This window comes from Acomys minous (assembly GCF_964271855.1).
Source record: "Acomys minous genome assembly, chromosome: 20".
Taxonomy (NCBI): domain Eukaryota; kingdom Metazoa; phylum Chordata; class Mammalia; order Rodentia; family Muridae; genus Acomys; species Acomys minous.
Window position 1 is genome coordinate 26,337,268 of NC_140502.1, and position 68,612 is coordinate 26,405,879.

General features: G+C 53.5%; 4 protein-coding genes across 14 annotated transcripts in view; 1 reads left to right on the top strand and 3 right to left on the bottom strand.

The window, feature by feature from the left end:
* Positions 1-12,544, bottom strand: part of MAG (myelin associated glycoprotein) — a 17,070-nt gene extending 4,526 nt beyond the window's left edge. For both annotated transcript variants that reach the window (XM_084771088.1, XM_084771089.1), the window contains exons 1-7: positions 12,403-12,544; positions 10,159-10,215; positions 9,181-9,253; positions 8,690-9,058; positions 6,534-6,830; positions 5,901-6,158; positions 4,217-4,477 (exon numbers count right to left, since the gene is read on the bottom strand). In XM_084771088.1, the coding sequence (XP_084627214.1) occupies positions 4,217-4,477; positions 5,901-6,158; positions 6,534-6,830; positions 8,690-9,058; positions 9,181-9,226 (1,231 nt within the window). In that variant the 5' untranslated portion in view covers positions 9,227-9,253; positions 10,159-10,215; positions 12,403-12,544. The remainder of the gene's footprint in view (positions 1-4,216; positions 4,478-5,900; positions 6,159-6,533; positions 6,831-8,689; positions 9,059-9,180; positions 9,254-10,158; positions 10,216-12,402) is intronic.
* A 14,734-nt stretch (positions 12,545-27,278) lies between these two features.
* On the bottom strand, positions 27,279-37,992 carry USF2 (upstream transcription factor 2, c-fos interacting). 4 transcript variants are annotated; one of them, XM_084771105.1, is made up of 10 exons: positions 37,273-37,984; positions 36,937-36,983; positions 36,682-36,800; positions 36,380-36,499; positions 35,558-35,708; positions 35,360-35,447; positions 34,912-34,970; positions 28,438-28,532; positions 28,209-28,337; positions 27,279-27,964 (listed from the first exon to the last, which is right to left on the bottom strand). In XM_084771105.1, the coding sequence occupies exons 1-10, from the start codon at positions 37,332-37,334 to the stop codon at positions 27,875-27,877; spliced, it is 960 nt and encodes a 319-aa protein (XP_084627231.1). In that variant the 5' UTR covers positions 37,335-37,984; the 3' UTR covers positions 27,279-27,874. The 4 variants fall into 4 exon arrangements, with proteins under 4 accessions (XP_084627231.1, XP_084627229.1, XP_084627230.1 ...); XM_084771103.1 differs by having other exon boundaries at positions 36,299-36,499; XM_084771104.1 differs by lacking the exon at positions 35,360-35,447 and having other exon boundaries at positions 36,299-36,499; positions 37,273-37,992.
* Positions 37,993-38,433: 441 nt separating this feature from the next.
* On the bottom strand, positions 38,434-54,055 carry LSR (lipolysis stimulated lipoprotein receptor). Of its 6 annotated transcripts, none has more exons than XM_084771091.1 (10): positions 53,651-54,055; positions 52,462-52,806; positions 46,246-46,365; positions 43,154-43,210; positions 42,441-42,587; positions 39,847-40,008; positions 39,688-39,747; positions 39,467-39,595; positions 38,662-39,296; positions 38,434-38,571 (listed from the first exon to the last, which is right to left on the bottom strand). In XM_084771091.1, the coding sequence occupies exons 1-10, from the start codon at positions 53,742-53,744 to the stop codon at positions 38,536-38,538; spliced, it is 1,785 nt and encodes a 594-aa protein (XP_084627217.1). In that variant the 5' UTR covers positions 53,745-54,055; the 3' UTR covers positions 38,434-38,535. The 6 variants fall into 6 exon arrangements, with proteins under 6 accessions (XP_084627217.1, XP_084627216.1, XP_084627219.1 ...); XM_084771090.1 differs by having other exon boundaries at positions 39,467-39,598; positions 53,651-54,053; XM_084771093.1 differs by lacking the exon at positions 43,154-43,210.
* A 3,472-nt stretch (positions 54,056-57,527) lies between these two features.
* FAM187B (family with sequence similarity 187 member B) overlaps positions 57,528-68,612 on the top strand; it is a 16,898-nt gene continuing 5,813 nt past the window's right edge. The window contains exon 1 of one of the 2 annotated variants that reach the window (XM_084771466.1): positions 57,528-58,283. In XM_084771466.1, the coding sequence (XP_084627592.1) occupies positions 57,571-58,283 (713 nt within the window). In that variant the 5' untranslated portion in view covers positions 57,528-57,570. Of the gene's footprint in view, positions 58,284-62,193; positions 62,936-68,612 lie in introns of those variants that run through there. The other variant, XM_084771467.1, reaches the window with a different exon arrangement.

The following is a 68,612-nucleotide window of genomic DNA, read 5'->3' on the forward strand; positions in this document are numbered from 1 at the left end:
CACAGCGCACTGACTATACTCATTTTTGAGCCCCGAGGTATGGGCCAATACAGTGATGGGCAGAAAATCACCGGAGCCGATACATTTGCACCAGGGGTGGGTATTCCAGCTGGAGTCTCAACGCACATGTCCGAGCCTGCAAAACGATAGGCCCCACGTACACTCTGCTCACCACAGTCGTGCGGGGTCATCTCAGCCCCAAGGAAGTGAGTAGCACCAAGTCTGAACAGTAAAAGAGGATTCCAGAAAGTTCCTGATACACTGTCATTCAGGGCACCACAGTCAGCACTCTGGTGGCAGGTGTCCACTCAGGAACTTAGCAAGAGTCTGTTTCAAAAATGAAGCTGGGGTCCCTGCCTAGAATCCCCCAGTGAGGGGCTGGGGTGTGGCTCAGTGGTAGAGCCCCTGCCTAGAATCCCCCAGTGAGAGGCTAGGGGTGTGGCTCAGTGGTGGAGCCCCTGCCTAGAATCCCCCAGTGAGGGGCTGGGGTGTGGCTCAGTGGTAGAGCCCCTGCCTAGAATCCCCCAGTGAGGGGCTGGGGTGTGGCTCAGTGGTAGAGCCCCTGCCTAGAATCCCCCAGTGAGGGGCTGGGGTGTGGCTCAGCGGTAGAGCCCCTGCCTAGAATCCCCCAGTGAGGGGCTGGGGGTGTGGCTCAGTGGTAGAGCCCCTGCCTAGAATCCCCCAGTGAGGGGCTGGGGTGTGGCTCAGTGGTAGAGCCCCTGCCTAGAATCCCCCAGTGAGGGGCTGGGGTGTGGCTCAGCGGTAGAGCCCCTGCCTAGAATCCCCCAGTGAGGGGCTGGGGGTGTGGCTCAGTGGTAGAGCCCCTGCCTAGAATCCCCCAGTGAGAGGCTGGGGTGTGGCTCAGTGGTAGAGCCCCTGCCTAGAATCCCCCAGTGAGGGGCTGGGGTGTGGCTCAGTGGTAGAGCCCCTGCCTAGAATCTCCCAGTGAGGGGCTGGGGTGTGGCTCAGTGGTAGAGCCCCTGCCTAGAATCCCCCAGTGAGGGGCTGGGGGTGTGGCTCAGTGGTAGAGCCCCTGCCTAGAATCTCCCAGTGAGGGGGACCCCTGGGTAAAACTGGTACCTCACCTGTGTATTGAATCATGTCAAAAGGCTGTATGTATTCAAAGAACTGGGCTTTTAGGGATGCCTGGCTGTGACATCCCAACTCTGCCATCTACTGGCTGCGTGTGGGCAGTGCGCCTTCAAATAGGTACCCAGAGATGGAAGGAGTCGCAAGGAGCCTGATGGTGCACGCCTGTGAGGGATTGTTCTTAATTGAGGTAAGTGAAGACAGGAAAACCCACCCTGAACATGAACCACACTTGTTCATGAGGTACCCACCCTCCAATGAATGAGAGAGAGAGAGAGAGAGAGAGAGAGAGAGAGAGAGAGAGGAAGCACACAAGAGCTTGGCATTAACTCATCAATCTGTGCTCTTGACTATGCTTGTGATGTGACCAGCCCCTTCAAGTTCCTGTCAACATGATGTCCCTGCAATGGCTGGATATGGCCTAGAAACACGAGCTAAATGAACATGGCTCCCCCCAAAATCGCTTTTGTAAGAGTATGAACAACATCTACACGGAAGACAGTTAGATATCCACGCTGGCCTCAGGCTCCCTAGGTAACCACGGTAACTTTCGGCCTGCACTGCCTGGCTGCTGGGATTGGGGGGTGGGGGGTGCTACCACGCAAGGTGTATGCAACACTGCGGATGGGACCCAGGGCTTCATACACACTAACTAGGTAAGCACTCTCCAAACTGAGCTACTTCCCCAGCCCCTGAAGAAGGGGGAGATGCTGTCAGCTCATAAGCAGCTGTGGGGACTCCAAAGACATGCAGATGAGTGCATATGAAATGCTTAGCATCCCAGACTAGCATTTACATCTGCATAGCAAAGAACAAGCTTTGGCCACAGTGACAAACACCCACTTAAGTCCCAAGGAAAGGCCAATAGAACAAAACGATGGTGTCTAAGAATGCATAGGGCTCCTTAGTTTCATCCTCACAGTCTTTTTACTTGTGAGGTGTTTTTTGCCATCTCTTTTTGCAGAAAAGGACCTGGGACTGGGCGTGTGACTCAGTGGTAGAGCCCCTGCCTAGAATCCCCCAGTGAGGGGCTGGGGGCGTGGCTCAGTGGTAGAGCCCTTGCCTAGAATCCCCCAGTGAGGGGCTGGGGCGTGACTCAGTGGTAGAGCCCCTGCCTAGAATCCCCCAGTGAGGGGCTGGGGTGTGGCTCAGTGGTAGAGCCCCTGCCTAGAATCCCCCAGTGAGGAGCTGGGGCATGGCTCAGTGGTAGAGCCCCTGCCTAGAATCCCCCAGTGAGGAGCTGGGGGCGTGGCTCAGTGGTAGAGCCCTTGCCTAGAATCCCCCAGTGAGGGGCTGGGGTGTGGCTCAGTGGTAGAGCCCCTGCCTAGAATCCCCCAGTGAGCGGCTGGGTGTGGCTCAGTGGTAGAGCCCCTGCCTAGAATCCCCCAGTGGGGGGCTGGGGCGTGGCTCAGTGGTAGAGCCCCTGCCTAGAATCCCCCAGTGAGGGGCTGGGGGCGTGGCTCAGTGGTAGAGCCCCTGCCTAGAATCCCCCAGTGAGGGGCTGGGGCGTGGCTCAGTGGTAGAGCCCCTGCCTAGAATCCCCCAGTGAGGGGCTGGGGGCGTGGCTCAGTGGTAGAGCCCTTGCCTAGAATCCCCCAGTGAGGGGCTGGGGTGTGGCTCAGTGGTAGAGCCCCTGCCTAGAATCCCCCAGTGAGGGGCTGGGGTGTGGCTCAGTGGTAGAGCCCCTGCCTAGAATCCCCCAGTGAGGAGCTGGGGCGTGGCTCAGTGGTAGAGCCCCTGCCTAGAATCCCCCAGTGAGGAGCTGGGGGCGTGGCTCAGTGGTAGAGCCCTTGCCTAGAATCCCCCAGTGAGGGGCTGGGGGTGTGGCTCAGTGGTAGAGCCCCTGCCTAGAATCCCCCAGTGAGGGGCTGGGGTGTGACTCAATGATAGAGCCCCTGCCTAGAATCCCCCAGTGAGGGGCTGGGGTATGGCTCAGTGGTAGAGCCCCTGCCTAGAATCCCCCAGTGAGGGGATGGGGTATGGCTCAGTGGTAGAGCCCCTGCCTAGAATCCCCCAGTGAGGGGCTGGGGGCGTGGCTGGGTGGTAGAGCACCCTCCGACATGCATAAAATCCTGTGTTCCATCCTCGGCACTGTAAAAGCTGCAGTTTAGAGATCGGTGCTGTGGGCCAGGCAGAGCTGAGAAGGAAGCCAGGGGAACTTGGAACAATGAGATGCCTTCTTTGTTCAGTAATTCTTGGACAGCTTGAGGAAAAGGATTAAAAACTGGGACTTGGCTGCTACCATGTGTAGGGACCACAGGGGTAAGGTTGGGTGGAGCGGAGGGAGTTGTCCACAGAGAGGTCAGGCCAAGTGTTAGTTGCCAGTATAATAGTCACTTCCACTTCCAAGGTTAGCTTATATATGTGTCCTTAGCATTCCTCGGACAGCACTGTATCTGCTAACAAGCTCGGCATCCCCTTTGGTCCCATCCCCCACCTCCTGAGAGCACATCGCAACAGCTCACTGTATGAGCTCAGCGTAGTCAACTCTAGGCAGTGCAGAGTAGAGCCAGATTGACTGGGTTTCTCTCTCTCTCTCTCTCTCTCTCTCTCTCTCTCTCTCTCTCTCTCTCTCTCTCTCTCTCCAGACAGGGTTTCTCTGTGTAGCCTTCCCTATCCTGGACTCGCTTTGTAGACCAGGCTGGCCTCAAATTCACAGAGATCTGCCTGCCCCTCTGCCTCCTAAGTGCTGGGATTACAGGCGTGCACCACCACACCCGGGCTGGGTTTCATTCTCAAAATCTGCCATTCTTTAGCTGTGTGATCCTGAGCAAGTGTCCTAATCCCTCGGGGCCTCAGTTTACTTGTCTATAAAGTGGGCATTTGATGTCACAAAGATGAAACGGGTCCCTGCGGCTCATCTTAACTCTATAGAGGAGCAGTAACTGCAGGATCCTGAACTCCCATGGTCAAAGGCTGCTCGCACTCCCAGGACTTGGTGTCCTGCTATGGGAGTTTCATTTTCCTTAGTGTGGATTCAGCTTTCCTGCTGTTCCTCCAGCTTTATCCGGTGTCAATTGGCTGTGGGGACGGACGCATGGGTGTCTCCCAGTCATCCAAGTGTCCCCACTAAGCCACATGGTGAAAGCGTCTCGGGCAGGGTGGGGGTTGGGGGGAGGACACTTACACTCCACAGACAGGTTGAAGGCGGTGGCTCTCTGGCCATACTGGTTCTCAGCCACGCACCAGTATTCCCCATCGTCCTCGGGTGTCACCGCAGGAAGTTCCAGCTGCAGCTGACTCTCGTAGATGACCGTGGCCAGGATCTGCTTTTCTTTGAAGATGGTGAGAATAGGGTCCGGGTTGCTCTGTGTGGAGCACAGGATGGAGACGGTCTCCCCCTCTACGGCCACCACTGTCCCGTTCACTGTGGGCTTCCACGGTGCATCTGGGGGTGTTGGGGAGAGGGGCAAGGCAAACTATCAGACCCCCTGGGAACTGCTCCATCTGCTGGCCAAGTCCCACCACCAACAGTGACCCCCTGACACCCCCCATCCAGTCCTGGCAGCATTACTTACAGGAACATTTACGTTCTATAGGCAGAGTGCCTGACTTTTTTTTTTTAAATACTGTTTAATTGTTCTTTTACTTTTGAGTCAGGCTCCTGTCACACAGACCTCACCGGTCTATTATTTCACTATATAATCCAGACTGGCCTGGAACTCCTGGCAATCCTCCTGTCTTGCCCTCCTGAATGTTGGAATTACGTGTGTGTGGTCTGGGAGCCTGTCTTTGGATGCTGGCACTACCTACCCCTTCCCAGCTGTGCAGACCCCCATGTCTTGTTTTGTTTTGTTTTGTTTTGAGGCAGGGTTTCTCTGTGTAGCCCTGGCTTGTCCTGGACTCACTTTGCAGACCAGGCTGGCCTCGAACTCACATCGATCCGCCCGCCTCTGCCTCCTGAGGGCTGGGATTAAAAGTGTGCACCGCCATGTCTTAATGTTGGGACTTTGATTCCAGCCCCATAGAATAGGGATGATCACCCAACGCTGGGCGAGACCCTGCAGAGTGGCAGGCACTGCTCTAGCTGAGCAAGTCCCTTATGGAAAGATTCTATGTAAGGAAATGAAATACGTCTTCAGCCAGAGGATTTGTGCTGTCAGAAAAAAAACCAAAAACCAAACCAAAACACAAACCAAGAACCAGGTGGTCATGGTTCTAAGGAGGACGGTGAGAGAAGGCTTGAGTGAGCTGAGCAGGAGGTGTAGGGGGTGCCAGGGCCAAGGGCATGTGTGTGAGGCAGTCACGGAGTGCTGAGTGAGTGAGCACTGGCTGTGACTGTCTTTATTATCCCCAGGCCTGGGCACTGTGCCTCAGTACATATTTGTGAATGAATGAATGGATACGTCCATGAGTGGCCTGGGCTTGATTCTCAGTTAAGTGTCCCTGCTCTGACAACATCTGTCTCCTATTACAACCAGGTCGGTGCAGTGGGGTCTCCTCAGCCCTCCCGTGAAACGACTGCTGTGGCCAGCCAGATGGCTCATCCGGGGAAAGAAGTTTGCTGTCAAGCTTAATGACCCGAGCTGATTCCTGGGCCCCCCCTCCCTATGGTGGAAGGCCAGAACTGAACCCCACAAAGTTGTCCTGTGACCTCCACACAGCTTCCTGGTGCGCTCACACACACACACACACACACACACACACACACACACAAATGTAAAAACTCTGATCTACAACTGTCCTTATTTTAAGTACGTTGCTGGTGATTAAGGCCAGTCCCTCTGAGCAACGTCTTTCCCAAAGTCTTGTTTCCTGCGGGGGGGGGGGGGGGGGCGGGGTGTCTATGGATGCCCCGGGTGAAGACTCACACATGACGCTCAGCTCCACCGTGCGGTTGTCCTGGCCATAGGCGTTCTCTGCCAGGCAAGCATAGACGCCGTCCTCCCCCGGGGTCACCTCCTCCAGATCCAAGTACAGGCTCTCTGCCACTGCTTCCCGCAGCACCATCCCATCCCGCATCCAGGTCAGCAGCGGAAGCGGGTTGCTGTCAGCCCCACAGAGCAGGCTGACGTGGGAGCCCTCAATGGCCTCCACAGAGGAATTCATCTCCACAATCACTGGGGGGTCTGAGGCCCGGGGAGGGAGGGAGGGGGGTAAGGCGGAGGGTGGTCAGCTAAGCAGATCAGATCCAGGCCCGCTCTACGAGCCCAGGCCCCGCCCCCAGGCCCCACCTTCCAGGCCCCTTCTCTGGGTCCTATTCCTACCGGACCCACTCACCCACCAGACCCCTAGCCTAACTCAACCCCAGCCCCCCCCCCCCATTTCTCCTTGCCTGCTCAACCAGCCTAGGCCCTTCCCCACCCCAATACACCGCCCACCAACAAGGCTCCGCCCCCAGCCCCCTCCCCACCCGAGCCCCGCCCACCAGATTCCCTACCCTGCAGCTTCCTGTCCAGTCTCTTCCAGCCCCCGCCCCTGCCCCAACCCGCACCCAGGCTCACACTTGACGTCCAGACTGGCGTAACCCTCGAATTGGAAGGTGGTGTTGGGGAAGGCGGCCTGACAGCCCAGACGGTGGCCGTTGGCCTCTCTAGTGGGCACAAAGTGTAGCAGCGACACCTGCACCCAGGTGCCTTCATCCTCACGCAGCCGACCCAGCACAGCGGGCTCCCCGAGCCCCTCGTAGCCCAGCCAGCTCAGTTCTGGCCTCAGCTCCGGGCAGTTGTCAGGCACCATGCAGCTGACCTCCACTTCCCTTCCCGCCACCACTTCTGGAGGCACCACGATGTTGGGGCTGTCTGTGTAAGAGGAGGAGGAGGAAAAAGAGAGTTCTGGAAGCAGTCTCGGGCCGTAGGCGTGACCCACCTGTCCAGCTCCACTCCTGGGACCTCCCCCACCCTTTCTTGGTGTTGGTCACGCTTCAGCGCCCCCCCCCCCAACGCCAAGCACTGCACAGAGCCTGTCAGGCTGCGAGAATAAAGTGACTACAGTACTAAAACAGGTGCTGTTATTTTTCCCACTTTGCTTAGGAAGACGTTGAGGCCACAGATACAGAAGTGTAAAACTGGCCTCCAGACCTTGTCCCTTGCTTCTGTGGCATATGTGAATTCTATTTCACTACATTCCTCCCTTGGTCCCTGTGTACGTGCCCTAACCCTGGGTGAGCCGCTGGGTTGGAGAGAAGGGGGGATTGGCAGGGTGCGGTGTGTATATGTGAGTATGTGATATTGTCCTGTTTGGTCAATATCAACTCGATATTGTGTCAACTCGAGTCATGTGAGAAGACGATCGTCAATTGAAACGGGGTCTCTATCAGATTGGCCCGCAGGTAAGTCTGTGAAGCCATTTTCTTGATTAACGATTGATATAGGAGGATTTAGCCACTGTGGGCGGTGCCATCTATGGGAAAGCGGTCCTGGAAGGTCTAAGAAAAGTTGCTGAGGGCCGGAGAGATGGCTCAGAGGTTAAGAGCACTGGCTGCTGTTCCACAGGTCCTGAGTTCAATTCCCAGCAACCACGTGGTGGCTCACAGCCATCTATAGTGAGATCTGGCGCCCTCTTGTGGCCTCAGGTGTACATGCAGGCAGAGCACTGTGTACATAATAAATAAATAAATGTGAAAAAATAAAAGTTGCTGGATGTGAGACCGAGGAGCGAGCCAGTAAGTAGCATTCCTCTGTGGCCTCTGCTTCAACTCCTGCCTCTGGGTTCACGCCTTGAGTTCCTGCCCTGGATCCCCTCAGTGATGGACTCTGACCTGAGTCTTAATTGAAATACACTCTGTCCTCCCATGTTGCTTCTGGCCCTGCATCTATCACAGTGATAAATGGCAGACTAAGACAGGCATGCTATAGGCATGTGTGTGTGTGTGTGTGTGTGTGTGTGTGTGTGTGTGTGTGTGTGTGTTTCTGCGATCCACGCATTCTCTGGTGTGCTGTATGTATGCTATGTGGCGTGGTCTCTTTTGGCCTCAGGGCTGTATGCAGCCTGACTACTGACAAAGGCCAAAGCCTGCTGGGAAACTTAGCCTAAGATCTTTAGTTAGGGATGCCACTCAGAAATTAGGCAGCGGACACCGGGCGTGGTGGCGCAGGCCTTTAATCCCAGCACTCGGGAGGCAGAGGCAGGTGGATCGCCGTGAGTTCGAGGCCAGCCTGGTCTACAAAGGGAGTCTAGGACAGCCAAGGCTACACAGAGAAACCCTGTCTCGAAAAACCAAAAAAGAAAAAAAAAAATAGACAGCCAGAGTCCCTAAAGCCAGGCAGGGGCCTGTATTTTAATTGCCAAACCTGGCCATAGCTACCTACAGATTTTCCCCCTTTTCTTTTCCTCTTTCTTTTCTCCCTCTCACCTCCACATCCCCTCTGTCTTTAACTCTAATTGCCTCTAGAACAAGATGAGCAACCTCAGAGGGCAGCCAGACTACTTAGGGTCCGCCATGTTGCTGTCTGCCATCCATGTGGCTCACATGAACACTGGGGGTTTGCATCCAACTAAGTTGACCTCTTCTGGGTCAGTCATCCTGAGACGGTGGCCCTGGCGTCTCGGACACCCACCTGCTCTTTCTGCTCCTCCCACTTGCCCTTCCCGTTCCTCTCAGCTTCCCACGATGGCTGCAGCCCCTTGGAGCCCACCCAACCCTGGGGGACCGACTCACTGATGATGTCCAGGACGCTGTGCTCGGAGAAGGTGTACTGGTTGTAGCCGCCCAGGTCCCCTCGGAAATAGTATTTGCCTCCCAGCTCTGGGCTCAGCATGCTGAGAAGCAAGGTGCAGTTACGTAGGCCCAGGTCTCCCAGCAGGCGGCTGCGGCCCTGGAAGCTCTCATGGACCACTTGCGTGCGGGACTTGAAGACCACTGGTGGGTAGTTCTTGGGGTAGGGGCTATTGAAATACCAGACGCCGTGCACCACAGCTGGTCTGAGCTCGTCAGGGAAGTCAAAGCGGCAGGGGATGGACACACATGTGCCGTCGAAGGCTGAGATGGACGAGGGCATCCAGGCACCCCAGTGGCCTCCTCGAGAAGCTGTAGGTGGGCAGGAGCACAGAACTGAGGGGCGGAGCTCACCCCACTGTCTCCAACAGTTGCCATCAGGGGCCAGTGAGCAGGGGATGTGGCAGCTGGGGAGACGTCTCCCCAGGCGTTACCTGAAATCATTATCCAAAACAGCGGCAGTGTGGTGAGGAATATCATCTTGTCCCGCACGTGAGCAAGCTAGGGCTGCAGAAGGACAAGAGCGAGGGTTTAAGAGGCCACAGGGGGCCAGAGAGATGGCTCAGCGGTTAAGAACACTGTCTGCTCTTCCAGAGGTCCTGAGTTCAATTCCTGGCAACCACACGGTGGCTCACAGTGTAATATGATCTAATGCCCTCTTCTGGCATAACAGGTGTACATGCAAATAGAGCACTCATATACAATAAATAAATAAATAATCTTAAAAAAAAAAAAAAAGAGGCGCATGACTTTAATCCCAGCACTCCGGAGGCAGAGGCAGGCAGATCGCTGTGAATTTGAGGCCAGCCTGGTCTATAAAGCGAGTCCAGGCTACACAGAGAAATCCTGTCTCAAAATACCTAAATAAATAAATAGGCATAGGAGTGGGTACTGGGCCAAGGTTAGCAGCTGCTGTCAGTCATAAATGCAGGGCCTTGGTGCCTCATTCTGCAATGACTGCCCCGTTCCCGCCCCCCATCCCCAATTCTGCTAGTCAGAGCTGAGTGCCACAAGCAAGGCATAGCCCCCAGGCTTGAAACTAGTCATCCAGGGGGAGGCTAAAGCAAGTTTGCCAAAGTCACGGAGCTCAGGCAGGGGCACAGACACCTCATCGTTGAAGCCAGTACTCCCCTGCCTGTAGAATAATAGGAGCAGCTGTTCCTCAGTGGGCACTGGGGCACAACTACTGTTTGCATCTTAAAGCCCAGAGGGCTGCACAGCTTGCCCCAAGGCCAGTCACACAGCTGGTCTGCAGGCTCAGCGGCCATGCAGCGCTGCCTCTGCCTGGCAGTGGCAGGTTAGTAATGATCTAAGCGGAAGCACCCTTGCTTCTCCGCCCCTCAGAGTTCTTCTGCGGCAAGATGTGGGTTATCCGGATGAACAGAAACATTGGTATCTCATTTGCTCCTCACCTCAGTGTCCCTGAGTGGGGAGTTATCTCCTGATTCCACTTGGAGTGCCCAGTCGACCTACGACACAAGTCACACAGGAGTTAGGTGAAAGTCTGAGCACCCACCACCCTGCCCTTCTGTGTGTGCTGTGGGCGGCGTCCCCGTCGTAAGACTATCCGTGTGGTCTCTGGTACCCATGGATACCCAGGATGCTCCCACATAGCTTCAAAGATACTGTACCTCCACAACACCCGGCCCCCCTCAAAAAAAAAAGCTGGGGTGTGGGAGAACCGTGGGGAGAGAAGAGAGTGGCAGCTTTGGGACGAGGGGAGCAGCCAGCGAGTGGTGAGTGGGGTGAAGGAGCAGATGAGGCCTGGGGGTGGCAGGCAGGGACCTCAGCCCCATCAATGACTGGGTTTCACAACATCAGCATTCCCGGCGTGCCCGTGTGAATTCCTGCCGCCCTCTCCCACCCGCAGCAGGCCCTGGGTGTCCCCACCCTCACCAGAGGCCCAGTAGCCAATACAAAAGAGCCCTGTTCCCTTGGGGGTGTGGGTTGCCCCATCCTAGGGACCTCCAGGGGGTAGGTGGAGTGTGAGTGAGAACTTGGTCACTCCTGACAGGCCACCACGAGGGGCCAGGAAGAGCCAGAGGAGATGGCCCCTTGCCCTCCTTCCACCACCCCCCCCCTCCACCCTCCCCACCGCTGCTGGTCTGTGGGTCGCTTGGGACTGGAGCCAGGATTTTGAAGTAGCTGCTTTTCCCGGCCTTGGCTACCCTCTTCCCACAGACGCAGCCGCACGGCCAGAAACATGCAAACACTAGTAGGAAATGTGACAGCCAGCAAGAACCGACTCGCACAATGGAGATTCCGAGATCCATGAGGACACATCCCTGTCCGGAAACCCCTGTGTCTACAGAGAAGCATTTGGCACTGGCCCGCCTGACTGCCCTCAGTCTTGGAAACGCACATCCCGGCAGTCATGGCTCTGACCGTCATTCACCTGCACGCACTGAGGTATGACTACAGAGAGCTCCGCCCAGACGTATTTATGGGCGCAGGGCAGCTGTGGCCCTGGCACCTGTGGTTGGAAGGAAGAGGCAGAGGCGATACCTAGAGGTGAGGGCCAACAGTGCAGGAGGAGATACAGCATGTACGCTGTGCTTTCTCCGCTGGGGCAGATTCTGGCCTTGGGGTGTGGGCGCAAGGAACGTCAGCTAGGACAGTGGCCTGAAGCTCTCTGGAGAGTCACAACGCTAACATTTGCGAAACAAACAGATCCCATATATGTAGGGTTAGATTTCCACTGGAGACGCCGGGCATGGTGTCTGTCAGGACCACCCGCCATGCCAGAGCTTGGGAAGGCAGGCAGGAGGATCAGGAGTTTAAAACCAGCCTTGGCTACATTACCAAGCTGGAGGTTAGCCTGGGCTATGAAAGGCCCTACTTCAACAAACAAAAAGAAATCCAAGGGAGGGGGATGGGGATAGGGAGAGAAAAAAAAAAAAAAAAAGCACACCTACAAAGTGTAATGAAAGTGCAATGAAAAAAAAAAGTTGAGGAGCACTAATACGGATGGCTACAAGCGGGCGGCGGGCACACGGGGACACACACACACACACACACACACACACACACACGGACACACACGGACACACACACACGGACACACACACACACACACATACACACACACACGGACACACACGGACACACACACACAGACACACACACGGACACACACACACACACACACATGGACACACACGGACACACACACACACACACACACACACACACACACACACTCCCATCCTCACTGTGTACACCCAGGTGTTCACAGCCTGCCAGCCTCACCCACATCCACACGGTGGATCCAAGTATCCGATGGCTCTGCAGCAAGCACCCCTTTCTCCCCCAGTCCAGATCACTGTCCCATCTCTCCCAATTTTGGGAACCCCAGGGGGGGGCTGACATCGCAGAAGCTGCCACTGTCGTGAGGTGTGTCCATAAGTGAGGTTCCTTTGTTCTCAAAGCTCCACTGCTGTCTCCGCTAAGATCTCAGTCCATTCCAAAGCAGCACCCTGCCCCGTTCGAAGTGAGTGACCAGCCCCCCACCCACCCCCTGTGCCCCGCAGGTCACAGTGACACTTCTCTGCTTCTTGGCATACCTGGCCTTGCACATGCCCTGGCCACCAGTGCTCCCGACCCCCTGGGGGTGTTCGCCCCTCCTTAGCCTCAGCCCTCTCTATCTCAGTACTTACTTGGACGATCTTCGCCCTCTGCTCCGTTGGCCCCGGCTTACAGTCCCTTGGCCTCCCAGGGTCTAGGCCCCCACTTGCCAGCCCCTCCTCTCCCCCTGGGTGCCAGGGGCCGCCTGCCTCCAGGGCCCAGCTCCTCCCTGCCCCTGGGGGAGGGGGCACAAAGGGGCCCTTGTCACCACAAGGCTGGGACCGGGCAGCCTGTCCACTGGGTCCTACTAGCTCCTTCCTGGAGAAGATGGGGGGGTCTGCCTTGCTCCTCCCCCCCTCTCTCCATTAATATACACCCTCATTTTATGTTTGGGGAGGTAGGTGTGGCCTCGTCTTTCTGAAAGTCCCAGGCTGAAAAGGTGGGACCTGTTGTCCTCGAAGAACTGGTGGCACCATTGTGACCTTGGTCTCAAGAGGCCAGTAGAGACTGGTTGCCAGGAGGAAGACACACACTATCTCCCCCTTTAGCTCCAGAGTCACCTCCACCATGTTGAGAGTCACCTCCTCATGTCCCCCCTCCTGGCCTGTTTCCCCCTTGCCGCTTTTTGTCCTCTGAAATGACCTTAGTGGCTGTCTCCTTGAGATCACGACCTTCCGTTGGTGAGGACAAGGGTTCTGTCTGTGTTGTTCAGAATCTGTCTCCGCCTGTTAAACAGAGGAAAGGTGCTTAGCATATAGTCTTGTTAGTTACTTATTTGTTTGTTTGTTTTTTCGAGACAGGGTCTCTCTGTGTAGCCTTGGCTGTCCTGGACTCCCTTTGTAGACCAGGCTGGCCTTGAACTCACAGCAATCCACCTGCCTCTGCCTCCCGAGTGCTGGGAACAAAGGCGTGTACCACCATGCCCGGCCCCTGCATATAGTCTTCTAGTGCCCTGTGGTACATGGGGACTCAGAGATTTTTATTTATTTATTTATTTTTGGGTTTCTCGAGACAGGGTTTCTCTGTGTAATAGTTCTGGTTTTCCTGGACTCGCTTTGTAAACCAGGCTGGCCTTGAACTCACAGAGATCCACCTGCCTCTGCCTCCCGAGTGCTGGGATTAAAGGTGTGTGCCAACCACGCCCAGTACCATAGATGTTATTCTTAGCCCTTACTCCTGGAAAGCTGTCCCACCACATCCTGCTTGACCCCAGCCTTGAGCCAGAAGCAGGACACTTAACTCTGGAGGCGATGGCTCACGCCTTTAACCCCACCACTGGGGAGGCGGAGGCAGGCGGAACTCTGTGAGTTCAAGGCCAGCCTGGTCTACAGAGCGAGTTCCAGGACAGCCGGAGCTGTTACACAAAGAAACCATGTCTCAAAAAAACAAAACAACTACCCTTACTGATTTACTTATTTTAGATGTATTTAGGTTGCGCGTATGGATATTCTGCCTGCATGTTTGTGCACCGCTTGTGCCCTGGTGCTCACAGAGGTCAGATGAGGGCATCAGATCCCCCAGAGCTGGAGTTACAAATGGTTGTGAGCCACCGTGACGGTGCTGGGACCTGAACCCAGGTCCTCTGGAAGAACAAGTGCTCTTCTCTTCCCTGCTGAGCCACCCCTGCAGCTCCTACTTTATCTGTCCATCTGTCTGTCTGTCTATCATCTATCTGTCCATCTGTCTGTTTATCATCTATCTATCTGCCTGTCTATCATCTGCCTGTCATCTATCTGTGTGTCTGTCTGTGTGTCTGTCTGTCTATCATCTGTCTTTCTATCTATCTCTCTGTCTGTCTGTGTGTCTGTCTGTCTGTCGCATATGTGCGGGTTTGCAAATATACCTCAGCTGCATGTGGCGGTCAGAGGTTGGAGCTGCAGGAGACACTTCTCTCCTTTCTCCTAGTAGGTCCCCGGGACCCAATGTAGGTCATCAGCTTGCCATCCAGAACTGTTACCCACTGAGTCATCTTGCTGACGGCCCCTCCATGCCCCCGCGACTGCCCCCATTTTTTGGAACAAGTTTCTCTGTGTAGCCTTGGCTGGTCTGCACTGGCTTTGTAAACCAGGCTGGCCCTGAACTCAGAGATCCAACTGCCCCCTGAGTGCTGGGGTTAAAGATATGCACCACCTCACCCCGCCCCCTCAAATTTGTTATTTGGGGCTGTCTCAATATATAGTGTGGGGTGACCTCCAGGCCACTCTACAGCCCAGGCTAGCCTTGAACACAACATGGCTAAGTCTCCAAGGCTGATATTATAAGTGTGTGCCACCCCTACAGCCCACCCCACTCACCCCTACTCCCTCATGCCCCCACCCCTCGCCCCTCCACTTCCAAACTGTCCTTTTGTGTTTATAGAATTCGACATCACTGAAGCTGGACACCTTGGCCTTGGGGATTCTGCCTGGTCCCTGCTTGGAGCTCTGAGAGAGTAGGCTTCCCACAGAAGCCTGCCTGTGTGATGGTTTGGTGTCTTTAAAGCAAGGCGTTTGTGCAGACAGGGCCACCCACGATGGCTCTCTGAGCTGGGTGAGGACCCTGTGGGTGTGGAGTCCACATTGGTCCTGAATCAGGCGTGAGCTCTGTGAGGTAGACAGGGTGCTGGAAGTGGCGTGACAGTGCAGGGCAGTCTCGCTGTCCCCCTACACACACACACACACACACACACACACACACACACACACACACACACACACAGGCCACAGCAGGGGGTGGGGTGGGGGAGGGAGAGTCCTTTCTTCCAGGGATGAGGGCAGGGAAATCCCTCAGACCCTGGAGCCCATCAGGAGTCAGGAAGACTGGGGCTTGCTGGGGGGGCGGGAGTGACACCCCCCACCTCAGGCTTCATGATGTCAGACTCTGCCCGTGCCTTTCCCAGCCTGAGACAATGGGCCATTGAAACCGGGGTGGGGCTTGAAAGCCTGGGTTCCGGAGAAGAGAGAGACCTGGTGCCTGGACGTTGAGGGTGGGTACCAAGACTCTGGGGTGCCCTTGGGCCACAGATGTCTAACCACACCAGCGTCCCTCCCTGAGCCGGTGTTCCTGTGCGGAGCAGGTACTATGTCAGCTCCAGGTATGAACTGGAGGCAGGAAAGGGGCACAGGGGCTGGCGAGTCCCACTGAGCCAGAGCGAGCGTCTGGAGGGGGCCCTCACAAGAGCGGGTCAGATGGTATGAGACCAGACAGGGGAGGGGGGCTACCTGTCACCCAGATCAGCGGTCGCCTTCAAGGAAGCAGGTATTCCCGCCTGCGGGGGCTGGGGATGAACTTCCTAGTTAGAATGTATTATGTCACATCCTTTCAGGCTTCGATTTCAATTTCAGGGTCAAGTTGCCAGCAGGGTTACTCCCTTCGGAGCTTTGAGAAGGTGGATCTGCTCCGGCCCCTCCCCCAAGGCCCTCTCAGCCTTGGACTTTGGAGGTTGGAATATTTGCTCACAGGCTCTATCTGGATTTGTCTTTTTGTTCAGACCTTCCACCACCTCCCGCCCCTTTCGCCAAGACATCAGCCATATTGGGTTAGGGCCCAACAGAACAAGTTCATGCCATCCTCAGGAAGGTTCTACCACCAGAGGCAGGTGTTGGGGGCACAACCACTTGGGAGGCAGAGGCAGGAGGATCAGATCAAAGTCATCCTTGGCTACATTAGGCCCTGCCTTATACCTTCACTTCCTCAACAACAAACAAACAAACAAAAAAAAAAACCAAGACCCCCCCCCCAATCTCCAACTAAGGTCCCGTTCTGAGAGGCTAAGGTTTAAGACACCAATCCATAAATGGGAGAGTGCGCATGGAAATTCTGTGTAGTTAGCGTACATGAGTTTTGCTCGTAAGTCTGATTTTATCCAAAATAGCATGCAAACTAGAGAGAGCATCTCTGGGGAAATGGTGCCGTTAGTTGACCTCTCAATGCTGCGTTGGGCCTGGGCCTGGGGATCGGCCAGCCCAGAGCCCTCCTGTTGCTCTTAGTCAGGGCTGGCTGGTTCATGTCGAGGGTCATCACAGTGTGGCGCTCTGGCAGCAGCAGCACTTGCCTAGCACACATGAAACCGAGCACCACATACAACACTGGGCCTAATGTCACGTGTATGTTGCTCCAGCACCCAGAAGGCAGACACAGGAGGGAGACTTGGAAGGCCAAGATGCTCCTCATCTATGTAGACCAAGACCAGCCTTGGCTAACAGAGACCTTGTCTCAAAGAGAGGGGGGGGAGGGAGGGAGGGAGGGGAAGAGAGAGAGAGAGAGAGAGAGAGAGAGAGAGAGAGAGAGACAGAGAGAGAGAGAGAGACAGAGAGAGACAGAGAGAGAGAGAGAAGTAGGCAAGGGATGGGGAGCTGGGGATTGGGGCCTGGAGAGACGGCTCAGAGGTTTAGAGCACTGACTGCTCCTCCTGAGGTCCTGAGTTCAATTCTCAGCAACCACATGGTGGCTCACAGCCATCTATAGTGAGATCTGGCGCCCTCTTCTGGCCTGCAGGTGTACATGCAGGCAGAGCACTGTGTACATAAGTCTTTAAAATAATCAAATTAAAAAAAAAAAAGCTGGAGAGTGGTGCCAGACATCATGGCATACGCCTTTAATCCCAGCACTCTGGAGGCAGAGGCAGGCGGATCGCTGTGAGTTCGAGGCCAGCCTGGTCTACAAAGCGAGTCCAGGACAGTCAAGTCTACACAGAGAAACCCTGTCTCGAAGAAAAAAAAGGGGGGCGGGATGAGCGTTGGGGGTGGAGTTCTTTAGAGCGTAAAATGCTCTTGCACACAATCCCAGTTCAGTTCTCAACTCAGTCAGTTCACAACGTCCTGTACCTGCAGCTCCAGAGGATCCAATGCCACCTTCTGCACACAGGTGGCATATAGTCACATAGACACACAAGCGAGTAAAAATAAAAATAAGGGGGGCTGGAGCGATGCCTCAGAGGTTAAGAGCACTGACTGCTCTTACAGAGGTCTTGAGTTCAATTCCTAGCAACCACATTGGGGCTCACAACCATCTATAATGTGATCTGGTGCCCTCTTCTGCAGGTGTACATGCAGGCAGGGCACTGTGTACATAATAATAAATAAATAAATCTTTTTTAAAAAAATATAAATAAGGACTGGGCATGGTGCCACACACCCTGGGAGGCTACACAGGGAAACCCTGTCTCAAAAAACAAAAACACAACAAACAAAAAATAAATAAAAAGAAAAATAAATCTTATAAAACAAAACAGAATAAGCAAGCCAAACATAATACTGGTGCATGCCTTTAATCTCAACAGGCAAGAGGCAGAGACAGGAGGATCAATATGAGTTGGAAACCAGCCTGGTATAGTTAGCAAGTTTCAGGCAGGCCAGGGCTACACGGTGCGTCTGCGTTTAGCCTGTCTGCTGAGTGGGAAGTTCTGAGGGCGGGCACAGTGCTGTACATTTGAGTAGGGCTTGCACAGATCCACTCTGATGTACACACGAAAGGGTTTTGGGTTTGTTTGTTTTGGGTTTTTGTTTTTTTGTTTTTTTGTTTTTGTTTTTTGGTTTTTCGAGACAGGGTCTCTCTGTGTAGCCTTGGCTGTCCTGGATTCACTTTGTAGACCAGGCTGGCCTCGAACTCACAGCGATCCGCCTGCCTCTGCCTCCCGGTGCTGGGATTAAAGGTGTGCGCCACCACGCCTGGCGAGAAAAGATCTTTCAGTGGGTTGAGCAAACTGGGAATCTAGATAATATGGCAACCTGCATTCATCCAGGGGTATCTGGCTTAGATGGAACCCTGGACCATCTTCATTCTGAGATACTCATCTTTACATTGGTGTTAGGGGCAAGGGTAGGGGAAAGGGCAAGCCAGGGGGAGGAACACGCAGGGACAGAGCAAGCCCGGGGGAGGAGCAAGCCAGGGGGTGGAGCAAGACAGAGGGCGGAGCAAGTCAGGGAGAGGAGCAAGCCGGGGGGCGGAGCAAGCCAAGGGGAGGAGCAAAGCAGAGGGCGGAGCAAGACAGGGCAGGAGCAAGCCAGGGGGCGGAGCAAGGCAGAGGGCGGAGCAAGCCAGGGGGAGGAGCAAGACAGGGGAGGAGCAAGCCAAGGGGAGGAGCAAATCGGAGGGCGGAGCAAGTCGAGAGAGGAGCAAACCAGGGGCAGAGCACGCCAGGGGGCGGGGCACGCCAGGGGCAAAGCAAGTTAAGGGCGGAGCTCTTCATAAACTCCATTGTGTTCCCGAAGTCCTGTGCTTTGCTCTGTGTGCCGCCGCAGCCGTTTATTCCGAGGCTATGACGTCATTGTTGGGGTGGGTTGAGGGAGGGTGTTGCTTTCTCCTGTACTAAGTAAACTCTTGGTCCTGGACTCAACCCTACCAGAAATTGTGATCAGCACATCTGGTTTTACAGTGTCCCATCGGGCCTGCTGTTTGTTATGTTAAACAAACTAAAACCACCAAGAGAAGCCAGGGTAGAAGAAATTGCAAGGTTGTTAAAAAAATAAAAATAAAAAATGTAGGCTGGGGAAGGGTGTTCCTGGTGTTTTCGCCTCCCTCAGATGACTAGCCTCTTACAGTTTCTGATGTAAAAGTGGTGATGGGTGAGGCTGATGCTGGCTTCTAGTTCAAGCTTCTCCTATGCAGTGACTTTTGAACTTCTAACTGGGCTGAGGCGAGAGGATTGCAGCAAGTTTACGAGTCCAGGACAACCAAGGCTAATAACTGAGTCTCATTCCCAGTCTCCACTCTTTCCGGTCCTAACCCATCACTGCTCTGCCTTCAGACTGCGATCCTAAGCTGACACAAATTTCTGCTGCTTCTCTTTCTCCTGGGACCCAGCGCAGAAAGGTAATTAATTCACTGTGCCACATGGCACCCCCACCCACCCACCCAATGGCGCAGTTCGCAGTAAACCCAGGGATAAACCAATGGACTGCCTGCCTCTGGCTGGAGTAACCTGCCTGCCTGGCAGCTTTCCTCTGACTGGGCTGGGTACCCACGCCGCCTCGGAACGCGCGCACTGCCGCAGATGCCCAGGGAGGCCAATGACGGCCCATCCGCCTAGGGCTAACTGCTGCGCCCTCACGGCTCCCTGCCACAAGCCCTGGCCACATGCACTGTCCCCCCCTCCCGCCCCCGCCCCGGGGGGGGGTGTTCTCCATTTGGTTTTTTTCCTGCTGTGCAAGGCCACACAAAGCCGGGTGGGACGGGGCTGCCGCTTCGCTGTCTGCACTGCGCTCAGCCACCCTGAGTCGTCACAGCCTCTTGGTCTAACAACTACAGGAAATCCATCCCTCAGCTCAAATGGGGGAAGGCCGGATGAGTACTGTCAACCAGAAGCCTACGTTTCTCACCTACCGCCTACCTCTGAGGGTGGGGTTCCTTCTCCTTTTCCCTGGCTTTGGGGCTCCGCTAACAACTACCTTGATTGCCACCTTTCTGCACCCAATCCCCGCTTCCCTTCGTCCGAGAGACTCCTGATCCCTCTCTGGCTCACTGGGAACGGAGGTACCCAGCTGCAGTCCCCTTCGCTGACCTACATTCCGTCCGGTGAGCTTTCAGACATAGCTTCCTTCCCGCACCTGCCCTTGCGGTCCATAGCCGCTGTCCAAACCCCGGCGCACTAGGTGGCTACAACTCCTCTCCCCCCGCCAGCTCTTTCACCATCGAGCTCTTGGTCAGGGATGACAAGCTACTGACCAGTCTGTACCTGCTTCTCCTGGGTCACTACCCTTTTTGGGGGGGGGGGGGGAGACACCCTAACGGGTTACTGACCTCACCTCCCTATGGAAAAAACGTCCAGACGCCTGTTCCTCCTAGCACGCCTTTGGGGTGTCTTTTAGAGAAATCTCAAATCCCTACGCCCACATTAAGGGCTTCGAAGCTTACACGCCTCTGCAGCCAAACATGGACAGATCCAAAGCTAAAGTTTTAATTACTGCCAACAACCAGGTAAAATGGGAGGACGTTTCCCACGTTCAAGCCTTTTTCTTTACTCTCCCAATTTTTTCACGCATTGTCAACGTTGTCTCAAGCCTTTTCTCTTTGCTCTCCCGAGAGTTTCAAATGCACATCTAAAGTAAATTTTCTCCCTAACCTGCTAACTTTGTCTTCTGCCCCTATATATGTTTCAGTATCCTGCCAGATTTCCTACATCTGGGACATCATCAAGGCAGCTACCCACTAGTGCTCCCGTCCAACCTCAGAAATCGTGCCAGCTGGACCTGCACTGCCCTTCCCAAGTGCAGAGGTTCTCAGACCCTGGACAGCAAGTACAACAGCCTGTTCTTCCAGAACCTGGTCAACATTTTAGCTGTTTAAACCCCCTATGGCCACCACCCCTCTACTGTCAGCAGGAAGTAGTTAAGACAATTACTTCACCTGTTATCCATTTGCAAAAGGTTGAAATGGTGTGCTCCAGGTTCCCCCAGCACTCCTGCGTCCCTGTCTGCTGCAGGACATGGCTGGCATAGCCTGCGTTCCACCTTAAATTTTCAGGGAAGAACCTTTCCTTCCCTTTCATTATATAAACTGGACATTTTGTTACTATTGCCTATTCTTTTTCTTTCTTCTTTTTTATTTTATTTATTTTTGGTTTTTTGAGACAGTTTCTCTGTGTAGCCTTGGCTGTCCTGGACTCACTTTGTAGACCAGCCTAGCCTCGAACTCACAGCGATCCTCCTGCCTCTGCCTCCCGAGTGCGCCACCATATTTTAAGTATAGGAAAAGGTAGGAATGTTAGGGCTCTGCTTCAGTCTGCCTACCTGTGATGTCACTGCTTCTCTCTCTCTTTCTCTCTCTCTCTCTCTCTCTCCCTCCCTCCCTCCCTCCCTCCTCCTCCTCTCCTCTCCTCTCTCTTCCTCTTCCTCTTCCTCTTCCTGTCTCTGCCTCTCTCTGGGGTACCCCTCCCCTCTTTCCTTCCCATTGCTCATTTAATAAACTTATCTTCAACATAATATCTGCTGCCTGGTACATTATTACCTTATTATCTTCTATCTTAAAAACCCTTACATTTGCTTCTCAGCACTGCATGATGGCACAAGTGTTTTTTTGTTTTGTTTTGTTTTTTTAAGATTTATTTATTACATATACAGTGATCTGCCTGCATGTACACCTGCAGACCAGAAGAGGGCGCCAGATCTCACTATAGATGGTTGTGAGCCACCCTGTGGTTGCTGGGAATTTAACTCAGGACCTCTGGAAGAGCAGGTGACGCTCTTAACCTTTGAGCCATCTCTCCAACCCCTGGAACAAGTTTATAATCTCAGAACTCAGGAGGTAGAGGCAGGAGGATCAGAAGTTCAAGGTCATCCTTGGATATTTAAAGAGTGCAAGGTTAAGCTGGGCATGGTGGCACACACCTTTAAGCCCAGCACTCAGGAGGCAGAGGCAGGAGGATTGCTGTGAGTTTGAGGCCAGCCTGGTCTACAAAGCGAGTCCAGGACAGCCAAGACTACACAGAGAAACCCTATCTCGAAAAAGAAAAAAAACCAACCAAACAAAAAACAAAACAAAACAACAACAACAAAAAAAGAGTGCAAGGTCAGGTTAGACTACACAAGACCCTGTCTACAAAGATAAATAAATAAAAAAGTAAAAAGCAGTCTCTGTGGACTCAGGATATAACTTAGTGGTATGGTATTTGGCTGTTCTATGTTAGGCTTATGTTTCATCACCCAGGACTGGGGCGGGGGGGTGCTGGTGAAAGGGCACTTGAAACTTTTTGTTGTTGTTATTGCTACTGGTTTGTACTGCTATTCCCAGCTCAGTTGCCAATATTTAAAGTGTGTTGGTTTATCTCACAGGCAGGCTTTCCAGACTCTCTTGACAAAATCAAATGCCCAGCTCTACATGGCCCATTTCTGGATGTGGTGGCCAGCTCCCAGGGCTCCATGTAGTAGTCCTTTCCAGGGGTCAACAGAGGCCAAATGACCAATGTCCTGTCTCATCATCAGGGCTGTTAAAATCCATACAAGGAGGGACGATAGTAAATTACATGTCATTCCTATTAAAAGTAGAACGAACTGGGAATGGTGGCGCATGCCTTTAATCCTAGCACTCGGGAGGCAGAGGCAGGAGGATCGCTGTGAGTTCAAGGCCAGCCTGGTCTACAAAGTGAGTCCAGGACAGCCAGGGCTACACAGAGAAACCCTGTCTGAAAAAAAAAAAGTAGAGCGACTGGGCTGGAGAGATGCAGGCATATGTGGGTGCGTGCATGTACACACACACACACGCACACACACACACACACACACACACACACACACACACACCAAAACAAAAATTAAACAAACCCAGACACTATAGTTTGAAACTAAGAACATTGTTTCCTTTATTTCAAGCTCAATTTATATATATATATATATATATATATATATATATATATATTTTTTTTTTTTTTTTTTTTTTTTTGAGACAGGGTTTCTCTGTGTAGCCTTGGCTGTCCGGGACTCGCTTTGTAGACCAGGCTGGCCTCAAACTCACAGTGCTCCGCCTGCCTCTGCCTCCCGAGTGCTGGGATTAAAGGAGTGCGCCACCGCGCCCGGCCTCAAGCTCACTCTTGAAGGACCACAGGAATAAATAAATGGGGGCTGAGGGAGGCGTCCGTCAGATGGCTCTATGTTTTGCAACAGACGCCACAGGAGCGAGTGTTACAGCATTTACAGCAATAAACACAGACAGAGATGTTTGAGTCCCGCTTCCTTCGACTCTGGGTCAGGAGCTGTGGAAAGAGAGAGAGGTGAGCAGCCTTGCTTGGGCATGGGAAAGCTGGGGACCAGGGAGGGAGTCCCAGTTGCTCTTACCGTCCTGTAGGCCCTGGATTCTGCCCTGTGCCAAGGCTGTAGTGCTGCAGGCTGGCTCATCTGTGGAAGCAGTAAAGAACTGTGGGTGAGTGTGGTGGCACCTGTCTTTTTTTGTTTTTTGTTTTTGTTTTTTGAGACAGGGTCTCTCTGTGTAGCCTTGGGGCTCAGGCCTTTAATCCCAGCACTCAGGAGGCAAAGGCAGGTGGATCACTGTGATTTTGAGGCCAGCCTGGTCTACAAAGTGAGTCCAGGACAGCCAGGGCTACACAGAGAGACCCTGCCTCAAAAAAAAAAATGTGGAGTCCCCAGCATAGCATTCTGGCTTGTGTCTGCCAACTTGTTTCTTTCCCAGGGTCTTAGGGACCTGTGTTTAGATGAAAGTTCTAGAGGGGACCTCACTGCCCTCTTTCTGCCCAGCATTCCTTGGTTGTTCTGTTTCCTAAAAGCATCCCACCTTTGTATTTTCCTTCTGGACAGTACCCTCCTGACAGGTCTCCCCAGCCTCTCTCGTATAACCAGGTCATCACACAGCACAGTCACTTAGAGCATCCACAGTTGGATTTAGGTTTCCCTCACATTTCTCAGCAATTTCAGGACTGAGCATCATCCGCACAGGTGTCCACAAAGATTGGCACAGCAGGACCTCCACAGTCCTCTCCTCCTTGTCTTTAATTTAAAGAAAAATGTTCCTAGCCGGGCAGTGGTGGCGCACGCCTTTAATCCCAGTGCTTGGGAGGCAGAGGCAGGTGGATCACTGTGAGTTCGAGGCCAGCCTGGTCTACAAAGCAAGTCCAGGGCAGCCAAGGCTACACAGAGAAACCCTGTCTTGAAAACCACCACCACCACACCACACACACACAAAAAAAATTGGCTGTACTGGACTCGCTTTGTAGACCAGACTGGCCTCGAACTCAGAGATCCGCTTCCCTCTGCCTCCTGAGTGCTGGGATTAAAGGCGTGCGCCACCATGCCTGGCGTTTTTTCTTTCTTTCTTACAGATTTAATTTTATGTGTTTTGCCTCCATATATGTATGTGTACCAACACGTATGCCTGTGTCAAGTGACACTGTAGGTCAGAAGGCATCGGATTCCCTGTAACTGGACTCAGGAATGGTTGTGAACCACCTTGTGGGTACCAGGAACTGAACCCAGGTTCCCTGCACAGGCATCAAATGCCCTTAAGCTGCTGAACCATCTCTCCAGCCCTCTCTGCATCATTTTCTTTTTTTAAAGATTCATTTATTTGGGGCTGGAGAGATGGCTTAGAGGTTAAGAGCACTGACTTCTCTTTCAGAGGTCCTGAGTTCAATTCCCAGCAACCACGTGGTGACTCTGTGACACAGCCATCTGTAATGAGATCTGGTGCCCTCTTGTGGTAGGCAGGCACATGTGTGGGCAGAATACTGTGTAAATAATAAATAAATCTTAAAAAAAAAAAGATTCATTTATTTATTTATTATGTACACAGTGCTCTGCATGTACTCCTGCAGGCCAGAAGAGGGCACCATATTACATTACAGATGGTTGTGAGTCACCATGTGGTTGCTAGGAATTGAACTCAGGACCTCTGGAAGAGAAGTCAGTGCTCTTAACCTCTGAGCCATCTCTTTAGCCCCTATATCACTCTCTTATAAGCTACTTTGTTCGGCAGACAGCCTTTCCCGGCTCCACCTCAGAGGTCCTTCCTCAGGCCAATCATTTTGCCCGTTGTCTTTTGTGCTATCCACAGTAAGTCTTTACTAAAGTCGTTTAGAGCCTGCGTATGGAAGGCCCTGACTGGGATGGGATAGCCTGAGGAACATTTTGTTTGGCTTGCACCATGTCTCTCTTGTTCACGTTCCACAGTAGGGCGACACTAAGTAGTCCAAAACACCCGTGCAGCCGGAACTCGGGCCTCAGCCCTGCCACTCAGGGGCCACCCATGTCCCTTCAGCAGCTGCCATCACTCCTGAGCTGTCCGGAGCCCCTGCCGCCCTGGGACCTGGCTCGCCCACAGCAGCGGGCCTGGGGCGCTCACCTGTTGCTGGAGAAGGGTACTGCTGCACAGGCTGGCGAGGAGGAGAAGCAGGAGACAGGCAGCCTGGGTCTGAGTGCTCAGTGCCATCGCGCCTTCTGTCCTGTTGTGCAGTCTTAGGACTTGCTATGGTGTCTAGGACCCGGCCCCGGGCCTTTTTATGGGATCAGTGGGAGGAGGGTCACTCGAGCCCCCTCCCTTTTGCCCTGACTCATTTCCAAGAAGATTGCGGCGCCGAACAGACGCTGAACAGAGAGATAAGCGGGAACAGGGTGACAGGGGACAGGGTTGTGTCACCCTCAGTCAGTAGAGGTGCAGGGGGTGGGGCAGGTAGGCACTGGACACAAGACTCCAGCCAGCTAACCCTAAGCCAGCTACCTCACCCTATGACGTCACCCTACGGAGCTCAGAAAAATTCCCCCTATTTCCCCCTAAGCATTGATTGGGAAGTAGAGTGCCCTCACCCCATCGGTGTCCCTCCTAGGTATGGCTGTCACTCACTGGGCTCCTCAGGACCCAGCAATGCAATAGGGTGCATCCTAGCATGAGTCAGGCACAGTGGCCAAGGGATTGAATGGACAAGATGTTCAAGGAGTTTGTGTTAGCTTCATCCTCAACAGGTACCGTGGTGTCCAATGTCAAGGTCACCTGACGTAGCTGTCATGTTGGAGTCTCTTTTTGCCTGTGGTGGTGGTGGTGGCAGTCATCACTCTAGCCGGAGCCAACACATTTCACGGCCCAGGAATATGAACTAATTCATTTGTCTCACATGCCAGTGTGTGTACTAACTCCCTCACGCCAGAACCAATTCACTTTTGTGTTAGCAGTTGGTGCTACTTGGCCTCTAAGTGGCTGCCTGCTTCCTCTTGAGCTCTTGTGTTTAGGCTTAAAGTTGCTTTCGCCCAATCTCCTGCCTCCTCCCCCCCCCCCCCACAGACAGGGTCTCTCTGTGTAGCCCTGGCTGTCCTGGACTCGCTTTGTAGACCAGGCTGGCCTCAAACTCACAGCGATCCGCCTGCCTCTGTTTCCTGAGTGCTGGGATTAAAGGCGTGTGCCACTACACCAGGCCCTGAAGTTGCTTTCTTGCCACTGACTCCTCTAAGCACAGGGGATACAGTGGTGCAGCGGTGTTATACCAGAACCTTCTCTACTGCAATGCTGGGAGAATTCACACCACAGAAACTGGTCCACACCAGGGCTTCTGCAGCTGGTTCCTGGGGTGCTGTTGAAGCCGGTGTGGTGTCATTTCTATTTCCTGGACCCCTTGGTGTACATTGTCAAACTTCTGACTCCAGAGAGAGGCTCCTGGACACCATGCCTGACTCACAGGGACCATCCAGAGTCAGTCCTGTCTAGAACTGCTAGCACTCTATGGCTCCTCACATGCTTTACATGGCCTCAGATGGCTTTTTGTTTTGTTTTTTTAAGACAGGGTCTCTCTGTGTAGCCTTGGCTGTCCTGGACTCACTTTGTAGACCAGGCTGGCCTGGAACTCACAGCGATCCACCTGCCTCTGCCTCCTGAGTGCTGGGATTAAAGGAATAGGCCACCACGTCCAGCCCACTCTCAGAGGTCTTCAGGGATGGTAAGGCAAACACCGGGTTCTCAGACACCAGAGGCCAGGAGGGGTACTTAGGTTGTGGCACAGTAGAAAGCACAGCAAGGTGAAACTGACAGGTAGGCCTAGATGCTGGGAATCATGAGCCAGTCTCTTGGGGACACAGTGGCATTCCCCAGCCCCTACCAGGCCATCACTGTGGCTGCTCAGGACAGGTTTCATCATCAGCCAAGGCCAGGGGTCACAACACAGGCGCCAGAGCCGCGAGGAGAGGCGACAGACTGCCGGGCCAAGCCTGGCTTTCTGGCCATCTGCCCTCCTTTGGGGGTGGGGGGCTCAAGGCCAGGCCCCATCATTGGCTGGTGCAGAGGGGAGGGCTTCACCACCAGAGCCCAGGGATGCTCACCAGCCCTGTTTTCAAGAAGTACTGACCCAGGAGACGCCAGCCTAACTCCACCACCAGGGGGTTTGTCCTTGACCCCCAGCTCCCACACCCCTATCTGCACCCTGGGGCCTCAATGAAGGAATTCAGTTCTTAATTTGCCCAGCGACCGTCACACAGCCACAGCATAACTGAAGCTTAGACATCTGGGAGAGGCTAGGGCCCCTGCCCGTCCCCATGCCCGACATGGACAGATACACAACAGACAAGGCGGGGCCACACTGGCCAGTTTATTGCAGTTAAATACCTCTCTCTCTATTTTTGTCCATTTTCCATAAAGAAAATTAAAACACACACCCACACACACCCACACACACGCGCATACACACACGCACGCACGCACACCCACACACCCAGAAGGGAGCAGGGATCCAGAAACAAGAGGGATGGGGGACATGGCCTCCCTGCACAGGTCCAGGCCCCAGGGCCGCCCCCCACCCCGAAGCTCCCTCCTTCCCATGAGCACCCTGTCTCAATACCTCTAGAGACCAAGGAGGCAGCGGGCAGTGGGGCCTCTGCCCTCCTCCCTTGCTCCCCATGGTGAGCCCACTGGACGTGACGGGCTGATGAGGGCGGAGAAGGGAGGCTGCTGGACACACGGGCAGGTGGGCGTGGTTTCCGCAAGGATGAGGGCAGTGGGCAATGTATCCACAGAAATGCATTATGTCTCCTTGTTTTTGTTAAAAATCTACTATAAAAAAACGCAGCTTGGGGAGGGGCATCTCCCTCTCTGTGCTAAGGGCTGGGGGAGGGGCAGCAGAGGCCGGCAGCAGCTGCAGGGTGGGCCGCTGACTGGCGGCTGTCACTGCCGGGTGCTCTCGCCCACCATTTCCAGGTTGTGCTGCTGCAGCTGGGCTCGAAGCAGGGCGTTCTCGTTCTTAAGCTCCTCGATCTGCAGGCACCACAGGGGACACGAGACAGGGTTAGCCCTTGGCGTGCCACAGGGGACACATGAGGCAGGGGTTAGCCCTCGGCGTGCCACAGGGGACACATGAGGCAGGGGTTAGCCCTTGGCGTGCCACAGGGGACACGAGGTAGGGTTAGCCCTTGACATGCTGGGGCAGCACAGAGGATGTGAGGCAGGGGTTAGCCCTTGTGCATGCTGGGGCCCCCAGGGCACTGCAACCCTAACCCACCTGCTGCCGCAGGAGCTCGTTGTCCATCTGCAGCCGCTCTGCCTCCTTGAAGGTCTCCTGCATGCGCTGGTTGGTCTGGCGTAGCTCCCGGATGTAATCGCAGGCCTTCGACAGGATGCCCCCTTTACTCTGGAGTTGGGGGGCGTGGCAGGCAAGAGTCAGAGGAGGCCGGGACAGCCCTTGTGCCTGGTGCCAGTCAGACTCCCTAGAGGGGACGGGGGACACTCACCGCTCCTGTCTTACTGTTGTCTGCATGACAATCTGGAATGATTTTCGAAAGCTGGACAATCCAGTTGTTGATCTTGTCCCTCCGTCTCCGCTCCACTGCAGGGAACAGTAACAGTCAAGGCTTCGTGGACAGGCTCGCTTGCCAGTGAGGCCAGTCATGGCCTCACAGGGACCCTAGGCTGTTGCCTCCTCATGGGCCATGTTGCTTCATGAAAAGCCCAGCCAAGGGCCAATCCTCAAGCGCCACATTGTAGGAAAGAAACCCAATGACCGGCTGCAGGCCTGTTTTGTTGCTTGCCTAGCACACACATACAAACTGGAGCCAACAGGTAGAAACCGCAGTGCCATACCACACGCTGGCCTGCTGAAAATGCAGATCTACCAGGGACTGTTATTTTGGGGGCTGTGTGCAGAGCCCCCTTTATGCAGGACTCAGCTCCTATAATAATTGAGTCTCGGCGGTGGTGGCGCATGCCTTTAATCCCAGCACTCGGGGAGGCAGAGGCAGGAGGATTGCTGTGAGTTCGAGGCCAGCCTGGGATACAAAGCGAGTCCAGGACAGCCAGGGCTACACAGAGAAACCCTGTCTCGAAAAAGAATTCTCGTCCACAGACAAGGCTGTAGCCTAACCCTGACCCTGGGGTCCTCATCTCACCTGGGAATGTGAACCCCGTATCTTGGAAGGCAAAGGACCCCTGCCCCTCCCACTGCTGGCTCCGCTGAATGACAGCTGCCTGGCTTCCTCTGCCCTGTTGAACGTAAGCTCAGGAGCCCTGCCAGGAACCACCTGACTGGGAGCCAGTTTCACAGCTGGGGGCGAGGCTTCTCAGCCCTTCCTTACTCCAGGGCACGGGGTTCCTACTGGTGGGGTACACAGGACCCTGGCACCCACAGATCTCCTCTTACCCCCATCCTCTTCTCACCCTTGTGGAGGGGAGCTGGGGGCCTACAGCCTGATGGGTCGTGGGAAAACGGCCAAGGGCCACTTCCTAATGAGGGCAGCAAGAATGGAAAATGGGGAAAGCCCTGAGTGAGGGGGGTGGGTGAGGGCCGGCACCTTTCTTTTCAGACCTGAACTCACACTTGGCCCAGGGACGGGTGGAGCCTCTGCCTGGTCAGTCTACCAGGCACTCCCCAGCCTGGTGACTTTCTTTTCTCTCGCCCTCTGCCCACTCCCTCTTCACAGCAACGATTCCTTCTCTGTGATCTTCCCAATGTCCTGCCAAGAACACAGCCACGCTTAACTCGGTGAGGGCTGGGATAGGTCTCCATTGGGCTCAGGGCTAGCACACTGTCCCCATCAAGTATGGTACAGTCTTCTGGGAAGCTGGTGGAGAGGACTGCAGCAGCATGGCTGAGTTGAGTCTAGCTAGGGCCCAGAAGCACTACCCACCATGCTCTTTGGGAGGGTGCTCGGAGTCTAACGGGACTCACCTCTCACTTCCCCACTCCCCTAGGGCTGGCCACTGATGGGAACGCCTTCAGCCCATCGGGTCCAGGGCAGGTGTGCACGGCAGAGCTCCTTTGGTGTACATTTAATTTTGCAGAGTGCAGAAGTGTGTGGCTGGGGTCCACTGGACTCTGCCCTGGCCCTGTCCTGGTTGTGAAGGGATGTGAACGGGGAGAGTGAGCCCATAGCGGATGTGATGAGGGAAGGGCAGCGTGGAGCAACACTTTGTGGATGGAGCCCACAGTACCACAGTAGGATGAAGCTCCAGAGAGACTGACGAAATATTTGGGTTTCTGGGAGGGACCCCAGACAGATACTGGGGTCTGGCAAATATGAAGGTCACACAAAAGATAACACCGTGTGTGGTGTGAGTGTGTGTACTTAAGCTGCCCACAGCCTATATCCAGGTGGGAACACGGTTAGGCCCCTGGCTTGGAAAAACCGTGAGGACACCCCGGACTAGCAGAAGCCAGTGATCCCACAGAAGCCCTGCAGTTACAACACAGCACCTAAAACACACCTCACAGTCTGGTGCGGTGGCACACACCTTTAATCTCAGCACTCAGGAGGCAGAGACAAACCTCTGTGAGTTTGAGGCCAGTCTGGTCTACATAGTGAGTTCTAGAATAGCTGAGGCTATAGAAAGGCCCTGTCTCAAAAACAAGCAAATAGACAAACAAACAAAACTCCATCCTGGGGCTGGAGAGATGGCTCAGAGGTTAAGAGCACTGCCTGCTCTTCCAGAGGTCCTGAGTTCAATTCCCACCAACCACATGGTGGCTCACAGCCATCTATAATGAGATCTGGCGCCCTCTTCTGGCCGCCAGGTGTACACTGTACACATTAAGAAAACAAAAAACAACAACAACAACAAAAACCAAACAAAAACCCCACACCTCATAGTACAACCTTCCAGGACCAAAGGAAGAATAGGACAAACACACGGGAGACATCAGCATGCCTCTCTCCACCACCAAGAAAAGCAAGAAGACATTAAGGCTAGAGATGCCCAGGCTTAGCAGTCAACCCGGCCTCCCTGCAGAGGCCTCTCACAGCAGCAGGCACACATCCACCACGGTACACAGGGCGCCTTCTCCAGGCTGCCCCGTATAGAGCTCAAATAGCTGGAACCCTGTCCCCTCGCTCTGGCTACAGACAACTGAGAGAGCAAATAAAAAAGAGACCCTAAGCCCCACACGTGTCTGGAAATTGGGCAACATGCGTCCCCAACAACTTGGGTCAAAGGAGAAATCACAGGTGAACTGGAAAAAATTTTGATAAATGGAGTCAGAATCTGCAGGTGTAGATTTGCATCAGGGAAAGGCTTTTAAGTATTTTTTTTCTTTTTCTTTCTTTTTTTTTTAAAGGTTTATTTATTTATTATGTATTTAGTGTTTTGCCTGCATGTACACCTGGACTCCAGAAGAGGGGATCAGATCTCACTATAGATGGTTGTGAGCCACCATGTGGTTGCTGGGAATTGAACTCAGGACCTCTGGAAGAGCAGTCAGTGCTCTTAACCACTGAGCCATCTCTCCAGCCCCCGGCTTTTAAGTATTTTTTTTTTCCTTTTGTTTTTGTTTTTGAGACAGGATTTCTCTGTATAGCCTTGGCTGTCCTCGAACTCACAGCAATCTGCCTGCCGCTGCCTCTGGAGTGCTGAGGTTAAAGGTTTGTACCTTTCTTTAAGACGAGTTCTGACTACAGAGTCCAGCTGGCCTCACACTCACAAGCCACACCAGCGCTGGGACTACAAGAGTGTACCATCACATCCACCTTTTAAAAAGTAAAGATTTGGGGATATCAGCTACTAGGGAGTCTGAGGCAGGAGGCTTCCAAGTGCAGGGCCAAGTCTACAGAGGGAGTTCCAGGACAGGCAGGGCTATTACTCAGAGAAATCCTGTCTCAAAAAACCACAACAGGCTCAGCTGGGCTGGCGACGCACTCCTGTAATCCCAGCGCTCAGGAGGCAGAAGACAGGAGGATCTCTGTGAATTTGAGGCCAGCTTGCTCTACAAACCAAGTCCAGGACAGCCAAGGCTACACAGAGAAACCTGTCTCGAAAAACCAAAACCAAACAACCCCCTCCCCAGCCAAACAACAGAACAGGCTCCCCACACCCTTGATGCTACCTTGGGGCCCTGATGGCACCCTCTGGAATCCCCAAGCCCCTACCCCCGCAGAAAAGCCAGAGAGAAAGAAGAGAAGAGTCATGTTAGCAGAGCCCAGGAAGGCCACCCTGCCGCATTTCTGGCCGGGAGACACACACAGGGCCTCTCAGGAGGGCAGTCGGCGAATCTCATGGACAGACAGACATGGAGACTTTGAGTGACAATTTACAATGCCTGGGAGCAGTAACTTCATCTTGTGGGGTGTGCCAAGCCCCAGGACAGAAAGAGGCAACTACGAGCTTTCTGGAGAACAAGAAATGAGATGCTGGTACTGGGAATGCATCTTAGGGGTGCGACAGCTAGCGCTCCTGTGCCCCTCTAGCCACTGCTTCCTAGCAGATGGACAAGGACACAGACCTAGGCCTCAAAGAAGGCACCCCAGGGGGCTGGAGAGACGGCTCAGTGGTTAAGAACACTGGCTGTTCTCTCAGAGGTCCTGAGTTCAAGTGCTAGCAGCCACATGGTGGCTCATAAGCATCTATAATGTGATCTGGCGCCCTCTTTTGGTGTGCAGGCACAAATGCAGGCAGGATACTGTATAAATAATAAGTAATTAAATCTTTAAAAAAAAAAGAAAGAAAGAAAAGAAGGCCTATCAAAGCTGCTTCCTTCCCGCCTGGAAAGTCTGACCAGGTTAAACAGGGCATGGTTTAATCCCAACGCTTGGGAGGCAAGGCAGAGGTGGATCTCTGTGAGTTCGAGGCCAGCCTGGTCTACAGGGTGAGTCCAGGACAGCCAAGGCTACACAGAGAACTCTGTCTTGAAAAACCAAAGGGAGTGGTGGGGGAAGGGAAAGACTACCAGGGTTACTGTGGGAATGGGTGGGGAGGGAGAAACGAGGAAGGCAGGAGAAGAGCCAGAAGAAGAAATGTCCCCAAAAGTGGTGGAGGTAGAGGTGTGGTTAACAGGCCAGGGCAGATGCTTGGAGCTCAGACAGGAAAGGAAGCCAGCAGATTTGGCAATGAGGTTATCACCGGTGACCTTCAGTGGAGCCAGTGTGGTAGGCCGGACTGCCAAGCCACAAGGACAGGCAGGTGGTGGTTCAAATCCACAGGTTAAGAGCAAGAGGGCCCATTGTAGCCTGAAGGTAGGGGCGAGGTTAGGAAACTGCTCTTTTGTTGGGAGGATGAAAAACAACAAAGAAGGATGAACCGGGGCAGGGCTTAGGAGGTGAGACATGCTCAGTGGGAGGCCGGGAGCACAGAGGGCCGTTAGTGTCTTTTTACCTTGGACTACACAAGCGCAAAGACTGCAAACCAAGCCTGAGTTGGGTAGGGGAGCCTCAGTGACCCACTGGAGGACCCTTAAATTCTCCCCTATCACCTCTAAACCAACTTCAAGCCCCACTTCACCCTTTCCCTTCAAAAACCACCTGACCTAAGCATTAGGCTTCAACCTAGCAGCTCCAGAATCTTCTCCTGATGCCCATCCTCCACACCCTGCCACCTCAGACCAGGCCTCCCCGTTCCCGGAAGTCATCTCTAACGCCTGACTTCGTAGTCTTTGCTTTCCCATCATCTTATTCTTCTTCCACACACAGAGCCCGTGATAGCTTCCCAGTCATCAGACTACACCCCTTATGGTCAGGAAAACCACTTTGGAAAGAGCTCCTCGAGACCCTGTGTGGGCCAACCTGGCAGGTCCCCTCAGCCCTAAGACCTTCCTCTTTCCCTTCCCCATTCTGTTCTTCCTCAAAATGTCTGTGGCTGCTGAGGGCCAGACACTCATCTGTGCTCTCCCCAGATCCCCGAGAGAGGCCTCTGAAGTGTCTGCAACTTTGCTCCGCTCACTCAGCTACCCTGCACCCAGTGCTCTGGCATGCCGAGGGCACATGGCAACCATGAGTAGCTTGTCTCCTGCAGTGTGTGGGGTGAGAGCCCAGACCTTTTCTCCACTGTACTTGAGGCCTGGCAGGGGTGTGTACTTGCTCCCCAAAATCCTGAGCTTGCCAGTCACTTAGGATAGCAGTGGCCCCCAACCTCCTTCACATCAAAGCACCCTCAAGTCTTAGGGCCTTGTCCGGACACCTGAGGCCTTCACCCTGGCTCATTGTTTTTGTTTTTTTTGGTTTTTCTAGACAGAGACTGTGTAGCCTTGGCTGTCCTGAAACTCACAGAGATCCACCTGCCTCTGCCTCCCAAGTGCTGGGATTAAAGGCGTGCACCGCCACGCCTGGCTCTGGCTCATTCTTTTAAAAAAGCACACAGAACTTTAGCAACACGCCAACAGCACCCTCGAAACAACCTGACTGTCTTCAACCCTATACCTGCCAAGCTCCCAGAAAAACCTTCCCGGGGCGACCTCTCTCTACGACTTAATGATCCCTCAGCCATACGCTGCCCTTTGTTAGCAATTCTGCAGACTTGGCACAGGGCCTGCGCTGCCCTGCCCTGCCTTGGTTGGATCCAGGGTCTGTAAATATTTGTAGAGTGATAGCTGTTTGGGTGTCAGGGCTGCCTTGCCTCAAGGGCTGTTGTGTGCTTTACAGTGGCGGACCAACCAAGGCACAACACTAAAGGACAAAAGACTTCATGGTGGAATGTGTAGCTTCCGGGAAGGGCGGGAGGCTCTGGTTTCAGCTGGCTAGAGGCACAACTTCCTTCTCATATAGGCTATAGATGGAGAACAAGGGAGCGTGCTAATGAGGCCAAAATCCACGCGGGACTTGGGACCCTCCATTTTAAGAGGGTGGCCAACAGTTCAAATCGAATTCACAGGCTGGGCAAGACAAACACCTGGCCAGACCCCACTTATGCCCTCCGTCTCTCCTAACACCCTCAGCACTGACCTCTCCAGCATCTGTGCGTGCCAGGCAATGGGCTCAGAGCGCCTGCGAGCACACCGCCATCCTTACCTTCGTTGTGCTGAGCTCTTCTTCTCTCATCACGAGGAGTTCTGGTTCCGTCGATTTTCCTGGAATAGAAAGGTGGGAAATAAAAGATGCTCCGTTACCTTAGACCCATTTCCTCTTCAAACAGTCTCCGAGCTGTCAGACTTGACAAACACCTTTGGGCTAGGGCTTTGAACCCAGGGGTCTTTGCAAAAAACAAACAAACAAACAAACAAAATGCTAGGTAAGTGCTCAACTAACTACTCCTCAGTTACCTTTCTAGCCCTTAGCCCTTGACAATTACCTTTGCAAAGTAAAAAATCACGTGAAAGGAGAGAGGAAATGGAACTTTACTGGTGCCCCAGAAGCAAAGGCTAAGAAAACTCACACCCCATGCCTCTGTATACTGACCAGCCCAGGTACTAGGCCAGAAAACCCTCCCTTCCCTCGGGCCCCTAGTAGCGGCACATACGGAGAATAGGGGTGCGTCCGGGGTGCAATTGTCCTTTGCGTCCCTGTCTGAAGCACATCCTGGGGTGTCATCATGACATAGAATTGGCCTGCAGGGACCGTGCAGTGAGCATCATCAGTAGGAAGTCAGGGTGGGACTAACTGCTCAAGTGGTTTCCCTAGCTCTACCCTCGGCACCCTGCCTCCTCCCTTTACTTACCTCCGGCCTGTAGGCCCTGGTCTGTAGTCTGTACCGACACAGCTGTGGTATCGCCCACACTGGATGCTGGGAAATAGGCGAACCGTGCCTCCCCACTGACAGCTTCTGACGCCGGGCTCCCACCATTGCTGAATGGATTTTGAATCACAGCCTAGGGAGGACACAGGCCACTCTTAGCCGCCTCTGCTATCTTGTCCCTCGGCCTTTGTTGTTGTTAGTACGGGTATTTATTCACTATATCGTGAGGTGAGGAGGAAGCCCACTGTGTGGACACTTCTCTGTCAGGTGCGTCCTCTCTGAGAGGACTCAATAATTACTTGTTCTACTTTCCCCTCTCAGAAGTTTTTTTTCCTGTTTCACGGGGGGAAAAAAAACGATTCCAAGAGAGACCTGTCCAATGACTTCTGCAGAACTTTAACCTGACCTTACACAGCCCTACGGGGCCCAGAGAACATCTTTTGTGTGTCACATACTGCACCCTGCCCTGGGGGCTTCCCCCTCCCCAAAAGATGCTGGTGGTGGGTGGGGGAGGGGGGCACCTCCCCAAAAGATGCTGGTGGTGGGTGGGGGAGGGGTGGGGCACCTCCCCAAAAGATGCTGGTGGTGGTGGTGGGGCACCTCCCCAAAAGATGCTGGTGAGAAGGGGGTGGGGCACCTCCCCAAAAGATGCTGGTGAGAAGGGGGTGGGGCACCTCCCCAAAAGATGCTGGTGGTGGGTGGGGAGGGGGGTGGGGCACCTACCAGCGGAAAGGGTGCTGCGGGACCTGGGGGTACTGAGGCAGCGGCCGGGCCGGGGCGCTGGGCTGCCCCGTCCACACCCACCTGGGTCACAGCCTGCTGCCCCCCCGCGAAGGCAGCGGTGGACACGACGCTGACGGCGCCAGCCGCGTCGCCCTGGCCGTCCAGCTGACCATCAGTCACCTGGACTACGCGGTATGTCACCTGCAGGGGGCGGCAGAGCGACGAGACCGACGCTGGAGGGGAGGCCGGAGTGGGGGGTGGACCAGGTCGGAGCCTCCTCTCCCCGTCCCGCCGCCGCCGCCGCCGCTGCCGCCGCCGCCGCACGCGTCCGGCCCTCCCTGGGCTCGGTCCCTCCGGGCTCCCGGCCCCGCGGCCCGCCTCACCTGGCCTCCATTATTCTCTGTGCGGAACTGGTACTGGATATTGTGGTCGCCGAACGCCGCCTGCTGGACGCTGGCGATGGCCACCGCCGTCTGCTCCTCAGCCCCCGGGCCGTCCCCGCCTGTCGGGGGGCAGCAGGGGAAAAAAAAAGAGGGGTTGTGGGGGGGGGAAGGGTACGGTCAGCGGGGACGCGCGGGGGGGGGCGGCCTCCCCGGCATCCCCCGGCCGCAGCCCCCGTGGCCCCCGCAAGCACTCACCTTCCTGCAGCTCGACGCCCTCCTCGGCCTCGGGTCCCTTGTCGTGGCTGCGGGGGCACACGAGGGGCAGGGCCCCGGGTCAGCGAGGCCGGCCCGCACCCCGCCGCCCGCCCGCCCGCCCGCCAGGCCCGGGCCCCGCCAGCGTCGGTCAGCACCGACTGTCGCCGAGCCCGGGCCTCCCCGGATCGTCCCCTCCCCGCGGCCTCCATTTTGAGCCGGGCCGGGGAGGCCGCTCGGGATCATGGCGGCCCCCGCGCGCCGTGGGCTGACGCGGGGGCCGGGGGGTGGGGGCCCCCCCAGGGCGCGCGGAGGGGCGCGAGCTGCCGGCGCGCTTACCTGGCGGCGGCAGCAGCGGTGGCCGAGGAAGCGGGATCCAGACCCGGGTCCAGCATGTCCATGGGGGGGGGCGGGGGGGGAGGGGAGGGGAGGGAGGGGAGGGGGCGGGCGGCCGGGGGGGGGGGGGACCCGAGCCCGGCGCTCACGCCGCGCGGCAGGAGGGGACGGAGGAGACACGGGAGCCGCTCGCGCTGATCACGGGGACAAACAGTGGGGTCATGTGAGGAGGAGATGCCGCCGCCGCCGCCGCCGCCGCTGCTGCTGTTGCTGCCGCTCCTGCAGCCGCCGCCGCCGCCGCCTCCTCCTGCCGCCTCCGCCCGCCCGTCCCGTCCCGTCCGCCGCGGGCACCGGGCCGCAGCTCAGCTGCCCCCCGCCCGCCCTCCCGCCGCACGCGGCCTGGGGCCTGCTGCTTCCCTGAGCGCCGCCGCCGCCGCCGCCGCCGCCGCGACTTGAGCTTTTTTTTTTTTTTTTTTTTTTTTTTAACACGGCCCTGCCCGGGTGGCGGGCGGCTGCCCTGTCGGCTAGATCGCCGGCTCGCGCGCCCGCCGAGCCGCCCGGCCTGGCCCGGCCCGGTGGCGGATCGTGGCTGCAGCCGCCGCCGCCGCTTTCTATCTTACCGACCCCCCCACCCCCTTTTTTTCTCTTTTTCCTTTTTTTTTTTTCTTTTCCCTTCTTCTCTCCTCTACTGGAGCTGCGCGCGCGCGGTGGCGGCGACGGCGCGCGGTCCCGGGGCGGACGCGAGCGCGCGCGCGGCGGGAGGGAGGGAGGGGGTTGGGGCCCGGGCAGGGCAGGCCCCGGGGGCGCGCGCGCTGCCTTGTCTGTCCCCGGGGGCGGCGGGGCGCACAGGCGCTCAGGCCCCGGGGGGGGGGGTGGTGGGGACGGAACGCCCCGCCGCACGGACCCGGGGCTCCGATCGCCCGGGCACTGGGGGGGGGGGGTCTGAAGACTGTCGTGGGGAAGCCGGGAGCGTGGTGATGGTGGCGGGGTGCGCGCGCACGGGCCCCGGTGGCGAGACGCGCATGCGCACGCGGGGCAGGGCGGAGGCGGCCCCGGGGCACGTACTCTAGGCGGCAGGCCAAGGAGGAGACAGAAAGGCCTGTCTGGTCCCTTCCCTGCATCGGTACCCCCCCACCTCGAGTGGCAAAAAAGACGCCTAGGAACTTGTGATTAGGTATTTTATTAGGCTCGGCGAACAGCTTCATTCATGTTCCAATTTAAAAAAAAAAAGTATAAAAGCTACATACAAAAAAAAAAAGCGTGGGATCAGACGACTAAACTTTCTCGACTCAGGGCCAAATTCTGTAAAGGGAGAAGAGGAAAACAGTGTGAACTGGACGGGCTTGGGGGGAAAAGGTCTGGGATGTCTGAAGTTACGGGGTCCCGGCTCACCTTTTTCATCCTACGCTCCCTCGAGGCCTGGGAATCAGTCTCTGAGTAAGGCGGAGGCGCTGGGGGATAGTAGCCCTCTCCTTCCTCCTCCTCCTCCTCCTCCTTGTAAAGTCTCCTTCTCTCTCCAGACCCCTTTTTCTTTAAGGCCTCTTCTATTAGTCGCCCATCATACTGAGGGTCCCGTGACCTGTAGCCAGCATCCCGAGGATCTCGGGCTCGCTGACGGGATTTGGGGTCAGCGTGCCGATCCCTAGATCTGAAGTCATCATAATAGTGGGGATCTCGGGAATGTGGCAAGTCCCGAGGATCCTCGGGGTCATAGAGGTCATCCCGGCTGCGACTTCTGGGAGGTGCATAGGCCCGACCTCTCCGTCCACTACTTGGAGGAGAAGACCGCCCTGACTCGGTGGAGCCAGGCCGGTTGATATTATCCAGAGCATCCACAGAGCGGGCACGAGGCCGCCCGGACCCCCAACCACCCCTCGGCTGTTCTTGAAGGGGTTCCTGCTCCCACGTCCTGGGACTCCGCGGGGAGTGGTGACTCCACTCCTCATCCCTTATCGGGGTGAGGGCAGGAGCCCTGGAAGGCCGAGATCGCCAGTCATCTTCATGGAGGGAGGTGACTTCACTCATGGCTGTGGAGAAGGGAGATGTCGTCACTGATACTAAGATGGGTCCAGCCTTGTCACCCACAGGCTCACACCTCCCCTGAAAGCTCCGCAGGCAAGGAGTTTGCACAAGACTGGTAGGAAGCATGCTTTACCCCCCCACCCCCCACCCCTGTAGACTCAGGTCTGCAGCTCACCCCGTTCCACTCGGCCGTTGGGAGGGCCAGGCCGGGAAGGGTCAAAGTTGGCTAGCTCCTTCTCCATATAGTATAGGACCCTCATGGAGTCATCCTGCTGGCTAGCCTGGATCCTGTAGCCACTTCGAACTTCTGAGGAGAGGAACAAGGTGATTGGTTTGGAGGGTGCATGTGGGACCAACCTTCTAGACACACCAGCCTCAAAATAAACAGGTCCTTACCTGAAGATACACTGCCGTCCATGTCACGCATCAGAGGTACCTGGGAGCTGTGGCCACCGACTAATAGAGATTGGTTGTCAGTGACTGACTGCTCGGGCACTCCCCTGCTACCTTCCAGCCCTCTCCCACCCCTTGTGTGGCTTCCCCCAGGCCTCTCACCTGAGCTATTCCTGTCGAAGTCTCCAGGGTATCCGTAGGTAGGGCCCATGGGAATCATGGCAGGCGGAGGTGGTGGGGTCTTGGCAGGAGAGAGGTGGGTATAGATGCTGGGGGCATAGATGCTGGGGACACCTGAGGTGGCCGCTTTGCCTGCAGCATAAACTGGGAGGGCAAATTGGCAATGAGAAAGGCGATCAGAAAGAAACAGTCCCGGGATGAGATCCTGGGGGGCCATGGGTCTGCGCCCCCATACCACTCCTGCAATATTATAGGCTAGGGGACACAGCCTTCACCAAGTCTCCAATACCCCGACCCCCAAGGTCTCTCTGTGTAATAGCCCAGTTGTCCTGGACTCACTCTGTATACCAGACTGGCCTTGAACTCATGAAGATCTGCCCGCTTCCACCTCCCAAGAGCTGGGATTAAAGGTGTGTGCCACTATGCCCAGCAAGTCCCCAATTTCTATCTGAGATTAGGAGTGTACACTGGTAGATCAGGGTCCCGATATGCACATTGTGGTGGCTTGCCAGCAGCTGACCTTGGAAAAGTTTCATGGGAACTTCAGGGTAGTTGTCTGTGTCTGTTTTTGTACTTGGAAAGGATCCCAGAACCTTACACTTCCTAGGTATGCCAATATAGACCTTGATTGAACTTGTGATCCTCCTGCCTCAGCTATCACAGACACCAAGAATGAAAGGCTTGCATCTAAAGGCACTCCCTTTAGGTAAACAAAGCCCCTGTTCTGTGCCCAATAAGCTGGGGCAGCCTAGCCCATACTGTGGAAAAGTCTGTTGGACCACATCTTGTCACCTCCCAGCTGCAGTAAGTGGAGTCAGGTTACCTACTTTGCCTGTACCGCAGAGGATTGGAGTACAGTACCTGGGGCAGGGGAGGTGTTTCCAACTACTGGCCACCCCCTTCCCCACCCAGCTGATCTGAGCTTCACAGCTCAAGGGTAAATTCTTCCTTCTCAGGCTAGAGGCTGGGTGGCAATTCCTAACTCATCTCACCTGATCCAGCCAGGCTTGGTACAGGCCTATAATACCAGCCATTATTTTACAAGTCTGGGTGTGGTGGGGGAGCGGGGCACATGTGTGCATTTTGAGTGTAGGTACCCATGGAGGCCAGAGGAATAAGATAGCCCTGGAGCTGGAGTTAGAGGCAGTTGTGCCCTGCCTGTCCTAGGATTAGAGAATCAAATTCTGGTCCTCTAGCTGGGTGTGGTGGTGCACACCTTTAATCACAGCACTATGGAGGCAGAGGCAGGCCTGGTTTACAAAGTGAGTCCAGGACAGTCAAGGCTACACAGAGAAACCCCATCTTGAAAAACAGACAAAAAAATTCTGGTCCTCCGCATATGAGTCAGTCTTCTTTACCACTGAGCCATCTCTCCAGTGCTTTGTTTTGTTTTTGTTTTCCCCCCCAGAGACAGGGTTTCTCTGTGTAACGGCCCCAGCTGTCCTCAAACTCACAAAGCGCTGGGCCTAAAGGTGTGCACCACTGCGCCCAGCTAACCTCTCCAGCCAGCCTGAGTTAGGAAGACGCAGTCTTGAAATAAGTAGAAAGAGGCCCGGGAATGTAGGTTAGCAGCAGAGTGCTTGCTTAGCGTGTTTGAGGGCCTGGGCTCAATACACAAGTCATGGGCCCTCTTCGGGACTCCACAGCCTTGGAGGCTCTTTGCTCCTCTGATTTGAAAGCAGAAAACTTAAGTGCTCAGCTCTTTTCAGGAGGAGCCCCTTCATTAGCTAAGTGACTGGCTAGGTTATAATTAGCAGCGTGCTGGTACTTCCTGTAAGGCCGTAAGGAACAGGGGCAGAGACCACAGGAAGAAACTCCCGCAGGAAAGTTGGGTCCCTCGGGATAGGACAGTGGAGTCTAGATGGAGGAAGTGTCTTGGGACCCAGACCCAGCCTTAGGGGGTCACAGCTCCTGGGGTTCCCCCCATATCTGTAAAATGGTCCAAGAGTCCCTGCTAGCACGGTCAGTAAAAACAGAGAAAGCTTGTCCTCGAGAGCCGTGGTTCAAGCATACGGTTTGGCAGCTTCATCCTGGCCCCTTCACAGTAGTCCCTTACTGCGTGGAACCCAGGAGGTTAGGACCCTAACAGAGACGGGAGCATAAGACGTGCAGACTCAGCTTGGTTTCTTACCTTCCCACTTGAGGTTTTTGTTTTGTTTCAGACAGGATCCTGTGTAGCCCAGGCTAACCTTGAACCTAGTTCCCTGTGTCTACTTTTCCACCCTGCTGAGACTGCCTGGGAGCATGGCCACAGAGGGAACTTTACTTTCCTGTGAGTAGTATCTTGGAGTGTTGGACATTAGCCACGGCCATAAACCATCCTCTCAAAAAGGACAAGTTCAAGAGTTAGGGCTGGAGTTCAGCGGCAGCATTTGCCTGGCACGCACAGGGCCCTTGCTTCAGTCCCCAACACAAGGAAAAAAGAGAGGCCTCCAACATGAATGAAATTAACAGAGAGGAGCAGGTTCTCCATGGCCTGCTGTGGACACTGCCTTAGCCTCCAGACCTGCAAGGCAGGCTAGTGTGCCCAGCAGAGCTCCAGTGGGGGGAGGGGGTAGCAGGTGAGGGACACTTACGGGCCTCAGGGCAACAGCACTTCTCTGGGCAGCAGGGACACCTGACATAACAGCAGCAGGTGTGCGGGCAGCACTGGCACCAGCAGATGCCCAGGAGGAGGAAGAGGAGGAGGCCCGCCAGGCAGACCACGACCACAAAGAGCCAATCTGCAGAGACAAGAGAAGGGCACCCTGAGCTGGGAGGGATCAGTAGGACACCCAGGCTCCACAGGGTGGTGGTATGGAGCCAGCTCTGACACAGGGGACTATCTGCAAAGCTCCTCAGAGAACCTGCAACTACAGCTTGGTTCTCTGTGCCCAAGGCTAGGGCGCTGCAGCTGAAGGACACCAACCCCACTATAGCTTGGTTCAGTCCCCACGTGGGAGACCTTATCCTGAGTTGAAATGGACAGAAGCGGAGAGCATGAGGGAGCCTGGCTGGAGCAACACAAATAGCAGCCCTCAGGAGGGGAAAGAGCCACAAGCCCATACCTGAACCCCAGAAGGACAGAGCAGTTACCAGTCACTCGAGTCCCCTGCCCACACCCCAGAATCTCCTCAGCCAGCCCAGGCCACCCCAAGCCCACAGCCAGGCCACTAGACATCACAGAATGGGGCAGGTTTAGTGGAGGGCCACAGCGAGAAGTAGTTAGGGGGTAGGGAAGGTACTAGAAACAGAAGCAGTCTACCAGGGGCCCCCGAGAGAAGCCCCACCAGGGATTCCACCCCCATACCTTCCAAGGGCCCCGCCCGAAAACCAGGTAGGAGCTCAGGGGCCTCTGAGGTCCTGCCTGGAGGGACAAAAGAGAAACAAGATTATATTGGCCATGGCTGGGAACAGCCAGCTTCAACTGACCAGTGGAAAATGTGCCCTTAGCAGAGAGAGGGAGACAATGTGACCCAGGGCAGTCCTGGCTGGTGGTATATGCCTTCTACCCGCCGTAAGGGCCCCATCACATAGGCCATGGATCCTGAGTTTGATCTCAGCCCAGCACTCCATCCCTCCCACCAACGTAGGTGATGGTAGGTATAGTAGGTGTACCCTAGAGCCCACCAAGAACTGTTTACTGGTTCAGGTTGGTCTTGAACTTGAAGCAATCCTGCTTGCGTCAGCCTCCCAAGCTCCAAGATTGCAGGCATGAGCCACAACTCAGGGCTCAAAATGAGGAACTTTTGAATGGCCCACACCCATGCACATAGTCAACATAACGGACTTAGTTTTGTTTTTGTTCTTTTTAAAGATGAAAGAATTTGGGAGGGGAACATATTGGGGGTATCTGGGGCAAGCTGGAGATAGGGAGTAAGGTACGTGCATATATATAAAACCAAAACACACATGTATGAAATTACCAAAGAATAAATTATATAAAACTTAAGATTTAAATAGCAAAATATGGGGGGAAAATCATGATAGCAAGTATATAATGAGTTAGCTCTATAAGGACACAACTAAAATATAGCATATCTATTTTTGAAGTACTGGGGGCTGAACATAAGCATATGTTTTACTCCGCAACTACACTACAGCCCATAATAGTCTTTTTCTGTGGAATTGAGGGGCCATGAAAATCCTATATGGCCCTGGTTCTGTGACCTGGAAGGCTTGAGCTCTGCTCATAAATTGGGTCACACACATAAGTTTTAAGACCATCATGTCTCTTCTCAGATGCCATGGAGGCGCTGGGTCCCACTAGCATATGTCGGGAAGGGTGCGTGCGTGTGCGCCCACATGCGCTCTCCACACCAGCACACCTCTCTCCTGGGCACTCGCACCTGGCAGCTGGGTGTGGCGGTGTATACCTCTCTAATCCCAGCACTTGGTGGCTGAGGCAGGAGCACGAGGAGTTAAAAAACCATAGCCCTAGCTACATAATGAATTAAAGGTTATGTGAGATCCTGCCTCCCAATAAATAAACAAATTAGCAACCCAAAACATGTCCAAGAAACCAAAACTTTGCATAGTGTCAACAGGTATGTGCTCCTCTTCCTCGGAGAGAGCAAAGCCAAGGTTTCCACAGGCTCCCTAACATACTGCCACCACCCTACTGACTAACAACATGCAGCTGAGTGATCTTGGGATCTAAAAACCTCAGTTTCAGGCAGTTGTGGTGGCACACGCTATGATCTATGCACTCAAGAGGGAGGACAGATTGGGGTTTGCCACCTCAAGCCACTTTCAGCTACACAGTGAGACCCTGTTTCAGGGGGAAAAAAGGCTCATAGTTCAATTTTAACACAACAAATGCCTAGAAATAAATCACTAACATGGCACAAAACTTATGAGCTCCTGAGTGGTTCCATAAACTGCAGATGGTGCAAGCCAATAAAGGCCCTGAGGTCGTAGGAGGATGGACTCTACCACATTCCCTTTGTCCTGCATCTCGAGACCGCTGGACCTGTTCCCAGCATGCACTTGCTTACTTGCTGTGAGGATGGCACCGCACAGCTGGAACTTCCGTCACATGCAGCACATGTCATACAAGACAAAGTCCTGGCTTCTGACTGGCCCAGGCAAGGAAGCCACCTGGTCAGACTGGAGACCCTGGGACACCTGGCCCTACACCTGCCATCCGCACTGTTTCAGACACACTCACACTCAACCTTACACACACTGCATAAATCACACACAGCACTACCCCCAAAGGGCAGAAGACAAACTGCTTGGACAAGGGACTCTGTATACTGTGACCCTGGGGATGTGGCAGACCTCAGTGGTCCAACCTGTTATACAGCTAGCCTTTCAGACCCAGAACACAGAAAAATATTCAAAAGAAAATGCCGCCAGCTATGGTGACGCACGCCTTTAATCCCAGCACTCCGGAGGCAGAGGCAAGTGGATCTCTGTGAGTTCGAGGCCAGCCTAGTCCATAAAGTGAGTCTAGGACAGCCAAGGCTACACAGAGAAGAAACCCTGTCTCCAAAAAACAAAAACAAAAAACAAAACAAACAAACAAAAAAAGCCACTAACTCCCTTTTTAAACAGGTCTCACTATGTAGCCCAGGCTACCTAGAAATTCACTGTGTAGCTCAGACTAGCCTGAAATTCAATATAGCCTAGATGGTATTGACTCAGCCTCCCAAAGGCAGAGATTCCAGCATGGACTACCCCTCCCCCCCCCCCCCTCAGAACCCACCACCTTATCAAACATGCAGACTTGTTTTCTTGCTGTCATCCTCTCAGCAACAATGTAACAGCTTAACTGTAACATACTTGCTTTGGCAGGTATTCTAAGTAACCCTGGACAATGGAAAGGTTACAAGAGTGATCCACTGGTTTCCATAGGGACCCCTGAACAGAAGCCACCCCCAGGTCAGGGAAGTTCTCACTACCGATAAGTTTTGCCCTTGTTACTTGCTTGTTTGTTTTTGAAACAGAGTCTCTCTTTTGTAGCTCTGTATGTCCTGGAACTTGCTATGGAGACCCCGCTAGCCTCAAACTCAAGAGATGCACCTGCTTTTGCCCTGAGGTCCCGGGATTAGAAGCATGCGCCACCACACCGGGTGTAGTTAGCGGTAGAGACTAGTTAGCGGTAGATTCCTCAGTTCTAGCCACTCTTAAACTTTGACTCGGGGGAGGGGGGGTGGTAAAAAAAAAAAAAACTTTGACTCTGGCCGATTTGAAATGCCACAGAGGGAAGAGTCCTGCCTGGGGTGCAGGGCACAGAGAAGCCCAAGTGACTGGCAGTGCTGCAAAGGGGCAAGCAAAGCAGGCGACAGGGCCCAGCACGGTAGCTGGATGACAGAGGGTGGACACACAAGAGTGGACAAAGGCAGTACGAGTCCCCGCACCCCCCTTCCAGGGCCCTCTGCGTCCTACCCCACTCACCAAGGACAATGAGCTCTGCGTAGGCCTCGTTGTTCCCTTCCAAATCTTGGGCGGAGACCACCGAGCAGTAGTACACCCCACTGTCCCCCCACGCCGTCTGCTCGAAGGTCAGGTCAGCATCTGGGTCAGGAGAGGACAGTATGAAGACACTTCAAAGGAAGGCACTCCTGAGACCAACCGGGCTGAGGCCCCTACAGCTTAGCAAGGGTGCCGGGCGCGATGAGTCAAGTGAAAAGTAGTCATTAGTCGGGGCTGGAGAGATGGCTCGTCAGTTAGGAGCACTTGCTACTCTTGCTGGGGACCCAGGGTTCAGCTACCAGCACCCATATGACATCTCCCAGCCATCTCTAGCTCTAATTCCAGGGGGTCCAATGCCCTCCCTGATGTCCCCAGACACCGGGCAAGCATGTGGTGCACAGACATAAAATAGGCCAAACAAACCAAAAAACAAACACACAAAAAACCATTTACACGCACACACACAGAAATTAAGTATTAAATAATGAGGTTTCATTTGTTTCGTACAGTATCTCACTATGTTGCTGGCCTCCAACTGGAAACTCTGCTTCCTCAGCTTTCTAAGCGCTGGGGTTGGAGACGAGGGCCGCCCTACACAACCAAAATGAAATCATTCATCTAATAGCATGCTACCTCTTATGTATTGCTATGAACACCAAACATGGGTTATTTGGAGATGTCTGGGTGTTAGGCACGGTAGCACAGGCTGTTCCTCCTGAATGGTCTCAAGCTGATTTGGGCTTACATAGTATGACGATCCTATCTAGTCCAGCACACCCAGCCCCTGACTTAAGAGCCTTAGGACTGACATAAAGACGAACCCAAACCAAGTCCAGGAGGTGAACATTCTCACTGTGGTTTGGGGGGTGAGTTATCTGTTGTGGAGTGATGACTTAACCCAGCCAACGGCGGGCCAGGGCCTGTGCTTTCAACCCAGACACATGCTTTTGGTTTTTTAAATTTTTTTTTTTTTTTACCAAGTCTGATCTCCCTCATCAAACCTCAGGGGGTGGGGTGCAAAGCTAGGAAGCCAAGCTAACTAGGCCAGATCCTAGATAGGAGATGCCTGGGCACCAAGGAGTGGGTGTGACAGGTGTGGGAGAGCCGCAGACACTCCCAGTTCCAAGCCCACTCCCTCCCGTTCCGTCCCCACATTCCAGGTCAGTCCTAGGGCTTGGGGACGCTGTGCTCAGAAGCAGCCCCCAGGGAAGGAGCCTGCTAATTACAGCACTAATGAAAGTCTTTTTGGCACATCCGGTTTCCTCTCCTCAGGCCCTAATTAGTTACATCCTTTCATCCGCCAGGCGGGACAGGGAAACCTCTGCTTGCAGACTCTGCCTCAGTGGTAAGCATTTCTTCTGGCCAATAGAATCCCAGGGGATCATGAATGAGGTCTTCTCAAGCCACAGGCTCCTGATGACCCACCTGCCACCTGGTCCCACGGGCCCAGGAGCCTGCATGACAACCTGTCCACCACACCCATGACAGCAATTAACTTTGGGTGCCCAAATGCACCCAACTGGGACACCAGCTACTAAGGACTAGTTTCCTCTCCAGAATCCATGTAGATCGTGCCCAGAACGGTCCCCAGGCCTGCAAAACCACAGCATTCTCTCTGGTTGCTGGCTTCCAGCCTGTCCTCTGTGCCGCGTTACTCAAGCCCCAACCTGGAGAAGCACTGCCTGGGTACCCCCAACTCACACGGCCTACCCACTGAACCCTGTCACTCTGCTCATGTGCTAACTCCCACTTCTTCACCTGTGGCAGAAGAGTCAGCCTCAGTCACCTAACTCCACAGAGGGCTACCCTTCTCCTTAGCTTTTATTGCTTGTCCTAGAATGCCAGCTACCTGGTTATCAAATAAACAACGTGGCTGACGGCATGGCCTCGTATGTCTATAATCTCTAGCTCTGGGGAGGCCTCAGCTAGAGGATGGAGTTTGAAGCCAGCTTGGTCTACGCAGGGAGACCACCTCAAACCTTACCCTGCAACAAACAACAAAAAGCAGACAACAAACCGAATACGCCAGCAAGTGCGTAAGCAACCTTCTTTAGAAATCGAAGGTTCTCGCAGTTCGGCCAGGGATAACCCTGAGGTTCCCTGGCCTTTCCAGGGGATTGTGAGGTCAGGGTTATTTTTCAGCACACACTACCTGCTCCCTTAACCTCTCAGGAACATTCAAAGGCATTTTCCATGTGACATATAATCTCACAGCGGCCAAAGCTGCTTGGAAAATCTAGCTCTTACTGAGCTAGACATGTAGAAGTAGAAAACAGTCCGATTTAAGTCATTTAAATTATTTTTTTAGTTTGGGGATTTTGTGTGTGTGTGTGTTGTTCATAAAAGTTATGTTGTAGGTCAGGCGTGGTGGCGCACACCTTTAATCCCAGCACTCAGGAGGCAGAGGCAGGCGGATTGCAGTGAGTTCGAGGCCAGCCTGGTCTACAAAGTGAGTCCAGGACAGCCAAGGCTACACAGAGAAAGCCTGTCTCCAAAACCCACCAATAATAATAATAATAATAATAATAATAATAATAATAATAATAGGTATGTTCTTTATTGACTGACTTTTTTGTGGTTGTTGTTTTTGAGACTGGCTGTTCTGGAACTTACATGCTAGTTTGCTAATTATAAAAAGCAAAAGCTTGATCCAGATGTGATGGCCTAAGCGTGTTAATCCCAGCACTTGCAAAGTTGTGTGAGGATGGCTGAGTTCAATCCCAGCCTGAGCTGTAGTGTGAAATCCTGAAAACAGAAACTCCCAGGGGTCCTCAGGAGTAAGACAGTTCGGAAGCTCTAAGAAGAATCTAGAACCTTCTTGTGCTGCCTATCAGATGGTGCCAGGCACGGGAAGAGGGGGCTGTGCAGCTTTGGGAAGGCTGCCCAGGCTGACCTTGGAGGACTGAGAACTGAATCCCTCTCCAAGGTCAGGCTCCTAGCCACTGTGGGTTGCAGATCCCCGTCTGTCGTAGACATCTATCTGTACCCTTTTTTCACACGAACCCACTTACGTTCCTAGGGTACAGCAGTGGGTTTAGGGTACTGTGAATCAGGGCACCCAGGGTTAATGCTCTTGGAGATACCATGAGGGGGCCCTGGATCCACGGGATTGGCTGGTGGTGCCCGGCTGACTGTTCTGTCTCCCATGGGCCTATGGTTTTGGTCGCTCCTCCCTGGGCCATGCACTCTACAGCAATCCCCTCCCACAGCTGAAGGGGGGAACAGGGACCCCCTGCCACGGGAAATGATTACATAGGCCAGACATGAAACAGGGGCCTCCAGGACCATTATGTAGGCCTTGCTGTATTGTGTTTGGCCCATCTGATGTTTTCAGAAGCCATGAAAAGGAAGGCTTTCCGGCTTCTTTTGATCACTTCGGAGGCCGGGGACCACCTTCTTCCTGTGGAGCACACCCTGTTCCTGGTCCCTGCTGCCCCCCACCTCCTACACACCCCGAGATCACAGGGGCTGGGCACTAAATTCAATGTGTGAGGTGAGAGGCCAAGATACTGGTCTCCAGTGGGAACAGAGGCTGGGGTCTTCCACACAGCTATGTCCTGACCCCATATTTACACACAGCAGAGGAGAGCCGCATAGTTTAGGAATCCTCAGGGTCTTGTTCAGACTGCTCTCAGAATGGGGGGGGAGGCACATGGCTCCACTCTACAGAAGTTAACACTAACGCCTCCGATATAACACCCCCACACACCCCAAAGCAAGATGAATGGAAATGGGGTGCTGGGAGATGAATAGTTGTTTTTTCCATCACGCTTTTCTGATGCAGTTCTTGGGGGACAACCCATGTCCTTCCCCATACTAGACAGGCACTGCACCACCAAGCTGCGTCGCAGCCCCCTTTGGAGACAAAGTTTCACTAAGTGGCCAGCGCTGGCCTTGAATTTTGATCTACACACACACACACACACACACACACACACACACACACACACCTCAGCCTCCAGACTAGCAGCTAGGGACAGGCTACACTTACTTTCACTCTTAAAAACTAGGAGGGTGGGGTCTGGAGAGATGGCTCAGTGGTTAAGAGCGCTGCCTGTTCTTCCAGAGGTCCTGAGTTCAATTCCCAGCAAACACATGGTGGCTCACAGCCATCTGTAATGTGATCTGATGCCCTCTTCTGCAGATAAAGTACTCATATACAATAAATAAATTAATTAAAAAAGACAAAACAAAAAAACAAAAAACCCAGAAGGGTGGGTGGCCTTAAGGACACCACCGAGAGATCCACCTCTTTGTCCTCGAAGCTGAAGAGGAAGTTAGCTCTCACAGGACTTCTGAAAGGATGGCCACTTCCTTACCACTCCTGAGATAAGTCAGCAGGAGACGCCCGGCTCTCTGGGCCACGAGGTATCCCCAGGATACACCCTGATGGGCACGGCTGAGCTTTGCGTCCCTCAGAGCACACTCAGTGCCAGCCAGCCTTCAAAGATGTCCTTGGTATTTGTGGTGTCCTGATCAGGGTTGGGCAATTAGGCCCAGTGTGAGCCCCCAAGAAGCCCCCCCTCTCTCTCTCCCCAGCCTCAAGAGCAGTGGAAACTTAGGGGTGAGTTTCCATGGAGATCAGGGGGACCCTACCTTTGTCCTCACAAGGGGAGGGGGAACACTGCAACCAAGAGTCACCCCACCTCCTGTGCTCCCACGCAGAATCAAAACCAACCCAGTAAGGCACATTCATTACCTGGGAGCCTGCACCCCTGGCCACTGCTGTCTCTGTATCTTCCCTCTGCCCTTTGGATTCTTCAAATCTCACAGTGGCAAAGATGGCATGTCCCAGTCAATCCACACACTAAAGCTATTTTCTTTGTAGCTTGTAAAGTTGTCTGAAATCTTCCATCTTTCTTTCTTTTTTTTCCCTCCCTCCTTCTAAACTCCTGAGACAGGGACTCACTAGCCAGGCTGGCCTCCAACTTGCTACATAGCTGAGGGCGGTCTTAACTCCTAATCTACCTCTGCCTCCCCAGTGCTAGGATGACAAGTGTGCACCTCCATGCCCGCTGTGCTCGCTCTTCCTAAGACTTCTTTCCCCTGCCAGTCTCACTTCTAAGAGGTAATCTGGGGGCAGGGCCAGCACCTGGGCTATTCTGCTCACCACTCTTTCCCCAGTGTTTCCAAGAGCACCTGGGGCACAGTAGGAACCCTGACAAACAACCAAGTCAGTGGCTGTGGATATGACTCCGTGGAAGAGCACTTGCCTAGAATCCACCAGTGAGGGGCTGGGGGAGGGGGGGGAGCGGGAGGGGCACAGCTCAGAGGTAGAGCATCTACCCGGCGCGCACCAAGCCCTGGGTTCCATCTCTAGCACCACCAGAGAACAAAAATAATGGACGAGAGGCCGGGGGGCGTGGTGGCGCACGCCTTTAATCCCAGCACTCAGGGAGGCAGAGGCAGGAGGATGGCTGTGAGTTCGAGGCCAGCCTGGTCTACAAAGTAAGTCTCGGACAGCCAGGGCTACACAGGGAGACCCTGTCTCGAAAAACAAACAAACAAACAATGAATGAGTGAATGGGTGAGTGGAGACTAGGCTGCAGTGGTTCGAACCCAGCTGCTGTCAGCTATGTGACTCCCTGCAAATCACTTGTCTCTAAAGGCCTGGGGGGGGGGGCGAATGACAATAACAGAATGGAGTCATTCAATTACTGTGTGGTCTACCTGACTTAATCCACTTCAGGTAAATCAGGCCTTGGGTCTCACTATATGTAGCAGGTGCTGGTCTTAAACTCAAGAGCCTTCTGCCTCAGCCTCCCCAGTGCTGGGGTTACAGGCGCGCTACAACAGCTGACTGAAGCATCACTCCTTACCGCTGGCATTTTCAGTACCAATTATTACAGTAACCCCCCCCCCCTGAATCTCCTCTCGTTTCTGTTGTTTTTGCTGCAGGCCTCTGACACTAAACAGGCATGTTTAGTCTGTCTCCCTTCCAGGACCGTGAACTCCGTAAGAGAGTGATTTGGTTTTATTTCTGTCTGTTGTTCCCAGAGCCTGGAACGAACTCGGTGTACGGTGGGGGCTGTACTGTGGGATAATGGGATGGAAGGACAGACGGATGGATGTGTGAGTGGGTGGACAGGTGGGTAAGCGGGAAGGACCCCTCCCTTCATTAGGCCACTTAAGACAGACACACTCAAGCACTCTCACCCCCACCACCCACAGAGCCTCCTCCCGCCTTGCCCCGCCTACTTCCTGTGATGGTGATCCTCCTGCCTTGGTAGTAGTCTCCCAGGGTTACAGCATTGCCCTGTTTGGTGGCCACCACCCTGACAGTGCGTACACTGTCCTGGCACTCCACATAGGGGTTGTAGCCAGGGTTGCCAGCTGCCAGCTGGGCATTTAGCTGGTTGTCCACGCTTGCAGGGGAGAAGGCATCGGCGACACGGTCCCGGCAGAATGACTTGTACTTCCAGATCACGATGGGCACCGTGAGGCTGTTGCTCATCTGATAGTTGCAGGGCAGCGTCACTGGCTGGAACAGGATCACTACGTGGTAGGGGTCAGACACAGTCACCTGGACGGCGCTGGCAGGGTCTGAGGATAAAAGTATAGTCATCAGGGATAACTGAGCCCTGGGAGGTACCACAACAGCAATGCGCCTGACATCCTGCTGTCTTTAATCCCTGAGACTGGTTTGGCAGATCGGATAATTATGCCCATTTTATACACCCACGGGGCTGAAAAGGGAAACATTTGCAGCCACACAGGCCAGGTACCTAGAATGCTGCCCACCTCTTCCCTTCTCAGAGACTCCTCAAAATGCACACCCAAACGTAGATGGAATCCCTTGACCCCTACCCGAGCCAACATTCAACAGCCTAGGTGAGCGCTGGCCAGCGGGAAATGGAATAAGGTTCAAAAGTCCACTCTACAGATACCTGGGAGGTGGGCGGGGTGCGGAATCCCCAATTCCACACCCACTCCGTGGCAGGGCACTGTTTCTTGAGCTCTTCGTCTAATCCAGCCCTCTAGTGCCCTCTCCCCGTTACCCCAACACTTAGAAATCTTGGGGTGGATCCAAGATCTCAAAGGCTGGCCTTTGCCGTAATCGGCGGGCCCCTGCTCCTGTTCACAAAGGGTCCCCTTCTCGGGACAGCTCTCAGGTTTTAGGATCCGCAGTTTCACTTCCTGTTGTCTCCAACAAAGGCGGAGGAGAGGGCTGGGCGCACCACAAGAAGAAATTCCCTTCCTCGGGCACACAGGGGTCTCCCCAACCAAGCGGGTGCTGAAAGTCTCGAATCTGAGCTCTCGTACCAACCATCACGGGCCCCCACTCCTTGGTAGCGTCTTCTTCAGGGCAGGTGAAAACTGCGGGCCTCCATCCACCTCCTGTAGTGCCCTCCCGCCGTCCCACAGCACCGGGGACCCCACTCCTTACCTGGGCAGTGAAAGATGAGCATGAGCCACACGAAGACCACAGTGGCCGGGTGGACGCCGGGCGCCCCAGCACACGCGCTGGCCGCCGCCGCCATCGCGGCCGTCTAGCAGCGACGGTGCCCGCGCGTCCCCTCCCAAGTATTCTGAGAGAAGGGGGCGCGGTGAGCACCAAGGCCAAGAAGGGTGCGTGCTCCGCCAGGCCCCTAATTCAAGTCCATTTTCCCCACACTGGAGGAGTTCTAACCTACAAAAAGAACTTAAACGAAGCTCATGCCTTCGGCCCCCCGAGACAACTGACCCGGCGCACTGTGGCTCTCCGGGTCACTCCACCCCCGGCGCATTCCCGGGAATGGATCCGCCCAGGTACACAAGGGTGGGAGCCCTGGGGCTGGGCTTGGGGGTGGGCGGCGGGGGAGGGGCTTGCGGACCTCCCTCCCCGGAAGTGGGCTGGCTCAGGTGCGCTCTGCCTCTAGGGCCTGAACCAAGTGACCGCTTAGCCAGGAGGGCCCCCGCACCATAGGCGACCTGTGCAGCCACCTGCTGCTCTGGCTAAAGTTGATAGGATCGAACTCCTTGAATACAGAGACCCTCTGAGGGTGCTCCACCTGCTGAAAGGGGCAGGGCCCTGCCGCGCACCTGTTCGCTCCTGGTCCACACCCCTGTCCCCAGCACCAATGGACCCGCCTAGGTGCGTCCTGCGGGGTGGTGCCAGGCCGAGCCAGGTCCCGGCTGGCAGGGGAGTGTCGGTGACGCTGTCCGCCTTCCCACTCTCGTACCGGTTGGGGAGGTGCTGAGGTCTTTCTGGGCTCTGCAATTGAATAATTCGAGGAAGCAATGAGGTCCCACTAGGAGGGATGCTCTGACCACGCAGGGGACGCTCGTGGGGGGACAGAACTTTGAAAAAGTTGAACTCGTTCTTCGACACTTTATCCTTACTACTTTCCCTTTCATCCTAACCTAAGGTTTCTTTCCCACCTCCCTCTCGGGCATCCCTCGCTCCAGGTCAGGCTTCCGGAAGTTCTGATGCGTAAAGGCGCTGAGCCAAGACTGGAGGCTAGGAGACCTGTTTCGGTTCAAAGGTTCCCAGGACGTCACCTGCACCCCAGGCGCGGCTGGTGGCTCTCGCCCTTCTCAGTAGGACGTTGCTGTCCCCTGGTGGCGTCGAGGGGAAAACGCGTTCTGGGAGACTGTGAACTGGCCACTGCTTGTGGATTGGGAACCCCTAACATTTTCTTTTCTGTTTTGTAAAAGCATGTCGAATCGCATCCTTCCGCGCAGAACTCTCCCGTAGACCCCTCCTGATTCCCAAGCAAAATTCAAAGCTTACATCGGCCTGATTGCCCCTCCCCAACGTCACTTTGAGCTCTTCACTTGGGGGCTTCAGACGTTCACACACATGACTGCTGTAGCTGCCAGAATTCCCTTCCTGTTGCCGACATCTGATCCCACTTCCCTTAGGGCAGTCTTCAAAGGCAAAGGCGGCTGATAAAATTTCACCCAGTTCATGAGCCATCATGGTTTAAAGATACAGGAAATCACCACGGGCATCATTGTTACCGTCTGTAACCCTTGACTTTGTTTTGTAGACATCACAGTTACAAAATGTTACCAAGTCACAAAACTTGGTCACTGTCTTCCAACATAGGAAAGAAAGAATCCATATTAGATTGGAACCCACCCTAACCACCCCATTTTCACATGCCCTGACTCCGAACATGTCTTATGTCTGAGAGTGGGGTGTCAGCATGTATCCCAGAGCAGGAGACCCCTTTTTCTCCACTTTGAATCATTTACTGCATTCTGATATTTTACTAGTCACATTTCTTTCTTTCTTTCTTTCTTTCTTTCTTTCTTTCTTTCTTTTTTCCCTTAGTTTTCGGGACAGGGTCTCTCTGTGTAGCCTTGGCTGTCCTGGACTCGCTTTGTAGACCAGGCTGGCCTCGAACTCACAGCGATCCGCCTGCCTCTGCCTCCCGAGTGCTGGGATTAAAGGTGTGCGCCACCATGCTTGGCTACATTTCCACCACCTATCTTATCCCATCCTAAAGACGACATGGCTAGCAAATATTTCATCCCTACATTTCCCAGCCCTTCTGTAGTTAGGGGTGTGTGTGTATGTGTGTGTGTGTGTGTGTGTGTGTGTGTTACACGGTCAATTATAGTTAGTAGCATATATGCAAAAGTTAACATGGTAGCCAGGCGTGGTGGCGCACGCCTTTAATCCCAGCACTCGGGAGGCAGAGGCAGGCAGATCGCTGTGAGTTCGAGGCCAGCCTGGTCTACAAAGCGAGTCCAGGACATCCAAGGCTACATAGAGAAACCCTGTCTCAAAAAACCAAAAAAAAAAAAAAAAAAAAAAAAAAAAAAAGTTAACAGGTTCCCCGTCCCAGTCCAGAGCATTTAATGGCTCGTATGTGGCACACGACCCTCTGCCACAGCAACCGGTGGTGTTTCAGATGGCATCTGTAGGGACCTTGTGGAGACGCGCGCTCTCCACTAACCAGTGCTGGGCATGACTGTGAAAACAGAATGGGGTTATGAAACTAAGATCCCAGAAGAGGCTCCTTAGATGACGGAATCTAGACAGTCAAGATCAGTACATTAAAAAAAAAAAAAAAAAAAAAAAGCCAGGCGGTGGTGGCCCACGCCTTTAATCCGGGAGGCAGAGGCAGGCGGATCGCTGTGAGTTCGAGGCCAGCCTGATCTACAAAGTGAGTCCAGGACAGCCAAGGCTACACAGAGAGACCCTGTCTCGGGGAAAAATCAGTACATCCCATTGACACCAAGGGGCTGATTTGAGGAGGATCTAAGAATCTGTTCCTATCTCTAGGAAAGGAGGCTTGCCATGGCTTCCCACTCACTTCAGAAGTGGTAGAGACCACTATCTCTCCTCCATTTTTTATGTACCTGAAGCCCTTGTGCCATTCACCATGTCACACACTTTTTTTTTTTTTTAAGATTTATTTGTGTTCTGCCGGCATGTACACCCGCATGCCAGAAGAGGGCGCCAGATCTCACTATAGATGGTTGTGAGTCACCATGTGGTTGCTGGGAATTGAACTCAGGACCTCTGGAAGAGCAGACAGGGCTCTTAACCTCTGAGCCGTCTTTCCAGCCCCTGTTTGTTTGTCTTTTTAACACCCTCCCCTAAGCCCCCCCTTTTTTTTTTTGGCTCATGATTTCAAAGGTTTCCTGACACTGTTGCTGGGCTGCTGTGATCACTTGGGGCTTGCACTGCCTAGCTGGTGAGGCAGAGCACCAAGTAGGCTGCTTGCTTCACAGAGACCAGGAAACAGAAAGGCAGATAGGAAGGGAACAGGGACAACGTAGATGGGTAATGGTCCTTACTCTTGATCGGTCGGGTTAACAATAAAGTTTCCAGTACCAGCAAAATTAGCACCGCTGTCTGGGACCCAAACGTGTGAACTGTAAGGGATGCTTGCATTCAAAGCACACCACTTGTTTTGTGTACTGGATGTGTGAAGGGTGAGTAATTTGGTTTTTGAGTTCATTCTATCTACTTCCTGGGGACATGTAAGTTATATAAACAGTGTGCACACATACACACACACACTCACACACTCAATTTTTATTCTATGTTCCTTGGCTTGCATATATGTCTGAGCAGCACATGTCTGCTGCCCTGCGTCTGGTGCCCATAGAAGCCGGAAGAGGTCACCAAATCCTCTGGGAACTGGAATTGCAGACAGTTGTGAGCTGCCCCGTGGGTGCCGGGAATCAACCCCCCAGGTCCCCTGGAAGGGCAGCCGGTGCTCGGAACTGCTGGGCTACGTTTCACGTATTTGCTGTGTGCTTCTGGAAAACTTGTTGGACCACAAGCTCACAGGGCCAGTGCCTGAGTTCTGTGGGTGACATCACAGTACCCGGGAAGGTTCCGAAGGTCCTTCAGGAGTCTCAGCCATGCTGGGCACTCTGTGGCTGGTTAGCCTTTCTTTTCCCGTGCTGTGGGCCCAGAAACTAATCAGCTGTCCCTATAAGAATGTGTGCCAGTTTGCCCTGCTCTCAGGCAATGACGTGATCCTGCAGTGTAACCACCCCAAAGGACTGTGGTATTTTTCTTCCTCTTCGGAGGACAAACGGCCCCTCCTCAACACAATGCCGAGTGTGAAGATACTGCCCGGTAGCAACCTGCAGCTGCTCGACCCGCAGCCCTCCCAGACAGGGCTCTACCGCTGCCTGGATGATCACCAGACCCGCGTGGTGGAATACGAGATTGACTTTCAGAATATAGCCCAGCTGCGCATCACACACCAAGACCTGGGCCAGCAGCCCATGAAAAATGAGACCATGAACCTAGGAGGCAAGGTACTCGTTTTTACCCGCTGGGATCCTTGGCAAGACTGTAACCGCTGCGAAAAGCCCGGCGAGCGCAAACGCCTAGGCTACTGCTACGTGGAGGAGCCCCTGGAAAAGCCCATGCCCTGCGGGCTTTACCTGAGGGAGGAGAAGGTGGCCCACGCTCGCCTGCGCCCTGAGCTCCAGGTGCAAGCCTGCCAGGTGCCCTGCGACACCGCCACAGAGACCAACCAGCCGTACTTTGTTTTTGACACTCTTCAGCTGGACAAATCCGACAACTATGTGTGGCTCAGCTGTCCTTTGGCTTCCATCTACAGGTAATGGGAGCGGGGCTACCAGGCCTTCTTTTGGCTGTTTCTTTTTTTCTCTCTCTCTCTTTTTCTTTTTGGTTTTCCGAGACAGGGTCTCTCTGCGTTAGCCTTGGCTGTCCTGGACTCGCTTTGTAGACCAGGCTGGCCTCGAACTCACAGCGATCCGCCTGCCTCTGCCTCCCGAGTGCTGGGATTAAAGGTGTGTGCCATTGAAAAAGTGTGTTTTCCGATGGTCCCGACACATGCCGTTTCCCTACATGGTTTCTTTATAATGAAAACCGTTGAGGCCCTTTATTGCTACTTAGTTGAAAGGTCTCTCTCCACCCTCCTGGGTCATGGTCTGTTGCTGCTCTTGTTCTTTCCTAATGGGCGTGTGTTCTGTGGCTTGCTTTTTCCTCTTATTTTCTTCATCCTGGCAATTTGAATGAGAAATCCCCCTCTAACAACCCAGTGGGTGTTTGAACCCTTGGTCCCCCAGGGGCACTGTTTTGTCAAGTTACAGGAGGGAGAGGCAGTCCTGCTGGAGGAGGAGGGGGGGTTGGGGAGAAGGTGTGGGAGGGAGGGGAGTGGGGGTGGGGGGAGAGGGCAGTTTGGAGGGAGTGGGAGGGGGCTGGGGGGCAGAGGGTTTGGAGGGGGTGGGCAGCCTTAGAGTTTAAGGCCCACAGCCTCTGTTCCTTATCTGTTCTGGAACAGGGTTGAAAGTCTGATCTCTCAGCTTCCCGCTCCCACTGCCTTGCCGGCTGCTTGCTTCTGTGCCTCCTGTCCTTGGGAGATTGGTAGCCCCCTTGGGACCACAAGCCCCAAACCCTTCCTCATTCTGTAAGTCATTTCCCGGCACGCTGCCTCATCACAGCAGCAGAAAAGTATGGACACAGTTTGGTTCTAGGGGCCAAGTCACAAGGGACTGGCCGGCTAAAGTGTGGCAAGCACGGCTCTAGCAGCCTTGCCCTTCGCCGCTGTTGCCCCTGCCCTGCTAAAAACCATACGATTACATCCCTCAGGCCAGGTACCAAGGTCTCTTCCCTTATTCGGCCACTTCCTCCTCCTGAGGCTGACCACCAAGGTCCAGGTATCCAAGCATCGAAGCGCAGCAGTTTCGGCTCACCTAATTAGGATACCAAGTTAAAATTAAACACCTCATCCTAACGCAGGGGGTCCCCTTTTACTTTTTATTCACTTTACATCCTGATCACAGCCCACCCCCTCCTCCCTCCTCCCTCCCACATCCCCCCTCACATACCCATCGCCCCAATTCTCCCCTGTCCTCCTCTGAGAATGGGGAGGTCCCCCCCAACGGGTACCAACCACTCTGGCACAACAAGCAGCTGCAGGTCTCGGCACGTCCTCTCCCACGGAGGCCAGACAAGGCTGCCCAGTTAGGGGAATGGGATCCAAAGGCAGGGGTCAGAGTCAGAGGGGGCCCCCGCTCCAGTTGCTGGGGGGATCCACATGAAGACCAAGCTGTGCAGCTGTGCATACACGCTCCTCGGTTTAGTGGTAGGGGATCCACATGAACACATGCTCTTAGGTTGGTGGTTCAGTCTCTGAGAGGCCCCATGGGCCCACGGTAGTTTGCTCCGTAGGTCTTCTGACGTCCTTGACCCCTCTGGCTCCCTCAGAGTCACCCAGTTCTTCCATATGACTTCCTGGCTCTGTCTAATGTTAGGCTGTGGGTCTCTGCGTCTGTTCCCATCAGCTGCCGGCTGAAGCCTGTCAGAGGAGTTATGCCAGGCTCCTGTCTGCAGGCACAGCAGAGGAACATTAATAGTGTCAGGGGTCGGCTCGTCCCATGGATGGGCCTCAAGTAGAGCCAGTCTTTGGTTGGCCGTTCCCTCAATCTTTGCTCAATCTTTGTCTCTGCACATCTTTCCTTTTTTCTTTCTTTCTTTCTTTTTAAAAAAGATTTATTTATTTATTATTAGGTATGCAGTGTTCTGCCTGCATGTACAGCTGCAGGCCAGAAGAGGGCATTAGGTCATATTACAGGTGGTTGTGAGCCACCATGTGGTTGCTGGGAATTGAACTCAGGACCTTTGGAAGAGCAGGCAGCGCTCTTAACCACTGAGCCATCTCTCCATCACTTTTCTTTCTTTCTTTCTTTTTTCTTTTTTCTTTTTATTTTCTTTTCTTTTTTTTTTTTCTTTTTTTTTTTGAGACAGGGTTTCTCTGTGTAGCTGTGGCTGTCCTGGACTCACTTTGTAGACCAGGCTGGCCTTGACCTCACAGCGATCCACCTGCCTCTGCCTCCCAAGTGCTGGGATTAAAGGCGTGTACCACCACCATCACCGCCCCGGCTTAGCTCTTGGTATTTTGAGACAGGGCTTCATTATGTGGCCTTAATGCAGGATATTCCTGCCCCTGCCTTCTAGGTTTTTTTTCCCTGGCTCCTAATTATTGATGCTATAAGCACAGGTCACCATTTCTAGTTGCATTTGTTATCTTTTTATGTCTGTAGAAGCAGTACTAATGTCTCCTCATAAATTATTTTAAATTAATCCCAGCCCTTGGGATGCAGAGCCAAGTGTATCTCTGTGACTTTGAGGGCAGCCTGGCCTATACAGAGAGTTCTAGGCCAGCTAGGGCTACACAGTGAGACCCTGTGTCAAAAACCAAAACAAGATCTTCAAGATGGCTCAGTGGGCAAAAGCGCTTAGCATAAATTCCAATGACCTGGGGCTGGAGAGACGGCTCAGAGGTGAAGAGCACTGTCTGCTCTTCCAGAGGTCCTGAGTTCAATTCCCAGCAACCACATGGTGGCTCACAGCCATCTATAGTGAGATCTGGCGCCCTCTTCTGGCCAGCAGGTGTACATGCAGGCAGAGCACTGTATACATAATAATAAATAAATCTTTAAAAAAAAAAATTCCAATGACCTCAGTTTGGCCCCCAGACCAAACATAGTGGAGAAAGAAATGAATTTGATAAGCACAAATGACCTCTGACCTTTGCACAGGCACCATGCTACATGTGTGATTGTGGTGATACACATGCCTGTGCAGGCATACACGCTGTGTGTAAGTTTCCTGCAAGAGGGAAGCATTGGGTCCTGCAGGGAAGCTCCTGAAGCAGGAAGGTGAACAGGCGTTGGTGATGTGGGTGTCTTTGAGTTATTTCTGCTCCTGTAAGTGACCCCAATAAAACCCATTGGTTCACCAAGTTGGACTTTGGTGGTATCCAGGTGTGTGTGTGTGTGTGTGTGTGTGTGTGTGTGTGTGTGTGTGTGATGTAAACAACAATAAAACCCAAAGTAAACAATGGGTGGAGGGGCAAGTTGGCCCATGGAAAAGACACGCTGAGGCAGTCACAGGGGGCGTTAGGAACTTTGGCCTGGTTTCCCTTCATTTGTTGTTATGTGCTAAATCATTTGTTAGTCAGCTTGACTAGGAGAGAGTATGTTTGGGCTTTTTCCGAGATGAGCTGGCTGTGCTGTTAAACAGCGTGTTTTTTAACTCTTGGGACACTCTGCCCTGGCAGGTAGCTCCTCCCAGAATTGTTTTTACTGTCAGAGAAGGGAAGTGTTAAAGTCGTCTGCAGCAGAGGAGATTTACAGACTTTGGCCTTAATGGTGGTCCTTAAGGGAGGTGTGGTGCCTTTATTTCCTTTTCTTCAGTTCCATTAACAGGAAGCAAGGCAGTGGATCTCTATGAGTTCCAGGTCACGTAGGGACACACGGTGAATCCGTGTCTGGGACTGTGTCTACACATGCAGGAATAGTTTGCTGGGTGTTCACACCTATGACACCAGTGCCCAGGCATGAAACTCACACCACTTGGGAAAGCAGGTAGCAGAGAAAGGCTCTGACTAGACAAATTACGTCTCAACTTGTCACAAAGGGAGGTGATGGCCTCATGGCCTCTCGGTTCACCTCGCTGCTCAAGCTTTGAGTTCATGAGTGACCTCACAATGTCCAGGCTGGTGGCCAGTGCACAGCCACCCTCCGACTCCACCATGGTTACCATCTTGTGGCTACTGCTCAGCCTCATTCTCCCAGGGTTGGGCTTCCACATTCGTGTCAGCTGTCCCCAGGACAAGGAATGTCAGCTGGCCCTCCTCTCCCAAAGCGATGCTCTCTTGGAATGCAGAATCTCCACAGCTCACTGGTCCTTCTCTGGGCTGAACAAACATGGTAACCCTGTCACCCTGTCCAGCCTTAACAATGTAGGAGAGGACGAGGACGGTGGTCTCCTCATCCAAGACCCATCACCCTTTAACACAGGCCTCTACCGATGCCACGATGAGAATGGGACCCGGGTGGCCAGTTACAGGATCGATTTCCAGGACGTCACCAGGCTGCACGCCACACATATAAACCTGGGCCAACAGCCCCTAAAGAACGAGACCCTGAGCCTGGGCCTCAGAGAGACAGTGTATACCCAGTGGGAGCCCTGGCAGAAATGCAGCAACTGTGAGAGGCTGAGTGAGCGTAAACGCCTCGGTTACTGCTATATTAAGGAGCCCCTGGAAGAGCCTGTACCCTGTGGACTCTACCTGGGAGAGACGAAGACGCTTTACCTCCGAGTAAGGCCTGAGATGCAGGTGGAGCTCTGCTATGTCCCGTGCGAAGGCTACCTCACTGGTGGCGATTACGTCATCTTTGATAACTTCAGGTTCACGTCAGAGTCTGCGTGGCTCACTTGTCCCTCTGCATCCATCTACAGGTGATGCGATCTTTTCAGCGGCTCTGTCCCCTGGTCCCTCGTCCCAGGGTTCTTCATGGTGAATCTGTACCGGGCTGGTAGGGGCGTTCTTGGTAGGTCAGTCCGTAGGGAGTCATCAGGAGTCAGTGAGAGGCATGGGAGGAAGCCAGGGATGTTGAGACACCTCCTCTGAAACACACAGCAGGAATATGTGTCCAAAAGTATAATGATTGTATGGGAGGCGGGTGGTCTGTTTGTTTGTTGCCTCCTTAAGAGTCACACACTCAGTCGGGCGGTGGCAGCGCACGCCTTTAATCCCAGCATTTGGGAGTCAGAGGCAGGAAGATCGATGTGAGTTCGAGGCCAGCCTGGTCTACAAAGGGAGTCCAGGACAGTCAAGGCTACACAGAGAGACCCTGTCTTGAAAAACAAAAAGACAAACAACAAAACAAAACAAAAAAGAGTCACACTCATTGATTTCCCTATTTATTGTTTGAAATGATGATTCTTGAAAGATTCAGGGAACTGTGTTGCTCACCGGCAAGATGGCTTTCTAAATAGATGAGTGAATTTGACGTCACTCATGGTACGTGGATGAACAAAGGAAGAGCAAGCTTCCGGTCAAGGCTTTCTGTTGCAATACTGAGGTCTTCTGGTTACGTTGTGTTTCTCTTCTTAACCCTGGTGGTTTAAATACCCACCCCTAGCATGTAAGATTCACATAGAGGGGGCTGGAGAGGTGGCTCAGAGGTTAAGAGAACCGACTGCTCTTCCAGAGGTCCTGAGTTCAATTCCCAGCAACCACGTGGTGGCTCACAACCATCTATAGTGAGATCTGGCGCCCTCTTCTGGCCTGCAGGTGTAAACGCAGGCAGAACACTGTATACATAATAAGAAATAAATCTTAAAAAAAAAAAGATTCACATAGAGGAATCTTACAGGATCTCTGTCGAAAGTGTTTTCCATGGAGCATTACTTAGGAGACAGTCTGCGGCTGTGTGTACCGTCACTTAGGCGCGAGGAGCGAAAATTGTGAATATTTGGAAAGCAGTGTGTATCTTAAGTTTGCTACTGTTTCTTGTTGTTTTTAACTGTATGCATGTGTCTGTGTGACTGTGGGCGTGCATACGTGAGTGGAGGGGTCGGAGGGGTCAGTGGTGTCAGACCCTCTGAAGCTGGAGTTAGACAATTGTGAGACCCTGACATGGGTGCTGGGAACCAAACATGGTGGGTCCTCCGCAAGAGCAGAAGCGTTCCTAATTATGGCATCATCTCCGGTCCCCAAAGTGGATGTTTTATTTCATTTACTTTTGTTTAGTTGGTTAGTTTGTTTGCTTGCTTGCTTGCTTTTCTTTCTTTTTTTCTTTTCTTTTCTTTTTCTTTTTCTTTTTTTTTTCCTTTTTTTTTTTTTAAGACAGGGTCTCTCTGTGTAGCCTTGACTGTCCTGGACTCACTTTGTAGACCAGGCTGGCCTCGAACTCACAGAGATCCACCTGTCTCTGCCTCCCGAGTGCTGGGATTAAAGGTGTGCGCCACCACAGCCCAGCTGGTTTGCTTTCTTTTTGAGACAGGGTCTCACTGCATAGCCCTGGAACTGGATATATAGACCAGGCCAGCCTCCTCCTACCCATGCCTCAGGAGTGCTGGAGCTAATTGTATGCACCGTCACGTTGTTTAAGACTAATTGTTTAAATGTATTTATTTATTGGCAGCTGTTTCCCCTCTTCTCCTTCCAGTCCCTCCCCCTGACCTCTCCCCCTACCCACCCATTCCTCCTCTGACATTTAAAAATTTTTAAATGGCCAAAACTGGGGATGGGAAGATACTTTAAGAGCCAGGACATGCTGGGTGGTGGTGGCGCACACGCCTTTAATCCCAGCACTTGGGAGGCAGAGGCAGGTGGATCGCTGTGAGTTCGAGGCCAGCCTGGTCTACAAAGCGAGTCCAGGACAGTCAAGGATACACAGAGAAACCTTGTCTCAATAAACAAAAAAACAAAAAAACAAAAAAAGAAGCAAGAATAGGTATTACCACAATACAACAAACTGTCAGGTCACAGTGATTTTTCCAGTAGGCTATTATCTTTTTTTTTTTAAGACTTTACTTTTATCTTATGTGTATGAGTGTTTTACCAGCATGTATGTAAGTGGATCGTGTATGTGCCTACTGCCTGAAAAAGCCAGAAAGGTCATTGAATCTCTTAGAACTGGAGTTACAGATGCTTGTGAGCTACCATGTGGGTGTTGGGGACCAAACCCAGGTCCTCTGGAAGAGCAGCCAGTGCTTTTAAGCGCTGAGGCATCTCTCCAACCTCATCGAAACCATAATTAGATAAGGTCTGAAAGTCCTCTTGAGTCCAAGATGTGCATGAGGTGGTGTACCTTGGCCACGACCTTTTAAATTACCCATTTAAAATGTATTCCTCAGGGTATAGATCAGAGGGCTGAGTGAGGGTGTCACTACAGCAGGAGGAAGAAAGGTCCCTTGTGATTCTCTGTGAACTTGTGTTGACACTGAGTGTAGACATTATACGGCCCTAAAGAATAAAACCACAGCAATGAGGTGAGACCCACAAGTCCCTGTGCCTTCCTTCGGTGGGTCTTCGCAGCACACCCTTACCAATGCACGCATAGCCGGGCGGTTGTGGCGCACGCCTTTAATCCCAGCACCGGGAGGCAGAGGCAGGCGGATCGCTGTGAGTTCAAGGCCAGCCTGGTCTACAAAGTGAGTCCAGGGCAGCCACGGTTACACAGAGAGACCCTGTCTCGAAGAAGAAGAAGAAGAAGAAGAAGAAGAAGAAGAAGAAGAAGAAGAAGAAGAAGGAGAAGAAGAAGAAGAAAGAGGAGATGGAGAAGGAGGAGGAGGAGGAGGAAGAAGAAGAAAGAGGAGGAGGAGGAGGAAGGAGGAGGAGGAGGAGGAGGAGGAGGAGGAAGAAGAAGAAGAAGAAGAAGAAGAAGAAGAAGAAGAAGAAGAAGAAGAACCTCCAAAAAACAATGCCCGCATAAGAGACCAAACAAGTCTCAGGGGTGTGACCCCATCGAAGAAGTAACCCTTGTGCCCACATAAGCAATTTCAGGGTTCTCCCACACAAGTTCATGCACCCCAGGATGGCTACCGAGAGGCACTGGGAAGATCAAGGTGGTCTGAACTGTAGACTCCACAAGACTAGCGGCCTGAGCCATGGCAGCCAGCTGCCGAGGTGACCCCATAATGCAGAGGTTAGGAAAGAGCATCGAAACGGTGGCAGTGTCAGCAAGAGACTTACATTCTGTGGCGCTCAATTCTAACACCGCATAAGGCCGCGTCTCGCAGAAGAGGCCTAGCTTGCTTCTCTGGGCTCTTGAGATTCCAGAGCATCTGCTAGAAGGTGCTTGGAGCGAAGCGGAGGTCCAGGAAAGGCGAGACTGCAGGGGTACGAAGGCATGGGTGTCTGGGGCTTGAGGCTGGAGAATGTAATCGCTGTGTTCTGTGTTAGCGTCAAGACCGTAGATGATCATGTTCAGCTAGGACAGAGGCGCCCATAAGATAAAAACCTTCCGGGCTGCTAATAACGATCCTCTTCGTAGTTGTTTGTTTGTTTGTTTGTTGTTTGTTGACTTCAGCTTGCAGGTCATAAGTGTTGCGGTTAGTTTAAAGGTAAGATCTAATAATGTTTATTATTAGCTTTATAATTATTATGGCGGTATTATCTAACCCTGCTATCAGAATCAATAAAAGACACAGACAGCTGGTAGGCCTTTTTTTTTTTTTTGCGGGGGGGGGGCGGTTGTTTGTTTGGTTTGTTGTTGTTGTGTTGTTTTTTTTTTTTTTGAGACAGGGTCTCTCTGTGTAGCCCTGGTTGTCCTGGACTCACTCTGTAGACCAGGCTGGCCTCGAACTCACTGTGATCCTCCTGCCTCTGCCTCCCGAGTGCTAGGATTAAAGGTGTGTGCTACCACGCCCGGCCATCGCCTGGTAGGTTTTAGAATAGCCTTATTTCATCTGAGGCATGGCAGACATTACCTCCTGAACTGTCTTTGCACACCCCCCCCCCCCCCGCCGTCTCCCATCCCACGCTATATGGTCTAATCATCTCTGTGTGGGCTACTTCCTGCCTGTAATTCCATAAACGCCAGCTTATCTGGGCCGCTGTCCTCCATCCACTCTGATCTGGCCGTGTGCTCCTCTCCACGCTAACCTGAGGCTCTCTCGTTCCTTAGTCCTCTGATACCTGTCTCCTTCTCCTCCCATGATCCTTCTGACTCCGAAGCCCCTGAATCTTTCTCAGGCCTTGCCCAGGTATCAGCTTTTTATCGGTCAAACAGTGTAGAGGAATGTTAATTCAGAACATGGCTCTTCTCTTGTCTCAGGCAAGAGATCACATCCAAGGACCTTCTAGGTCAGTGTGATCTGGCTGGAATACAAACACGCCTTTTAATCCTGGAGGCAGAGGCAGACAGATCTGAGTTCAAGGCCAGCCTGGGATACAGCAAGTATCAGGTAAAGAAAAGCTCAGATCCAGGGCGTGGTGGTGCATGCCTTTAGTCTCAAAGAAGGTAAAGTTAGTTTGTAGACGGAAACACCCATGTTTGAAAGTGATGTCTAATTGAGTGGCAGAAAATTTGACGGAATAGAATACTTCCCAACTTGCTCACAAGAGGAAAGGGAAGCTCCTTAAGAGGCAGTTTTTCAGAGGGGGCCAGTTTTTACCAGGACAGTAATAGAGAGATGGGTTGCAGAGAGAGAACTCAGGTAAAGATGGAATGAGCCAGAAAATGAGAAGGAGCCAGAAGGTTAGAGCAGGCTGCTGAGTTAGTTTGAGGCCAAGCAGAGCAATTCCTGGTCAGGAGAGAAGCCAAATTAAGTAAGTCATCTGGGAGAAGTGTTTGAGCCAGAACAGCGGGGTTGAAGCAGCCAGCCCAGAGCTCAGAAAGAACAAGTCATGGTGAGCTCACTAAGCAGTAAGTCTCAGAAGCTGAAAACATTCTAGGCCAGCAGAAGGAGGCAGTCTGCCAGACAACCATTGAAACAGGAGAATAAAATTACTTTTACAAAACAGGAATAATTTCTTAGGCAAGGTTTACATAACAAGGATAGGTAGGTATATGTGAGAATGTGTTTGTCTGGGAGCAACCAGATCTTGGGGGCCAGTAATTACCACAGGAATACATAGCACCAGACATTATAGCCTATAATAGGCTCTCTCTCTCTCTCTCTCTGTCTCTCTCTGTCTGTCTGTCTGTCTCTCTCTCTCTCTCTCTCTCTCTCTCTCTCTGTCTCTCTCTCTCTCTCATATATTTGGCAGATCAGACCAGATTAAGAGCAGGTTTAGCAGGGCATGGTGGCTCACGCCTTTAATCCCAGCACTCGGGAGGCAGGGGCAGGCAGATTGCTGTGAGTTCGAGGCCAGCCTGGTCTACAAAGTGAGTCTAGGACAGCCAGGGCTACACAGAGAGACCCTGTCTCGAAAACAAAAACAAAACAAAAAAGCAGGTTTATTGGACACCGCTCCAGGGCATCCCAAAGGACAGAGCTGAGGAGGCTTCTCGCTCAGGCTAGGGCAGAGAAGTTTTATAGATCGTAGGTGAGAGGTGATGACGTGTCAGCCAGGAGCTGGGTTTGTGCCCTAGTGTGGTCAAGAGCTGAGCACTTAGGTGGGGATTTGGGTGGCTGGCAGCATCAGGGAAGGCGTTTGTGATAGCTGAAAGCATGCAGAACG

Excerpts from the sequence above, each read along its gene's own strand:
- USF2 (XM_084771103.1), bottom strand. The coding sequence starts at position 37,334 with ATGGACATGCTGGACCCGGGTCTGGATCCCGCTTCCTCGGCCACCGCT. Across the intron at positions 35,709-36,298 it reads CCGCAGCACCCTTTCCGCTG|GCTGTGATTCAAAATCCATT; the intron begins GTAGGTGCCCCA and ends TGTCCTCCCTAG. Across the intron at positions 28,533-34,911 it reads AAGAGCTCAGCACAACGAAG|TGGAGCGGAGACGGAGGGAC; the intron begins GTAAGGATGGCG and ends TGTTCCCTGCAG.
- LSR (XM_084771090.1), bottom strand. The coding sequence starts at position 53,744 with ATGGCGGCGGCGGCCAGCGCGTGTGCTGGGGCGCCCGGCGTCCACCCG. Across the intron at positions 39,748-39,846 it reads CTTCGACAGGAATAGCTCAG|TCGGTGGCCACAGCTCCCAG; the intron begins GTGAGAGGCCTG and ends AATCTCTATTAG. Across the intron at positions 39,297-39,466 it reads CAACGGCCGAGTGGAACGGG|CCATGAGTGAAGTCACCTCC; the intron begins GTGAGCTGCAGA and ends CCTTCTCCACAG.